The sequence below is a fragment of the Cryptomeria japonica genome, chromosome 9, assembly GCF_030272615.1.
Source record: "Cryptomeria japonica chromosome 9, Sugi_1.0, whole genome shotgun sequence".
Classification (NCBI taxonomy): domain Eukaryota; kingdom Viridiplantae; phylum Streptophyta; class Pinopsida; order Cupressales; family Cupressaceae; genus Cryptomeria; species Cryptomeria japonica.
The window spans coordinates 445,762,859-445,834,947 of record NC_081413.1 but is presented as its reverse complement, the minus strand read 5'-3'; the positions used below and the strand labels follow the sequence as shown (position 1 = coordinate 445,834,947).

The window sequence follows — 72,089 nt, the reverse complement described above, 5'->3', positions numbered from 1 at the left end:
AAAAGCTGAAAGTTTTCCAACCAAAGTATCTCTAGATACTGATGCATTAGGGATTGTTCTCAAATCATTAATAACAGTTACTTTTATTTTTCATGCTGGTGGCAATACTCATAAAACTTTAGAAACAATTTCATCTTCACTTAAGGATCCTCCACAACATTGTATACCCAAAACAATTTAATTAACTCTTTCCATAAAAGCAGAAATCCTTTCATCTTCTTCCATTTTCATATTTTCATACTTGACCCAGAAGCATTTGAGTTTTGCAATTTTGATAGTGGTATAACCTCCATTTAATGTCTCTAAATTATCCCAAATAGCTTTAGCAATAGATTGGTTTGATAATCCCATGATTTGCTAATCTGACAATGCGCTCAAAAGTGCTTCTCCTACTTTGCAATCATTCTCCTAATCTTTAGCCAAGGTTGGTGGATTAGGTTGACTCTATGTAGGACCAACATAGCCATTCTTTGTAACATCCCATATGTCTTTTCCAATGCAGTTCAGATGTGTCGCCATTCTAATCTTCTATATACCATAGTTAGTTCCATCAAGCTTCGAACTATCCTTCCTGAAATAGTTAGCTGCCATAGAATCTCCTCACGCTGTTAAACTTCTAAAAAAAGAGGACTTAGCTTTGATACCAATTGTTAGGACCTGGAGGCAACTGAGAGAGGGGTGAATTAGTTGTCTATTAATTTCAACCCAAATATAACTTAACCAAACTTAGTGCATAATATCGGTAAACCAAACTTAATATCGGTAGACAATTTAACAGTTAATAATAGTACCGGTAAAGTTGAATGCATAAAATAGAAAGACAACTAACATCCACAATGCATAACATAGATATTTGTACGTGGAAACCCTGTAAGGGGAAAAACCACGGTGGGAAACCTTACCCACAATCAGATGATACTACTCTAGAAGTATGTGTGTACAAATGGGGTCTGCACATGCAGAAAGGCCAACTGCCTTGAGCTCACTGCTCAATCACAAAATGGGAGTCACACAGACTATAATTGGATGGTTAAATCTAATGATAATGTACTGTTCAAAATGGCATCTTCATATGCTAGATTCAGTACCAGTTAAGCTCTGATTGTCTTCTTTATACCTTCCTTGAATCTTCAAATGATGTCTCTGTGTATACCTCTGCTTATATTCACATATACCTTATTACAATCCTCTACTACACCTTCTTACTTACTTAATCTCACAAATGAGATCTTACATATATACCAAAACCTAAGACCAAATGTGTAGGTTGGCTCACTAAGAATATTACAATTAAATCAATTACAAATGAATCAATATGTGATGCATCATGTCAGCTCAATGCATTTACAATAATAACCAATCAATAAAACATCTCCATAACATGGCGTGCTGATCTGGAATAGATAACGCTTGTTGGTCCATAACCTAGACCTATTTGCCAGTAGCAGTAAATATGCAAACTCGATTAGACAAATAACCAAATTGCCAAAACCAAGTGTCCAAACAATGTCTTCGACATAACCAAGTAATCTCTAGATGATAACAAATCATCCTCAGTGCTGGTGAACAATATAACCTGTCGGTGAACTAGATACCGGTGACTCTACATAAGTCACTGAACATGTCAGTGATCATAACCAAAGATCTTCAGTGTTGATAAGTGTTCACAAGTGTTGACATCAATGACAAAAACAATGCAACACATCTATAATACCAACAAAACCTATGAAGGTGCATGTTGTTGATAGGATCCTCCAAAGGTTCGCCCTCTAGGGTTGAGAGCTGATATGGACCAGATCCATAGGCTACTATAATGATGTAAGGACCAAGCCAATTTGGTTTGAACTTGCCCTTCTTCTCTCAATCTTGCTGATTTTTAGGATTTTCTTTGAGAACTAAGTCACCTACCTCAAATGTGCGAGGCTTTACCCTTTGATTGTAATTGTGACTCATTCGTTGTTGATAAGCCTTGAGATGACTAAAAGAAGTTTGTCTTCGTTCCTCCAATAGTTCTAGTTCTTGTAAGTGAGAGACCCTATAATCTTCATCATTGATAATGTTTTACAAAGAGACTCGTAAAGATGGTAAATCAACCTCAATAGGAAAGATATCTTCAGTGCCATAGATAATTGAATACGGTGTGGCTCTTATAGGTGTGCGAACACTTCTGCAATAAGCCCAAAGTGTGGGATTAAGTTGAATATGCCAATTTCAGTCAGTGTCATCGACTGTCTTTTTGAGGATTTTAAGAATAGTTTTATTAGATGCCTCCGCTTGACCATTATCTTGCAGGTAATAGGGAGTGGAGAAATGATGAGTAATATGGAAGTGATCACAAAGTTCATGAACATCCTAGTTTTTGAAGGGACGTCCATTATCAGTGATGATGGAAAGAGGAATACCGTATCAGAAAATGATGTAGTTGAGAATGAATATAGCAATCTATTTTCTAGTGACTTGTGTAAGAGGCACAAATTCAATTCATTTTTTGAAATACTCTATGGTAGTGATAATGAATTTATGGCTATTGGAAGAAGGAGGGTGAATCTTGCCTATGAGATCGAGCCCCTACTGACAAAAGGGCCAAGGAGTCACATTCAGTTGAAGCTCTTGTCCTAGTGGATGAATAAGGTCTCCATGAATTTGGCATTGCTTACATTTCTTGACAAACTAATATGAGTCTTTTTCCATATTAGGCCAGTAATATCTAGTCCAGATGAGTTTCTTGGCTAAGGTAGGACCACTAGAATGTGGACCACATTCCTTCAAGAATTTCACGTAACACAATCTGAGGTTTGTCCCTTTCTAAACATCTTAGAAGAGTGCCATCTAGACCTCAACGGTATAGGATATCAGCTAAAATGACGTATCGCAAAGATTGGCAAATGAAAGTGCGGTGTTGGTTGTTAGATAAGTCAGGAGGAAGAGTGTTGTTACGGAGGTATGTGAAAATGGAACCGTATAACTCGGAATCAAGACCAATGATACATATCATCTCAATAGGAGTGATCTCATATGAGGGAACCAAAAGGTTATCCACCAAGAAGTCATAGGGGGTTTCATTCTACGATAGATCGTTCAGCGAGGCAATAGTAGCCATGGCATCTACGACTCGATTCTTCTCTCTGGGTATCTGCTCAAAGGTTATCTTCATGAAATATTGCTTGAAGTCATCTACCATTTTATTGTAAGGCATTAATTTTTCATCTTTTGTTTGGTAGTCATCAGTTGCTTGATGAATTATAAGTTGAGAGTCCCCAAAAACATGAAGTTCCTGGATCTTCCACTGAACTGCAATCCATAATCCTATTGTTAATGCCTCGTATTCTGCTATGTTATTAGTAGAAGGAAATGACAAATGGTATGATTTGAGAATGGAATCCCCTTGAGGTGTGATAAAGAGGATGCTAGCCCTTGCACCATGCTACGTGTATGAGCCGTCAAAGTATAGTTGCCAAGGCTTCATGTGTGATACTGTCAAGATGGATTCATCTAGAAATTTTGAAGTTAGAGGAGTGTCATCTATCATGGGTGCATCTGCTAACTAATCTGAGATAGCTTGTCCCTTTATTTCTTTTTTGTCCACATATTCAATGTCAAATTCACTCAAGAGCATCACCCATTTGGCTAGTCTGGCAGTAAGCATCGCCTTATTGAGAAGGTACTTCAATGGATCAATCCTTGTGACCGGCTTAGTTTTATGAGTTAGTATGTAATGTCATACTTTCTGTGAAGAAAAAAACACAGCAACACATGCATGCTCAATTGGTGTATAGTTTAGCTCATAACCAACCAAAGTACAACTGATGTAATGTACTGCCTTTTCTTTGCCCTCAACATCTTGTTGTGCTAAGAGTGCCCCCATTGTTGTTGATGTAGCTGATATGTAGAGTAACAGGGGTTGTTCTGGGACCGGTGGCATCAAGACTAGTGGATTTAGAAGATAATCTTTGAGTATTTGAAAAGCCTGTTGACAGTTATCATCCCATTTGAATTTGATGTTTTTGTGTAGCAAGTGCTGAAGAGGATGACATTTATCTGCAAGTTGTGCTATGAATCTTCGTATGGACTAGAGTCTTCCTTGTAAAGATTGAAGTTGACTGATATTTCTTGGTGGTGGCATTTCTGGAATCTCTTTGACTTTTTCCGGATCAACTTCAATTCCTCTTTTTGAAACAATGAATCCTAGGAGCTTCTCGGAGGTTACTTGAAAGACACATTTCTTGGGGTTTAGTCTTACTTTGTATTTTTCCAACCGATCAAAAATGACTGAAAGGATGTCCAAATATGTATCTTTGTCTATTGATTTTCCAAAGAGGTCATCAACATAATCTTCTATAGTTGCATGCATGAAATCATGAAAGATAGTAGTCATGGTTCGTTGGTATGTAGCACCTGCATTCTTTAGCCCGAAGGGCATAACATTCCAGTAGAAAGTTCCATAGGGACAAGTAAATGTTGTTTTGTGCTGGTCCTCGAATGCGATTTTTATTTGATTGTAGCCAGAGAATCCGTTCATCAAAGATAACATCGCATGACTTGTTGTAAGATCTACAACCAGGTCAATGTTTGGCAATGGAAGTCATCCTTGGGACAAACTTTGTTGATGTCTCTAAAATCTATACATATTTTGATGTTGTGGTTTGGCTTACTGACTGGTACTAGATTGGAGATCCATTTAGGATAATCAATTGGTCGTATGAATGTGACATCCAACAATTTTTCAAGCTCTTCCTTGACTAATAATGCCACTTGTGGATGCATCTTTCTTAATTTTTGTTTCACTAGATTTGCCCCCAGTTTAACTGTTTAATGACGCATTACCAAATCCGGATCCAATCCAAGCATATCAACATAGGACCATGCAAAGTTGACTTGTCGCTCTGTGAATAAACTTATGAACTTCGGTCTTTCTCTCTCTGTCAGAGATTGTGCCAGTAATATGTTATGTGGAATCTATTCTGTACCAATGTTTATTTTGATGGTCTCCTGTACTAACATAGATGATTTTTCTTCATATGATGTCGGGACAATGTCGAGCCTTCCATCTTTGGGTACCTCAAAGAGGTTTTTACCCTCAGATACGTCCTTTCTTTTTACTTTTTTGGGGTCAGAGAATGCCACAATGTGGTTTTCACCGTAAAACCCATGATTTATTTTTATTTTTACATTTTTGTGACTGGAAGGCCCAACACCCTCACCAAAATATGCCACGCTATTGAGTTCTATAATGTATCCCGCCTTATGGTCCCCAAGTGGAAGATCATCTTGTATGCCTAAATAGTTGATAAAGGTTTCATCATTTTGGAATGTGTCGAATTGTATAGGTCCTTCATTGTCCCAATCAATAAGTTGGTGGTGAATAAGGGGAAGGCCTTCAATGCTTTCAATGTCTGCGGGTCTTAGGGTGCAGATACAGTTATATTCAGGTATGTCAAGGAAATTGTCGAGGTCATCATTGGCACTCTCCTCATCTATCTTGATCATGAATGAGTCCAAATTGTCATTACTAAAAGCGCATTCCAGAACAGGTGTCCTCATTCTTCGTGATTTTGACCTAGAACCTAAAGACAAAGAATGTGTGGGATCCTCAGGAGTTGTTTCTTGACCAACTTTGACTTTTTTATGAAATTCTTCTTCTGTGGGTTCACCTGGTTCTCTAAATGGCTCAGTCAGTTCATAATCACTGGAGGATTTTTCTAAACCCCATTCCCATCCATTAGAGTTAGTGGAACAGTGGCTCTCTTGTTGATCATTAGAAATCATGATTTGTAATGCTTCTTCTGACTTGTGAGTGTTTACCCTAGAAGAGATCAAACCAAGCCCTTTTGAGCATTGATTTTTAAATGTCAATTCTGGTTGCAAAGGTTGAGTGATACCTTATTTTCCTAAGCCAAGAGGACTTTTACCATCATACCCAAACTTTTGTAGGATCTTGAATCATTTGCCATATTTTTCATATGGTATCTCGATGTGATCTTGTGTACCATCTTCAGGGTCTTTGTACAGCATTTTGTACAAGTCTTCTTCTTCCATTTCACCCCACTTTTGGAATATAGTAGGATCCCATTTTAGTGTAATGATAGATACCTATTTATAAGGATGTGGTCGTCCATATTATTTTGGTGAGCTCATAACTTTCCGCAAGCACATGGTTTGATTCAAAGTGTATTCACCCATGCCTTTTTCTTGATATTTCCCTTTAAGCTCACCTTGCTTTCATGTTGAAGGTTTTAATGATTCAGGGTCAATATATGCAGAAGATGGGATAGCTTCTATATTAATTGGAATTATTTTCTTTGAATTTGGTTTCAAGTTATTGCAGTATATAAATGGATTAGGATCACCATTAACTGTTACTTCAACTCCATTATGAGAAAACTTAATGCATTGATGGTATGTAGATGGGACTGCTCTCATCTCATGAATCCATGAACGTCCTAGTAATATGTTGCATGTGAGATCGAGGTCTAGGACTTGACAAACAACATCCTTTGTAACTATCCCTACTCTGAGGGATAAGGTGATTGTGCCTTTGGATGAATTCTCTTCATCATCATATGCCTTGATGGTAATTTGTTTGTAGCATTCACAACTTTATCTGAATATCCCAATTGTATTATTGTGTTCAAAGTACATATATTGAGACCAGCTCCTCCATCTATTAGGACTCATTTTATTCGATGTTTGTGTAGGAAGGCTTCAATATGTAAAGGTGCATTATGTGGTTGGCTTACGAAGGCGTCATCAGCTTCAGTGAATGTAAGATAATGTGGAACGGAAAGGTATCACACCATGGCTTGAAACTAGTCCACGTTCAGATTAATGGAGACAGTAATGTCTCTCAAAGTTTTGTCAAGAATTTCTTTATGTGGGGGGATATGCATAAAATATCAAGGATGGAGATAAGCGTGGGTGTCCTCCCTAACTGTTCTACCAGATCGTACTCAGGTTTGGCTGATGAGGAAGCGATGGTTTTAGTTGGATCACCTTGCAAAGTGACCTTACCTCGATGAGTTGTGACATTACATTCAGAGGTAGATTCAAAAGAAGGTCCAATGCCTTTTAGGACAACTTTGGGTATTTGGGTAGAATTTATGGCATTTTGTCCTTTATGATAATGGTAGAGACATAATTGTCCATCAAAATGTGGTTAACAGTTGAATCATAGTTATAGGATGCTCCGGTATAGTTAGTCTTCTCATATGTGGCTTTGGATTTTCCCTTGTCATGTTGAGGGAATGGTTCCTTAAACATCTCATATTCTTGATTAGATGAGTGTCCTTCGATCTCAATGTCACCTCTATCAATAAGATCTTGTATGATTTTCTTCAGCCAATGACAATTTCCCATTTTATGTCCCTTTCTCTTATGATACTCACAGTTTTCATCATCATTCCACCAATTTGGTTTGACCTTTGGCTCATATGGAGGATTGTCTAGAATTTTTATTATCATGTTTTCCACTAGCTTCTTGAAAGTTGATTCAAGTGGTTCTCCCAATGGGTGTATTTCCTTCGTGGTTTTGAAGTTGTTTGAGTATTCACTTGGTTATTTGTAGAACTTGATCTAGAAAGAATGATTTTGGGTCTCACCATGTTAGCATCGACAACACCATCATTTACTATGTTCTTTTTTTTGTTCCAAAATCTTGGCTTGTCTTTTCCTTTAAAGTCCTCTTTGTTTTCTTTGAATATCTTAATTACTCCTTGTTCAATTAGGACCTTCTCTATTGCTAAGCCTTTTTCAATGATGTCCTTGAAAGTGGACAAGCAAGCTTTCCTTAAATCATAACCAATTTCTCTATGGACATTCTGTGTGAACATCTCTACCATTTGTTTATGTGGAATTTCAAAAGAGCATCTGCTAACTAAATTTCTCCATCTTTGTAGGAATGATGAAAATGACTCTCCATCCTTTTGCTTGGTTTCTCTATGTTGTATGAGAAATTTTGTATGAAATCTTCTGCTAGATCACCCCTAGACTTAATTCCAAGTGGAATTTGGGAGAACCATTCCATAGCTTGATCACCTAAGCTTTGTGGGAATAATCTCATCAAGTATGTTTTTTTCTGATACTACCTCAATGTAAGCTATGAAAAAATTTCTTATATGTTCCTTAGGGTCTCCCTTGGCTCTCTACTTATCAAACTTTGGTGCCACAAAATGTGTAGGAAAAGGAGGCATTGGAATGCTTTTGTCAAATGGATAGCGACATATGTCTCTCATTGTCTAAGCTAGCTTTGGTGTATTAATGTCTTCCATTTTCTTTTGAAGGTGCTTTATTTGTTGTTCCAAATTGTTAATAGGTGGAGATTGACTTCTTGGACCATATCCCATGCTTGATCCACCTAGTGGAGGAGGAGGATATTGCATATATGGATGCTATTGATCATAAACATGTTCATATGGAGGAGGTCTATAATGATGTTGTGTAGAGGAACCACCTGGTATAGAGTCATAATGAGGAATGGAATATCTACTTTGTCCATGTATATCATATTCTACAGGTATGTCATGAGTTTGTTCTAGTGTGTTGCCCCCAAATTTGACACGGGGTTTCCTTGTGTCCAAATTTTGAGCATGCCTCTGAATATCCAATTGTTTTGGAGTTTGGTCCTTAGCATTGGTATGTAATTGAGTGTATTTATCTGCATAAGACTTCCATAATGGTCTGCGTAGACGAAGTTGTTCATGAGTATCATAATATTGACCATGTGTATTTGGAACCTTGAGTTTTTGAAATAAAGATGATGGAGACTCAGGAATGAAACGTGGTCCTCTAGTACCTCCACTATTAGGTCTCCTTTGATCCATATTGAGTTGAGTTTCATGCATAGGTTGATTTTCCAATATTTGAGACATGTCAAAATCATGAGGTATTTTAGCTCCACTTTGTGCCATCACTTGTAAGAAATATTGTCTCTCTTCTCATGATTTCCTCAACCAATATTTTAAAATGGGGATCCATGATGGATTCTACCACTTCTGCTGAATGTATGAAAAATTTGTCCACATTGTCGTTGTGTGTATCATTCTTGTTTGTGTTATCCATGTTCTCAACATTTTGAGTGTTTCTATAGGTTTCCATGTCAGGTAATGTGGTATGATCAGAGTTGAAGATATCATTGTCATACTCATAGCCAATCATGTTTGTGGACTCTTGAGCCTCTTTAGCTTCTCTCCTATATTTTTAGGAACGGGTTTCAACCATGAACTAGGTTGTGACCAAGATGTGTGAGACTAGATGAAAATGGAAAGAGTATGGAATACCAAGAGTTGGGTGGAATGTAAATGAATCTGAGGTGTACTTGCAATGTCCAAAGTGTAAGACCAAGTATGTATGTAGTAAAGTAGGTGTGGCTTCCAAAGAGATGATAGTTTCTCTTGATGAGGTAAGTTGACCTTGACTCTAAGTAAGACCAAATGAGACCCAAAGGTGATAGACCTTGATGAGGGACCACTTAGAAAAATGTTGTTGTATGTAGTGTGTTGACAAAGTAAGATTAGGACAATCAAGTGATCTTTTAACTCAAGTTTAGACAAATGTGAATGTAATGCAAGGTGTAAAGTAATGATGGACTTTGTGAGACCCAAAAATAGGCTTAATGCTAGATGAAAACCCAGAGAAATAACCTAGGAAGCTCAATGAGTCTGAAACTGATTGATCTTATTTGCTGGACTGTAAGTTTTTTCCAATACTAAACACAGACATGTCTATATACTTCACAGACGCAGTTTCCCAACAGACATTTTTGAACACTGCATAGACACATTTCTGAAATTTTGTGAATCCATTTTTTCTTAAGATGACATAGATGTGTTTCTATCCTACACAAATGCGGTTAAATGACACAGATGTTTTTGAACACTGCACAGATGCGTTTCCAGAAATTGAGTGTAATTTTTTCCAATGTGTAAAGTTGTTGTTGTGACCCAAATCTGAATGTTTGACTATTTTTCGTGACAAGAGGACACAATCTCGATGAGGACTCAATGTTTGTAGCTTTTTAGACTCAAAATGACTCAAAAAAAAGTGTGTTGTTTGATGTAAAAATGTTTTGCATACACTTGACCACACAAAAGACACAATTTTTTGATGTTTGATCTTGAATGTTTGAATGTTTAAAGGAAGACAAGCACAATTCTTATGGTTGGCCAAGAGAATAGTTGTTGATCCCACATGGGGTAGGCTACACTATTCAAATAGGATACTTAGATGCTTGACCCCATTGGCTTCACCCTCGGCACTCACTTCTCTAGGGCAGCCAAGCATTAGTCCCCATGAAAACTCCTCGTGGTGAACTTTGTATCTCTACTAAGAACCATATGTGTGTGGGCCGCTCCAGAGGTCCAACCTCCTACCCCAACAACTAGAAGGATTTTGGATTTCTAAAATAAAAGCTGCTAGTAAGGGCATCCACTCATGTGGCCATACATGCGGCACTTTCATCTTTGTAAATACAGAAGGCTCCCAGCTGATAGGGGTTACACCCTACAACTGATCAAATAAATTTGATCAAACGGGTTTATGGGTAGACATAGTGTCGGTATGAACTAATCAGCACATGTTACCCATGGCTTTCACCATAGATACAATTATTTATAGTGGTTTGGAAGAGGTGGGTTTTCCTCACTACCACTTGGGTCATTCTCTCCTCACTAGTAGTCCTAATGACCACACGGGGAGACAGGCCCTCTAGAGATTAAACAAAAAGAGCCTATTTCTCAAGACACAAAAGACACCAGTTCAATTTTAGTGCACCAATTGAAGTGTTTGGTAATCTATGAAAACAAGGAACACAATAAAGATAAAAAACCCTTGCCAAAATTCTACAACAAAGATTTGTTAGTAGTTTTGCAATAATACCCCTCTTGCAAGCACACAAGTTAGGTAAATTTTAGATCCAAAAGTCTTTGTGAAAAAGACCTTCAACAAGACGTGTTGCTTCAAGGACAAGTTGCACCAATTTGTTAGCTAGATCACAAGATGTTAGCCCGAATAAACCGGATCTGAAATCCAAATGATGAAATAAAGCCTTAAAACTAGAACAAAACTAAAAAATGTGAAATTAGAAACACAGACGTGATTAAACCTAACGTAGATGCGGTTAAAGATCATAAACGTGCCTAAAACCCTCACAGATGTGCCTAGGCAACATAGACGTCATTTCAAAACATAGACACAATTGAAATATGCACAGACACAATTTGGGAACACAGATGCGACCTTGCAATCTACAAAAAAAGTAAAATAATGTCAAACGCAAATGCAATTACAGAGGTCACAGACGCAGCAAAAAATAAAAAATGTGATTTCGATATGCACAAATGCAAATATGTCAAAATGTTGTCAGAAAATGTCAGATCTACAACTTCAAAAACACAAAATCTGTGACAAAAGATGTTAAATGCAAAAGGACAAGAGTCCCACTGGGTGTGCCAAAATGTTTATGGTAAAAATAGAAACAACAATATTGAAAGACTAAAATAGATTCAACCACAAAACCCTAGCTTAACAACAACAAAGATCCACCATAACATATGAAGATTACCTAAGACAATGTAAATCAACAAAATCACAAAGATTATACCATCACATGTCCAATAGGGTTTGGATCTCCATTCTTCCTATCCCCATTGATCTTGCTTGATATATTTTCTCTCAAATTTTATGTGTGCACAAGAGCTCAACAAAGAACGGAAATATGGTTGCAAGTAGGCTTGATCGCATATGAAAGCTCGAATGCTAGTCCAGGAGTTAGGGTTGATAATGAAGGAAGCATCTCCTTATATAGAGAACACAGTAAGAAATGAAGGGATAAGATTGAGAGGTGTAAGAGATAAATGGTCGGCTAGGTAGAGGAAATAAGAAAATAATGAGAGGGTAGGTAGTATAGGAATTAAGAGATGAATGACATGTGTCATGGGTAGAAAAGGCTAATGAATTAATTAAATAAATAAAGATTTATTTAATTAATATAGGAAGTGGGATCAATTAAATAAATAAAAGTATTTATTTAATTTAGGAAAAGGGTAATTTAAATAAATAAATGTATTTATTTAAATGAGGAAAAAGGCTAGAAGAGGATAAATGAATTAATTAAATAAATAAAGATTTATTTAATTAATAGAAGACTTGGGATAAAATAATTAAATAAATAAATAAATTTATTTAATTAGACAGTACAATTTTAGGTGTCTACAATGGTATTCCAGAAATGATGATTTCACTTTATGTGCATATACTGACTTAGATTGGGCAGGTGATATCGATGGTAGGAAGAGCACTTCTAGTGGATCTTTCTTTATTGGAAAGAGACGGGTTTCATGGATCAACAAAAAATAGTCATGCACTTCTTTATCTACTGCAAAAGCTGAGTATATTGCAGCAGCAACTAATTGCACTCAAGTCTTGTGGATGAAGCAAATGTTGAAGGATATCAGGGTAAATTGTAGTGAACCGGTAGTTATCTACTGTGATAACTCTGCAGCTATTGACATGTCTAAGAATCCAGTATTTCACTCTAAGACTAAGCATATTTCAATAAAGTATAACTTTCTGAAGGACAAGGTTGAAGCAAAGGAAGTAAAATTGGTTTATGTGAACACTAAAGAACAAATTGTAGACATATTCACTAAACCGTTGTCTAAGGAATCATTTGAGTATTTGAGAGACAAATTAGGGGTTTTTGCCCCTCTAGAAGAGACTTGATTGATGAATATTTTCATCAGTCCGACATATATTATCAAAGATACTATTCATTCCGACACTGATGAGTGGTGGTACTACTCGGGGGGAGTAGCCAACTTCGAGATTAAGAGGTTTATATCATTGCTTTGATATTTTTGTCATATTTCTGGCATTTATATCAAAGGGGAGTGATAGTAATGTGAAAAATCATTCAAAATGTTACAGAGATATTATTCACATTGGGAAAGCTATTGATTGTTGGTTGTCTTCCACAAGGGGAGACTTTTTTGGCACTTCTTGGTACTTAGATGTTTTTCACATCTAGTATTTCCATCAATGCCAAAGGGGGAGATTGTTGGAATTATGGATGAATTGATTATGTGTTGTATTAATGTTTTGTCATTGATGTCAATACTAGCTATTATGATTGGTTACTAGCATACAATTTTTGGTTACCAGTAGAAGATCTAGTGTTACCGGCAGAAGAGACTATCTGTTGGACACTTCCGATATGTTTGGATCAGTGAAGTATGTTTGATTTCATGTGTTATATGCTCCATGAGGATGTTTTGGTTAGTTGGTATTGGCTTGGTAATCAGATGCTATCATACACTCTGATAAACCCTTACCGATTTCATGCCTGTGAAGTGTGATATCTCCAGCTACAACACAAACACTTAATAGATCATTACAAGCATGGTTAGAAAATAAGAAGCAAATGAAAGATGAACCATGAAAAAGTGATCTATCACCTCCTAAGAGATGAGAGTATGGATTTTCTCTCAAATCTGGATAAGCAATCCTAGTGACTTGACTACACCTAGATGGAGGATTTGAAATGGTAATGATATGCAAATATGAGATTGATTAAGCTAGATTGATCCAAGAGACTAATTAAGCTACAGATATGCATGATTAAGCTATGATGATGATTCAATTAAGCTAGAAAATAGATTGATTAAGCTACATGATTCAACAATTATGTTAGAAAATGATCAAATTAAGCTAAATCTAAGATGCAATTTCCTATAACAACAATGCTCAAATGATATGTTAGAATGGATATGCCTATAGTAACAATTCCTAAATTGATAATGAGATGGGATCCTTTGTGCTCCAAAATGGGGGATATTTATAGGATTACCAAGGCCAAGGGTGAGGTGGCAGGAATCAACGGTCAAGATTGAGTCTGAAGATATCAAGGGTGAAATTGGAGGAGGTTGGGGAAGAGGTTGAAGGAAGGGACACTTGACACCTTTATTGTGACAAGTGTCAAAGAGCCTTGCTCATGAGAGGGAAAGTGTCCAAAGGAGGAGACATGTGGCCAAAGTGCCATGTGTCTCAAGGGGAAAATATTCACACCATAGGAGATTAGGATAAGGAGGTTAGAATGTGCAAGATAGGATAGGGTAAGGAAAACTCAAGGTTAGGTGGATGGGTTAGGCTATAGGGATGGTTAGGTTAGGTGGTTAGAAATTAGGAGGCATGTGGGTAATTTGAATTTAAAAATTCAAATAATAGGAAAAGACTAATTAATTCTCAACAACTCATAAGATGATTTATTATAATTAATTAGGGAATTAGAAGAATTGATTTAAATGGGGGGAAGATTAATTAATTTGAATTAATTAATCAAAGGGGACTATGGAATGAACTTAATGAATAAATCTTTAGATTTATTAATAAGTAGATGAAAGGGAGAATTTAATCAAATTGCTAATGAATTTAATTAAATTAGCAGGGAGGATTAATTAAACAATTGCTTATTTAATTAATTATCTTCAGACCATTTTTAGGTGTATACAATCGACACTGGTTTAAGGCTTTACCAATAGAGCTTTCATTGAGGAATTGTGACAGGATGCACAATTGGTATTGGTGCAACTTCTTCATGGATTTCAAGATGTTGAAGATGTTCTTTGATCATTCTTCAACTCTTTGAAGACATTGCTTTGGCGTGGTGGACCCAGAATAGGTTAGGTACCTATCTAGGTTATGGACCGATATAGTGCTAACATGTACTCTACATGTGATCAGGATGTTTCGAGAGGATTTACAAATTTTTTATTACTATTTTGGTCTTAAGACGACATGGCATATCATTGTAATATGGAATCATGTAATGATCTTATTGTAATATCTTTAGGTGGGTGACCTAATTAGTTTAGGCCTTAGGGTTTGTATAAATAAGAGGTAGAAACTCTTTGTTGTGTATCATGGTTATTGGAAAAGTCATGGTTAATGAATGTAATGTCCGAATATTGTAATATCATTCAGGCAAAGGAGTTGGTCGATCATTGGTGATCGAATTGGATTCAGAAGAGGATTTAGTCCTCTGACACTGAGCTTAATCAGGTTTGTAATTAGGCATGGTAGATGTTATTTCTAGAAGTTCACTCTATTGGATTGTTGTCCATTTATCTTGAGATGGTTAAAGCCTCTCTGTAGTCAGTGAGACTCTTTTGTAATTAGTAGTACACTTTAGGCAGTGTGCCTTCCTGGAAGTTTAGGCCCCTCATTGTAACACATACATTCTGTAGAAGTATCATATGACTATGGGTAGGCTTCCCACCATGGTTTTTACCTTTCTAGGTTTTCCACATACAAATCATGGTGTTATGTGGTATGGTTGCTCTGCATTGATTATTTGGTTAATTGTTAAGTTGTATTGTTTACCGGTATCTGTTCCTACTGGCATTTGTATGTGCTTTACTAATACTTGATTTGTTTAAGGTTGTGTTGTGAATTAAAAGTTATAATTTGTTAACAACTGATTCACCTCCCCCCCCCTTCTCAGTTGTTCACCAATTATCCTAACAACTTCTATAGGAGTATGTGAAATAATTACAATGGGAATTGCACTTTCAATTAGGCCAACCACCTAGAGCTCAGTGCTCATGACAAAAATAAGTCTCACTGACTTACATAAACATTAGACTACAATCCGAAGAAAATGAACTATAAAGATAGCATCTTCTAATGCTTGATATAGTTTCAATTAAGCACTTGATGTCTGCCCTACAATACCAAACCCTTCACAACCTTTGTTGGATGATCTAACCTTGTTCACACATAAACCTTTCTCTAATAATGCAGGCATAACCATACTGATATCATCCTATCTAAATTACATGAATAATTTGTCTATAAATATAGATCATGAACCTTGATAACAAGGTTGGCTAAACCCTAAACCCATAAACCATAATTACAAGAATTACATCACATGATACCACCAGACCAATATTATTATTTACATTACATAGCATGGACCAAATTCAAATTTCCAAATAATTATATCCGTCAAAAATTACGTTTAGACCAATCTCCAGCATGTTTCACCAACCGGTAGAAGCCCTTAGTGCAATAACACAAAATAACCAACCAAATCCAAATAGGACCACCAAATCATCATGCTATCCAATGAGAAGCCACAAAAAAATTAGGACATGATCAAGAAGTACCTTCAACGCGTTAGGAACCATTATAGTAATCCTGACCAAAAACACTTAACCAAATCAACAAATATCAGCAATCGGTAAAGCTAATCGGTACAAGGAGTATCAACCAGGAACATAAACAATAGCTTCTAGAGCACTAAATCATGAACCAACTAAATATGACAAGCATGTAACCATCTCAAATAACCATCCAAAACCGAATCCAAGGATCTGATCATACCGGATCAGAATCAGTCAAAACCAAGTCCAACCGGGACCAGGAACCAACCGAGAAAGAACCATATCCAGCCGGAATATAGTGTTGACATCAATGACAACACATAATCAATATTGCCAACAATTTCCCCCTTTGGCATTGATGGCAACACTAAATGTGAAAAAGTTCCAAGTGCCAAGGAATGCCAACAATCTCCCCAAAGAATCAAGAACCGACAAAATATCTCTCCCCCTAATATTTTTTGTTTTTCACATGAATACTATCTCCCCATTTGACATCAATGAAAAAGGGTTGATGCCAAACCAAAATACTGAACTAGGCATCTAACTACTCCCCCTAAGAAGTAGCATCATCCCATCAATAGTAATACCAAAATCATCATCACCAACATAGTAACATGATTTATCCTTATATCTTCTATGGCACACTTTCTAGGAGCAGGAGTTGACATGGGAATAGGTTTAGGTTTGAATTTGCATGACGTTGGTTCTGGGAGCCCAAGGGATTCCCCCATGACTCGCCCCACTAGATCGGTCCCTAATCCTTTGGATGGGGCCTCAAATGATACTTGGGATGGTGGTACCATTTAGAATACTGCCAATGGTAAATTTGGCACTTCTGACAAATCTAGTGAGGTTGAGGGCCCCAATAATAAGATTCCCTTTGTGGAATGCAATAGGAAATGGGCCTCACTTTTTGCAACAAAACTTAAGGGTAAGGCCAGTTTGTCGGTACCGCATAAACTGGACTAGGATTCTCGCACTTGCTCCATCTCTATATCGGATTGTATTGTGGACCAAAATATGGTTCACATGCATTTAGTCTTGGTTGGAAAATTTATTGGACTATGCCCAAATATTGAGGTTGTTAGATCCTGGGTGGCTAGGAAATGGAAAGGTAAAGGTCAAACTAATGTTGTGGCTATGGTTGGTGGTTTCTTCTACTTTTCATTCACCTGTGAAGAAGACTTTCGATCTATTTTGGCTGGAGGTCCTTGGATGCTAGGTAAAGCCTCACTGGCCCTTAAAAAGTGGGAACTAGGTTTTAATCCCAAAGACTAAGAATATAATGAATCCCCTATCTGGGTCAAACTGCCAGGTTTACCCATGGAATTTTGGGGAGAAGAAATATTTGCGAGTATTGCAGCTTGCTTTGGTGAGCTAATTTCACTCAACCCAATGACTGTAGCTAAAAGGCAACTGGTTTATACCAGACCGTGTGTCAATGTCAAACAGTCTACAAACCTACCTTCTGAGGTAGATCTTTTCTCCAAGTTTGGCAGATGGGTGTAGAAAGTGGAGTATGAATCCATCCCCTTCACATGTTTCCATTGTAAAAAAGTGGGCCACTAGGCCAGGCAGTGTCCGGCTAAGCCAAAGAAAGAATGGAGGAATAGGAATGATTTTCCACTCTTGGAGAAGATAGATATCCTGACAGCAGATCCTCCCTTGAATGTTTTGGGCCTTGATCTAGTTGAATATCTACCTAGATCTGAGCCAATCATTCATGTTTCCCTTGATCCGAACCTCTCGTCCCCTGAGGAGAATATTGGGGAATCCCCTGCTCTGAATGCTCCCTATATTGATGTGGTACTCCCAAATTCTTTTGGAGCTGCTCAAGATATTCCCATTCAATTGATTGTTGATATGGATAGCTCCATTGAGTCAAAACCCCTGACCTCCCCTTTGCAAGAATCATCTCTTGAGGACTCTGCTCTCTTTATTGAGTTCAAACCCAAAAATAGAAGAAGGAACTCTCCTATTGGCCAAAACACTCTGTTCTCAGGGGGGTCTTAACCAGAAACAGACAAAAAGGTGACTATGGGTCAGAATAAAAGGGGTTGGGGAGACCACCCAATGAATTTAGCAGAGATAGGCAGAGTTGGGTTGCCATTGCAGACAGAGCCCAAAGAACATTACCAAAAATGGGGATGGGATCCCCTTCTCATGCTAAATGAAAGTCATCTCTAGGAATATAAGGGGTTTAAATCACCCCCACAAGCATGACCTGCTATCTAATTTGGTCAGAGATCATAAACCTGATATTTGCCTTGTCCAAGAAACACAAAATGACTAGCAACAAAGTGGAAAAAATTAAGTTGGTGATATTTGGAGATTGTGGTGTTCACTGTGCGGATGCAGATGACTCTTCAAGAGGTATTGCCACCCTTTAGAATATGAGACTACTAAGTGGTAAGTTGGTTCTCTCTTCTCCAAATCACATTGCTACTATATTCTTTAATCTTAAAGATGGAACCTCCTAGGTTATTTCAAACATATATGATCCTAATGGGATATTTTCCAGGAAAGCCCTTTGGTCTTCCATTTTCCATGCTAGATCGCTATTTTCTAATGAGAAATGGGTTCTTCTGGGTGATTTCAATACCCCTCTCTTTAATCTAGAGAAATATGGGGGTATACCTATCTCTATTGATAGTAGACAAGACTTGGCTAACGTGATCAACTCTTTGAGCCTTTTGGATCTGGATCTTATTGGTGCCAAGTTCACCTAGTCCAATAGATGCAGTGGGGAGGATCTTATTTAGTTTAAGCTTGATAGGAGACTTGTCTCTCCTGATTGGCTTCGGATGGCTTCCTGCCATCTCAATGCCTTGGCTCGTGTTGGATCTGATCACTTCCTCATCTGCCTCTTGGTTACTCCATTGTCTGGCAGAAAGGCATAACCCTTCAGATTTGAGAAAATGTGGTTGATGGCCCTTGAAATCCAAGATAAAATTATGGAGTGGTGGAATATTGATATCCAGGGCACAACTATATTTCATATAGCCAAGAAGCTTTCCAATGTCAAGTCCAATAGTCAACATTGGAACAAATCCACCTTTGGCAATATCTTCAAAGCTAAAGAGAAGCTCAAACTGGATCTTGAGGAGGTTCAAAACCATATTCAAGTTTATGGGTTTGATAAAGATGTCTGGAACAAAGAAATTGATATTTTGACTAAATTACATGACATTATTTCCAAAGAAGAGGAATTTTGGAAGCGGAAATCTAGAGCTTTATGGCTTAAAAGTGGCGACAAAAACACTAAGTTATTTCATATGATGACTCTTAAGCACAGGGCTGCTAATTAAATAAACAAAATTCAAATCGGACAGAGATGAGTTGATAAGCATGATGCGATTTTCCAGGAAGCCATCAGTTTTTCTCTAATCTCCTTTTTGTGGATGACCCTCTTGATCCTCTAGCCCAGAATGAAATCTTGCAGGAGGTTCCCTCCATCATTTCTCAGGACATGAATTTGGAGCTTACCAAAATTCCCTCTCCCGATGAAGTTCACAATGCAGTTTTCTCTTTTGAAGGTAACAAGGTCCCCGACCCTGATGGTTTCCCTCTTTTTTTCTTATAGAATATTTGGCAGATTATTTGCTTTGATGTGGTCACTGCAGTTCAAGAATTTTTTGGATCCCGCTCTCTCCTAAAGGAGCTAAACGCCTGCTCTTTTCAAGATTTTAGACCTATTAGTATTTTCAATTCTAATTATAAAATCTTCACCAAGATTCTAGTGCTCAGGATTCAGATTTTCATCCCCTCTTTAATTTCTAAACATCAAAATGTGTTTGTTCCTAGGAGGCAGATCCTGGATTCTATTATTGTGGTGCATGAGAATATCCACTCCCTTTCTATCAATAAAAAACCTAGTTTTTTTTATGAAATTGGACCTGCTGAAAGCTTTTGATAGAGTCAATTGGAGCTCTCTCCTCCGAATCCTCAGGGATTTTTTATTCGGAGATAAATTCATCCAGATCATTGAGCAATGTGTTTCCACCCCAAAATTTTCTATGTTGATTAATGGATCTGCCTATGGTTTCTTCTCTGCATCTAGGGGCATAAGACAAGGGGATCCTCTATCTCCTTTCCTTTTCATTTTGATGAGTGAAACTTTCAGTAAAATTGTTTAGAGGGAAAGTCAAAAATGGTAATATTACAGGCGTACGACCCTCATCTCAGGCCTCCACATGCTCTCATCAACAATTTGTTGATGATACTCTATTGATGGGGGAAGGCTCGGTTATAGAAGCTAAGAATTTAAAAAAGACTATGAATATCTATGAACATGGTTCGGGGCAAAAAATTATCCTGCCTAAAAGCTCCATTTTCTTCTTTAACACCCCTAAACACAGGAAATTAAAGATTGCCTCGATTATTGGCTGCAAAGTTGGAACTTTGCTCGACTCCTATTTAGGTCTTCCTCTCTGCCATGGTCCAGCTCTTGACTCCTTTTGGGTGAATCTTATAGATAAATTCCAGAACAAATTGGTTGGGTGGAAAAGTGCTTTGTTAAGCCAAGATGGTAAACTCCAGCTACTCAAAGCCTTTCTTCAGAGTCTCCCAGTTTATGCTATGAGTCTATTCAAAATCCTAGCCGAAATTGTTGATAAATTGGAAAGAATTAAAAAAAAAATTGTGGACTAGAACTCAATCTAAGAATAGATTATATCTTGTGTCTTGGAATCAGGTTTGCCTTCCCAAATCCATGGGGGGTCTGGATATCCAGAATCTGAGAGATTTCAATAAATCCCTGATGGCCAAACATCTATGGAGATGCCTTAAAGATAATAATGAATGGATTGATATATTCAAACATAAATACCACATTCTGGATATCCAAAACACTTTGGAAACTTATGATCTTCCCAACGCAGTTTCTGATTTATGGAGTAATTTCTTTGGCTCCTCCAAATTTATCTTGTATGGTTGCAAATGGATGCTAGGGAATGGTACCAAAATCAGATTTTGGGATGACTAGTGGATTAGTGATGGCCCCCTATCAGACTTTGTTTGGGCTTCTCCCTTCAAAGAAATGTCTCAGAAAAATTGGCATTTGGGTGGTTGATTATATTAGAAATGGAGTCTGGTTGGACCTCAATTATGTAGATAATGCTCTATTACCTATGCAACCCTGGTTGAATTGTATTCACATCCCTTTCTCTCAAGGGGAGGATGAAGTTTTATGGAATTTAGCCTCTTCTGGGAAGTTAAAGGTTGATGATGCTTATAAGTTCATCTCTAGAAGCTTCTCCCCCCGTCTTTTGAGCTGGTATCTGGAACAAGCACTTAATTCCTAAAATTAACATATTTTTCTGGCTATTTATGCAGGGTAAGATCTGTATCATTGACAATGTTTGCAGAAGAGATATTCCTCTTACCAATAGATACTTTCTTTGCAAAGAGGTGGAGGAAAATGTTGGCCATCTACTGCTTCATTGCGCCTTTGCCAAGGATATTGGGAATCACTTCCTTAACATCTGGAACATTGATTGGGTCTTCCTTGATACTATCCATCAAATGTGGTTTGAATGGAAATTTCCCTCTGATAATCAGGCTTTAGGAGTTCTTTGGAATTTATCTCTTCCGCATATCGCTTGGGGCATCTGGAAAGAAAAAAATAATAGTCCTTAGGGATTTGGAAACTCCAACTTTTGTTGTGGCTACTAAAATTTGCATTGCTACCAAGGAGAATTTTCTACACTCCTGCTCTAGCAAAAAGAACAACCATCCCCTCCCTACTCTCTAGGAGGATTGGGATACTATCAATTGGTGGCAAATTGATTGGAATATTGCCAATCTAGTGCACAAATCCAAGTAGTGTAGACAAAATGTTCTTTGGCATCCTCCCCCTATGGGTTGGATAAAAATTAATATGGATGGGCCGGCTAAAGGGAATCTTGGGCTAGTTAGGTGTGGGGGAGTGGCTAGGAATCATTTTGGTATGTTGGTTTTTGCGGTGGTGCTCCCTCTGGGCACCCAGTCTAACCACTATGCAGAAGCCAACGCTGCCCACATTGGGTTACACATGGCTAAAAGAGAAGGCTTTACTAAAGTTTGAATCACTAAACACTGTTAATTGTCTAAGTGGATGCATGAATCCTAGTTGGACGATAGCTAACCTGATCAAGGATTACCAAGATATAATAAATGAGTAGGCAGATTTCAAAATCTCGCCCGTAGACCAGGAAGGCAACAAGGCAACAGATCTATAGGACAATCTGGTGCTAGGATACATGGCGACTAAATGATGGAGTAGTAGGGATGAATTCCCCCAAAATATGTGCAAGCTGGTCCATGATGATTATTGCGTTAATCAATGATCTTTCATCATGATTTCATTGTGCTGATGGGGAAATGACTCTTTTTGGTTTTCCCTAACCGAAGATCTAGAAACTTCCCTGGTGACTAGATTTTCTATCTTATTGTGTGGCCCATTTTTTGCTATTGTTTGGAGACTTTTCTGGTGTGGCCTATTTCCTGCGACTGGTTAGTGCCTTCTCTGGTGTGGCCCATTTTCTGCTATTCGGTGACCAGGAGCATAATGGGTGGGGACAAGAACAAGAAAGAGCCATCTACTTGCAAGAAATGGAAGAAAAACAAGGATGTGTGGCAAGAAGTCGATGATGAGGGAATCATTCCCTTCTGGATCGACTTCATGGCCCTTCTCCTCTGCTCATGGAGGAATTTTTCAACAGGTGGAAAAAAGGGAGCCTCAGGGCTTATGGCACCGAGTATCAGATTAATGAAACCCTGGTGGTGATGGTCACTGGTCTGGTGATGACTGGCAGACAATTTTATAGAGATAGGAAAACTGGGGAGGAGGACTTAACGAGTTTCTTTGACAAAGACAAGGAGCTATAGAGTTACCAAGATGGTTGATGGCGGCTACAATAGGAAAGATCTTATGGCTCCTTGGGCTGACATTGTCGAGTTCATCATGAGGTATATTACGCTTGATGGCAGATATGCCAGCATCTTTTCCTATTATTTTACTATTTTAAATCACTTTAGGCATGGTAAAATCATTTTTGTTCCTTTCTATCTGGCCTCCTCTCTAGAAAATAGCTTGGAAAAAGATTCGAAGAATCCAAACAACCCTATTCTCTATGACGGACTTATTGTGCTCATCATGGAGTACACAAAATCCCTTGAAGTTGTGCCCCCTCTAACTAAGACTGGCCAACATACTAATATCTAGGATGTCTCTGACTCGAAAAGGGATTTGGAAGATAGTGGGGTTCCTCTTGATGACCCTGAATATAAACCAGTGGATGAAGGGGAGATGATGGTCACCCCTGGGATGTTTAGTAGTAAGAATCCTCCCAGATGGGCAGCCAACAAATACAAAACCACTAGCAAATTGATCTCTAAGGCCGAGTCCCTCTCTAAAAAGAAGAAGTTGGTGGCTAAGGACTATGGTCCGAAGAATTTAGAGCAAGGAATTAAATTGGATATCCTTATCAATGACTTGAAAGAAAAATAGCAGACCATGAGAACTGTGGGATACAGAGGACTGGTAACCTGATGAACCTGGTTATGGAAGCTACCAAAAGCCAGGAGAGCTACTGCAAGTGGGTGGAGTGCGAAATCGATACCCTCTTAGTGGGGGTTAAAGAGATTATTGATATCTTCACTACCTCCCCTGAGCCCAACAAATCTAAGAAACTTGTGATTATGACCCAAAAGCTCTCCCAGGACATCGAGGTGATGAAATATAATCACGAACAAAGAATTGAAAAGGTGGAACAATGTATGGAAGAGATTAAGAAAAATCTCAAGAGCCTGGTTGACATAAGTAAAGAAGCCATGAACAACAGTATAGAGGGGCTTGAAAAGACCAATGCCATGGTTGCTGATTACAGATCCTACCACAGTGAACCAGTGAAAGATCTTGGAGGGGAAGATATGGCTGCTGGAGACAACAAAACCACTGGTCCTAGTTCCAGAACCAAAAGCAGGAGAAGAAACAAGGGTACCTCCAGATTCATTATGGAGGACCTGGAGGAAATCAACAAGAGTTCCATCTAGAAGAACAAGGATCTAGTGATCTCTATTAATTGAGAGTCTTTCTTTTGTTTTGTCTTGTTTGTCTACATCTCTTTTGTTTTCGTGACTATTCGGGGGTGCTCCCCTGTTTTGATGTTGGTTCATGTCTGTTTGGTTAATGGTCAATTGTTGTAAAAATTTTGGATTCGGGTCCATGTAAAACCCATTTATCTTTATCAAAAACATGATTTATCCTTATTCCTTCTAAATTTGCTTCATCCATAAAATCTTAGTACAACTTGTTGCAGTAGCTACATATCTGGCTTCAGCAGTAGATAATGAAGTGCATGATTGTTTCTTGCTAAGCCATGGGACCAATTTCTTCCCAAGAAAGAATGCACCACCTGAATATGACAAGCATGTAACCATCTTGAATAACCATCCAAAATTGAATACAGGGATCTCATCATACCGGATTAGAATTAGCCAAAACCAAGTCCAATCGAGACCAGGAACCAACCAGGAAAGAAGAATACCCAACTGGGATACAGTGTTGACATTAATGACAACACATAATCAATATTACCAAAATGATGAAGATGGTGGGTAGCAAGATCAAGCTAGAAAAGGTCAACAAAACTCAGGAGGCTCTTAAAAAACAAATTGAGGAGGTCAACTCTTCTTGCAAGAATGTGGCTAGCAAGCACAATGCCTCCCTAAAGGCTATCAACAATGAGATGGAGAGGAAAAGGGCAAAAAAAAAAAGATGAATAGAGTTCCTCCTACTGCTTTGATGGTTAAGACCACCCCTGACTCCATATTGGTCTCCTCTAAATTCTGGGATTCGTTTGAGTAAAAAAGTCTATTTTTGTGATAAAGTGCTTAGTTTGTGCCAGGATTGTCAAGGAAAGAGTACCCCCATGCAGTAGACCATCACTTTGTGTCTCTACTCACTGGTTGTCTATTGTTTTGGAGTTCCTAGTTTTTGTATGTTTGCTGGTCTTTTAGTTTAGTTGCTCGATCTATGTTCGTCCTATTGGGTTTTCAGTGTGCTTTGGTGGGGTTTTTTTTTGTTGGTTGTGCATCCCTCATGTGCTCTTGGTGTCGCTTTGTGGATTTGTAATGGTACGGGCCTATCTTGCTTTTATTAATCAGAACAAAGTGTAAGGGTTCAGGACCCCTCTTCATTTATCTAATTAGAACAAGGTATATGATCAAAAGGAAATTGTATGGTCTTTGTGTCTTCCTTATATTCTTTAATTAAATAATTACATAGTGTGATAAAAATAATATTTTAAGAAGTTTAATAATTTAATAGTTATATATCTTATCTCAAATAGTTCCTTTGAAGTCATCATAATGTCCAATAATCTTTAATATTTTTATGTCCAATATGTTAGTCCTTTCTTCAGATTATGATGTGTGGTAACTTTAAATCTAACAAGATTATTTATAACAAAAAAAATATTATTTTACAATTTATCTTCAACATTAAGCATTTAAAATTTAAGATGAAAGTTATAACATTTTATAATGTATTGTCTTCATATTATTTTTTTAAAATTCAAAATCTTTATTTTACTCATAATCATAATTATAATAGTTGAACTTTTTCTTGAATATAATTTTTTTTATTTTAATTTTTTTAAATTAAAAATATCTAATATATAATAATAAACTATAATTTTAAACATCAAATATTATTATTAATTATCAGAAAACTATATATAAATATACAAATATAATATATACATATTTACTATTTATAAAAAATAAATTCAATTTTTTAAAATAATAATACTTTCTTAAATATTATAAATATAAAACAACTCTTATAAAATAAAAATAATTTCAGTTTCTACATATCAAAATGTTCTTTAAATATTGATTATAGAAATATAGAATTGTGACTGAATAAAAGAATTTCAAATCCTAAGTGAATATTTTTATGGTATATGTTTCTCACAATCCGAACTTCAACATATAAGATACACGTATTGCTATAGTCAGTTATTTCGCAAGTTCTGAACCATTCATTCCTTCACATCCTCCAATCCAACCATTTCAAACATACGCACTTTGTTTTGTGTGTGAACGAACATTGATTATTCCAAGAACAAATAAGTAGTTGTCTCCTCACAAATATATTACAGCTGGAACGTCGCTTTATTGCAGCATGTGAAAGAGCGCTTTTAACATCTGGAATCTCGCTTCATTGTATTATGTGAAAGAGCGCTTTTAGCATTGTGCTTTTCACACCGAGTATGATCATGAAGCTCAGATATTGAGACAAACAGCGCCTTGTCTAATTGTAGTCAGCGTTCATATTTGTGGGTTGAATGTGAATTGAGATACATTTATGGTATTTCGTATCTCAAATCCAAGTTTAGCACTTAGATACGTTTAATGTAGTCATTTATTCGTGGACCAGTCATTCACTTCCTGTGAACCGACTCCTTAAGACACACGTACTTGTTATGTGTGTGCACGAATATTGATCATTCCATGAACATAACGAGTAGCTGCTTGTCTCCTCGCAAATACTGTATAGCTGGAATATTGCTTAATTGCATCGTGTGAAAGAGAGATATTAGGTTTGTACAGATCGATTCTTGAACTATGCTGGGCATCCATAATGGGGGCAAACTTTCTTATAAATAGCCGCGTTGGGGTGAGTCAGAAATAGCAGTGCGGCACCCAATTGTAGTGAGCGTTCACATTTGAGGGTTGAATGTGAATTGAGAATCAATGGGCCTTGAAGTTGCGGTTGGATGTTTCATCCTTCTTCCATTAAAGGCATCTTCATTATTTTGATTCACACGAAACTCGTTGTTGGTTCGGGTGAAAGTGATCGAGGAAGGCTGTTTCCGGAAAGTTCCATTTGTATAAAATTGTTATGCTTTGTTTCTTTCTAGTAGATTAGTACACACTTCACTTATTCCCTTGTCCAACTCCTACAATTTCTTAGTTCAACGGCTACAAAGATTATTGATAGGAAAGGATGAGAAAATTACTAAGGGAATGTGATGTGCCGCGGATGAATGTTAAAAGTTGGGAGGAAGAGTAATAGTAAGTAAACTTAAAAATTAGTTCACAATAGATATCAACAAGCACCACGTTTTTTACAAATATTTTTCTTCCCTTTTCTCATTCTATGACATGATTTTTTATTGTTTTCTTATTAAATAATGTTCCTTCTTCTATCCAATCCATTTTTATTTCCGTGTCTTTTTCCATTCGTATGTAAGTACCTATTCAACATCCTCTTTCTATATTACAAGTTTCTATCATAGGATATCTTAGATTCACTTCTGGCAATCCCCCATGCAACTACCTCTTTGATTATATTCTCACCTTAATATTACCATCATCATTACTCCCTCTAGCTAGGCAATATTAAATGGCCTTACCTCAATTCCCTTAAGCTATAGTTTACTATATTTTATCTTTCTAAGTGAATTTTCCACTATCTTCCCAAGCCTTGGATTCCTCTTAGCTATTGTCCCTACAAATCTATATAGTTTACCAATCCCCAGTTCATTAACACTTCTATTGTTATAAAGATAAAATTACAACAAGATGTTGAACTAACCACAAAAAGGGTAATATGCTTAACCTAAAACTTTGTTTTACATTTTTCATTCATTATACATAGGGAAAATGTTAGCTATTAACTACTAGATAAAAGTAGTGACCCAATAAATAAAGAATGTAAGAATAAGCTAAGTTTTTATATGAGGTTGCTGAAATAGTTACCTCCTCATTGATCCAATTGAGTCAAAATATAAAAAAAGTAAATGAGTCAAATTAGAACAAACAAACCACAAAGACATTAGAGGCCAATTTCAAGGAAGTAGAAAGAAAAGCAACTATATTAGATGCATAGCATACGCCATTGAGGCCAATGACTTGTAGGTAGAATAATTGAAGAAACAACTTTAAGAAGGTAGAGTGAAGATAAAAGGGGTAAGTATGGATTCATCTACTAAAAAATATAGACGCTTATCAAAAAGGCCACTACATATGTACTATCTAAACATCTGGAGGAATTGAAGGAGAAACCAAACAAAAACAAGGTTAATACTACTGTAAGGCCTATAAGGATTGGTTCTTTTCAGTAATAAGTGACTAAATAAGAATAAAAGAGTTATCAAACTTATTAAATTACATAAAAAACATAGGCCCAAACTATGAAGGGGACAAAAGAAAAGGAGATTGATCTATAAAACAGATTGGAGATAAACAAGCAGAAAGCTAGTACATCAAGGAAACATTTATTGAACAATTTATGCTAAATATAGATTCTGTCAACCTCATCAAATCTCTATAAAAAAATTATTGCAAGGAGATATAATAGAATTCATCATCCTTTACATTGACCTTGCATTTCAAGGAAATGCCCACAACTCTACACACCATAGCCAAGAAAGAAGTTAAAATATTCTAGATAGTTATCTCTCCAATCAATAATGCTTTCTATACTAATGTCTAGAAGCTCTACAATTGCAAATCTAATAGGCTATTTGTAATAAGAGACATGAGTCACAAATAAAATATATAGAAGATAAATATGTCCTAGATTTAGAAAGAAATAGTAAATAATACAAGATACAAATAGATAACATAGTATAAATTATTTAAAACACTTAAATACATATAAATTAGTTTTTTCAATAGGTATTTCCCTCATCACTTAACAAAAGTCATCAAGTGCTCTCCCATGACGAACTCATACAACTAATTGAGAAAAAAGGCTAAGATGGGTCCCAATATGATAATATTTTCCCAAATTATTTTATATAAAATGAATTAGCAATAATCAATTCATCAATAGAATTGAGGGTACTCTATAAATTGTGGTGAATCATTCATAAAATATTTTGAACAAACTTAGAATCAAAGCATTAGTTCAAAATTTTACAAGAGTTAAGATCTAACTTGAAAATTGAGATTTTGAAAAACTTCTAACTTGCCTAAAGCATGTTTGGGAAATAGTTGTCTTCTTTTCCTCAATTTTTTTTAGCTTTCTTGAATTTTGCAATCAATGGATGCATTTTTTTAAGATTGTATTTATTTCCCCAATAAAACAACCCCTATGATTCACAAAAATATAGTGAATCCTATGATATAGGTGCCATTTTTTTTCATTTTTTCTTTACAAATTTATGTTCATAATGGCTCATGTTCTAAATATATTATGTTCCTATTTTATAAATTTGACTTTTATGACATGCAAGTTAATTTTTTAGGCTTTCTAAATCTTGAAGATTGTTTATTATTAGATGATGTCATGGTGCATCCAATACAATAGTGTGTGGGTATTTTTAATATAAGGAGGAGAAATTTTGATCTTTAATTCAAACCATTTATCTATGTCATGTGTAGGCCTATCCTTATTGGTGATAATATATTGATTTAGGGCTACCCAATTTTCATTTTTTAATATTTTCTTCATAGCCCTTTCCTTGAATCCATATGGTATGCTCTTGAGCGTTATCAAGAAAATCTAGAAATCATTTGTCAAACTTGATAGTGTGAATCAATTGATCTATCATCATTTTTCCTATCTAATATAGGTTTAGAGTCACATTTATCATATTTTTCAACTATAATATCATCCATCAATCTAGTTTTAATATTTTTGGCTTCCACATGATCACACTAAGTTAATTATTTAACATTAGAATTCTTTTTTTCAATATGACATCGCTCATAAAATTCAAAACTTCTTCCATACAAGCACTTTTGAACATTCAATTATAATAGCCCCTTCCTTTTCACTACTCAAGACATGAGATCCAATTAACTTGGCATGGTTGACAAAATACTATGTTGCCAAATTTATTGATTTGGGAACCTTTTCCTCTACCCAAATCATCTCAACTATCAAAAGGAATAATGAATATGTAATAATTAAGAATTTCATTCTAATATTGACATAAAATTTTGAAATTTGAACATTTTTTGTAGGAACTCTTGATTGTACTGCTAGGAAATCTTGCTATAAATATTGGTATACATGCATATTTTCAAAAAGATTAAATTTTATATAGTTTATCTATTGATCTTTATGCATGGAACTCTTTGTCACTCTTTATGTTACAAGAAAAGAGAACTCCCATAATACAATATTGTATCTAATGATTTCCTGTAACAAGAAGCATTAATAAAAGAATATTTTGCTATGAAAATTCTAACTCTTTTTTTTATGTATGATTTCCCTAATGCATATACAAATTTTATCTATTAGAATTTTATTTAACTATTAAATTTTGTATTATAAATTTTTATTATCTTTATGAGAATAAATCTAATTAGTATGGATCTGAACACTTTATTGTATTTACTTTCCTACATTTCTTGTACATATTTAACCTCAGATATGATTTTAGCTAGAATAAATAAATAATATTATTATAATCACTTTTATTATTTTATTAGTCAAAGTAACGTCTAAAAATACTTCTATTGTTATTGGTCAAGCATGATATATTTTTTCTAAACAAAAATTACAACTAAATAAAAATAAGTACACTAAAATTATATAAATAAAACTTGTGTAAATTGATTAGTTTACTATATTACCTTTTTTTTAAAAGTCGTCAAAATAATTACACTCCAAAAATATTTCCAATCAATGTCATTCAAAATATCTACTATTTTATATTTATATTTTAATCTCAAATATTGAATGAAATAAATAATTAGATAAATTAAACCTTAATTAAAAGCACCTCATTTAAAGAAAAGGCATAATAAGAACATTAACTATATTTATAGGTTCTTTAAATCACATGAAATATTTTGTGTATATGAATAGCATGAAGGTAAAGCTTTGGAAGAGAATTTGAAAGGTTTTAAGGATGTCTTATCCATTCTTAAACAAAGAATTATATGATAAAAAGAAATCACATGGTCTTTATGTCTTCTTTGTATTCTTTAATAAAATAATTAGATCTTATAATAACAATATTATAAGAACTTCAATATTCTAATAGTTTTTTATTATGATAAAACAGGTTTTGAAGGGGTCCATAAAGCCCAAGCCTAACCAAAAACAAACACTGGCCAAACTAGGCCCTTGAAAATTTCTAACATCTATCCTATCCCTGAGAAAAACAAAAAACATAGGGTTTTTCCAGGCCCCCTCAACCATGACAGTGGGTATTACAACAATGGGTTTTTTAAAGGCTCCCATAACCTTGAACTTGAGAATGAACAGAGAAGAGCACATAATATTTTATATAGTTTTTATATCTTATTTCAAATAATATTTTTAATTTGAACCTTAATCTTTTCATATTAATTTAATGTCCAACATTACTATTCATTTCATAACATCATGATGTGTGGTCACTTTAAACATGACAAAAGCATTCAATAATCAATATTTTATATCTATTATCTAAGCAATATACATTTATAATTTGAGACAAACATAAAATATTTTATAATTTATTGTCATTACATTATTCTTTTACAATTACTTCTTTCTTAATCATTTTTGGTTATGAATTATTTAGATATTTTATGAAATTATAATAATTGAATTTTACCTTTTTTAATGTTTTTTTTAACTTTTATTTAATTTTTAATTAAAAACTGATACTAATATATAATACATATAAATTGAGCTTTAAATATTTAATGTATAAATTATTTAACATATTAATTATAAAAATTTTAATTTTTTAATATAAATATTATACATAAATATTTAATATAAATAAACAATATTCAATTTTAACATGTTATTAATATTTTTTAAAAATATTATAAATTTTAAAGAACTTTATAAGAAAACAAATTTAATAAATAATATATTCAATTTCTATATAACAATAATGTTTCTTAAACATTACAAATAGAAATGTAAAAAACTTTAACTATTAAAGAACTCTCTTATAAAAATAAATTTAATAAATAATAGATCTAATTTCTATACAATAGCAATGTTTCATAAACATTTAGAATAGAAATATAAAAGAGTTTCGAATCTAAAATAAATATTTTTATGATATATGTTAGTTAGAATCCCAAGTTTTAACACAAGATCCATGAATTGCTATAATTATTTCTTTCAGAAGCCCTAGATCAGTCATTCACTTCCTCTAATTCAACTACTTTAAACATAGGTGCTTCTCTCCCCACAAATATTTCATAGCTCTAAGAATTAGTTAATGCATTCCATGAATTCCATATCAAATCTTTCATCATAACTACTAAGCAGATATCCCACAAGGTTGAGATGGTCTATAGCTCTTTGTTGAGCAAACGTGAAATCAAAAATAAATAAAAAACAATTTACCCATACCTACAAGTTGAACTTCCTTCCCTGCTCTTATATCATGGATCTTTGCACTGAAAGTTTTGTGGTGTAAGAGCCTCTGAGCAGTGCCATTTACGCTGAATAGGAATTTGATCCACAGCAGTTTCTTGAAAACAGTTTTCCTCTCGCTCTTTCAGAGTGTTTGCTGGCTGAGCTAAATGTTGTGGAGCAATCACCTGTTGATGTTGCTGCTTATATAATTGATTATCGAGCATTGCAGAGGAGTGATCTGAATATATTGATGAACCCAAAGCAGGCCTCCAACTAAATTGCTCATAATCTATACGTTCCTGGTTTTGCAAATAAGAAACATGAAATTGGTCTCGTTGCTGCAACTGAGATATTGTGAAGCCGGAAAATTGGCGAATTGCGTCATATGAAAGAAAGCTCTTCGCTTTGTCCAGATCCATTCTTGAACCATGTCGGGCATGACCATAAAGCTCAAGGGATTGAGACAAACATGCTGACGAATAGCCGTGTTGAAGAAAGTCACAGGTAGCTGCCCCGTGTCCAATTGTAGTTGGGCTTGGCGTTGAAATTTGAGGGTTGAGTATGAATGGAGAATCAGTGGATGTTGAGGGTGCGGCTGGAAGTTCTATCCTACTTCCATTAAAGACATCTTCATTATTTGAATTCACACAGAACTTATTGTCGGTTCCGGTGAAAGTGAGAGAGGCGGTTTCCGGGAAGTTCAATTTGGCCTTCCTCCCTCTGAAATTTAAGGCAGCGTCATCGTAGGCTTTAGCTGCATCTTCTGCAGTCTGGAATGTGCCCAGCCAAACTCGAGCTGCTTTCTTTGGATCGCGGATCTCTGCAGCCCATTTACCCCAAGGTCTTTGCCTTACTCCTCTATAACGCACTTTTCTCTGCTGTTTCGCCGATTTCGGATTTTGTTTTGCAATTTGTTCAAGCGCTTCATTTTCCCTTCCTGTATGGCAAGAATCAGTTACAAAAATAGAAGTGCGGTATGAGAAAAACTTAAAAGCTCCTAATTAGTCATATTTCTTGTTGAAATTAGAAAATTCTCTAGCAGTAGATATATGCTGTTGTCCATTCATTGTTTCCTCTGAACAGCTGTTAAACGGAAATGTTCGTTCATCAATTATTTTCTTTACGCATATTTCGTGGTAAAAAGTTTTCTTTCCTCATTTCTCACAAAATGATACTTGATGAGTGCAATCACTGACTGATTAATGCTTCGAGGAGAGCTAAACCTCAGGTAAATTTCAATTAAGCTGAAGGAAGGCGGGAATGAATATTCCTTTTACATATTTGTATAAAATTATTATGTTATCTTCTTTCTACCAGGTTAGTACAAACTTCATTTATTCATTTGTTCCAGTCCTACAGGTTTTTGAATCAACAGTTACATAATTTATTCATCGTTAGTTCAAGAAATAGAGTTAACGACGTTGTTAAAAATTTTCGTTATGAGATAATTTTACAATCTTTCCGTTGTATCCAAAATGAAAATGTTATCAGACAATTTTAAGAAGTTCTGAAAGTTAATTTCTGTTTGAGTGTTAGCATCTATTTGTAACAAACCGTCTTTTAAGTATTGTCTTTGGTTGAAAACATTTCCATACAGTTGAAAAAGCTATCATATCTGCAGAGCTGTATCTATTCAGCAATAAAGCTTACGACTTTAAACGTTAATTCCGTCAGAACAGTTTCCATTTCACAGTGGAGGCTTGTTTACAGAAATTAAACCGTTGTCTGTTTCTTCTTTTCTAAATTTATTGTTAACTTCGATTTACCTGTTGCATTTGGTCCTCTATGAGAAGGCGGGCTTACAATATTAGGAAATAATTACAATCATTTTGATGTAAAAAGGATAAAATATTTTCTTATAGAGAATAATTTTTGTGTTCCGTGTGAATTTGGCAATGAAGCAGCGCGGGAAATCTGTTTTACGATATATTTACGAGCGATTGAAATCATTTTCTTCCTATGTTCTCCTATTTAAGGGGTTTGGCTCAATTATTTTTTTACTTTCCTCCCATTCCTCCTTTGAACTATGAAAATCCAAAAGACGATTTGTATTCAACAAATTTTGATAGAACTTTGTTATGGGAGAATTTTACAATGCTTTCGTTCTATCCAAAATGAAAAGGTTAGCAGAAAATTGGTCGAAGCTCTGAATGTTTATTTCTGTTGGAGTGTTCGCGTTATGTGTAACAAACTACCCTTTACGTATTGTTTTTGGTTCAGAACAGGTCCATACAGTTGCAAAAGCTGTATCTAGTCATCTATAAAATTTAATACAGTAAACGTTAGTTCTGTCAGAGCAGTTTCCTTATGGCACTGTAGATTTGTTTATCAAAACTAAGACGTAATCTGCGTGTTCTGTTCCAAATTTATGGTTAACTTCGATTAACGTGTTCAATTTGCTCCTCTATGAGCAGGCGGGCTTACAATATTTGGAGATAATTACAGAACACTTTAAAGTATTAGGAAAATTATTATTTCTTACAAAAACTTATATTTATGTTCCGTGTGAATTCGGCAATGAAGCAGCACGGGAAATCTATTTTACGATCCATTTACGAGGGACTGAAATCATTTTCTTCCTTGGATCTCCTATTTTAAGGGTTTGGCTCGATTATTATTAATTTCATTCCCTCAATCCTCCGTTGAACTATAACAATCCAAAACACAATTTCTATTCAACAAATTTAAAGGAAAAGAACTAGTAAGTCTAAAGTTTATTAACCTTGAGGATATGTACCAGGAAAATACTCAATAAAAGTTTCTGTCTCCATTCTGAAGAGTTTTGTGGTACCTGTCACATAGAGCTGATCATCCTTGTGTCTCTTCTTTGCAGGGAGTAGTAGATCTGCATTATTTTCAATGGGAATATTAAGACCTCCCGAATCAATACGCGAGAGGGCAGATACCATCGCGAAAGTTGCATTTCTAGAGCGAGCAATATGGGAGGATGAGAAGGGGGTAGTTTTAACATCGAACCATTCCGGATTCGAAACCTGATAATATTCATCTTTTTGGCTCGCCATTTTGTGCTCAGCTAAAGTGTAGGGTTTCAGCATACCAGGTTTTATCTTTTCGGCAGATAATTTTCAGACCAGATCTTCAGAAATATGGGCAGCTGTTGACGCGTAGAAAGGCACTCGGTATATTAAAGTTTTGCACCTTTGTCAACGTCTACCTGCAAACCTGGGTTAATTAAAAACTATTAGGGATGTAGTCGGAAGTACACGTGAAGCTATGGTCTCCAAACGCTTTGACTGACGCAAATACCCTAAAAGTCCACTGCTACCTCTAAAGTTTCGATGCAATAATATATTTTCTCGTTACTGCGAAGTTTTGCTTCACAACACCTAAAGCGTGTTAAATGCAGATTTGTACTAAATTCAATGAAATTTTATGAATACCAACCATTAAACCAAAGGTCAGGTACGGCTGGGCTTTTGTTTTATATCTCTTACATTTTAGAGTAAATGGAAATTCTGCATTAACGGTGGTCGTTACATTGGCAGGACCCAGAAGACTACTTCGCTTAAACCTTGGGAAGCCCACCAAACGTTCGTTCAATGTTATTGTCTGTTACCATTTTTTCGTCGGTCGAAGCGTGCACGCTCTATCTATCGCTCAAGGTACCAGGTTTGTCTACCCGTAAGCCATTTTTTTCAAACTATTACGGAGGATGGAAAAATATTAGCCTGCAAATTAGATTTATACTGGCAGACCTCATCTTCTAGTAAATCCTAGAAGGTTATTTAATTTCTATATAATGATTGTTTGATTATCTTAATTTTTTATATTACAAATTGTGTTTTGTTAGTTTCGTAAATTCTTTTGTTTCTTAAAAATGGTTGATTATATAAATTTCTTTATATTTTTTTCTTTTGTCAAGAAATCTTTTTTATAATTGCTTTTATAATTAAATAAATATTTGATATATTATTATCCAAAAAATTAAATGCATTAGTACATAAATATTTGTATGATTATTTTTTAGAAGAAATGAAATATATATATATATTAATTACTATTAAATTTTAGACAAATTAAATGAAAAGGCTAAAATGAGGTAAATTGATTGAAACAAAAATTATACATACATTGAAATAAAATTGAGATGGATAGAAACTTATTGAATTTTAACGATCAAAATAATATTTTCTTACTACTAAAATTGATCATAGTTTGCTTTTATTATAGATTAGAATCTCTAAAAATTAGATGTGTTGAAAGAAAACATATGAAATATGAACTAATTTATTCTTATATTTTTATGAAAGTGGATGATCGCATGCAATTCTATCCTGGATGGCATAAGTTTTTTTTATATTCTTTTGGATATAGATTTGACCTCACATCTTATGAAATATGTTCACATGATCTATATCTCTTTTAGGAAAAACTAGGTGGTGATAAGAATCGCAAATGAACATGCTATGAGAATGGGGAAGATGAACTAAAAAAATTATTATTATATTAAGACTCTAGACTCATTCAATATTCATAAAAATAAATAAACTTGTTAGATATTAAATTATATAGAGGAGTCATTAATAGAACTAATAAACATTATTGAAAGATATGGAATTGCATTTTCTTATCTTTAAGAGATGTTCTATATTATGCTAATGTTATTTATATTTCTAAACAAAAATTATGTGAAGGTTCATATGGATGAAAGGAAAGCATCCTAAAATTTTGAAATACAAAGAAAATCCATGTCAATTAGGTCACATAAAATATTAATTTTTTTTAAAAGAAGAAAAGATAACTCATAATAATGGATAGGAATTTTATATTAGATATTATAAGTTTACAAAATCTTAAACTCATTCATTTATGCCAGTCTACTAGGAATATAAAAATAGGTAAAGCATTTCTCAAATTGGGATTATTTATTTGTTTTATCCCTTGTGAAGACTATAAGAAGTACACAATATAATAATTTTTTTATTTTTCATGGAGAGTACTTTATGTTTTCTATAAGAAATTTTTCCAAATTGTTATTAAAGACTAAGATAACTACAATTATATAACATAGGATATAAAATTGATTTATGCTTAGCGTATGTCAAATGTCTTTCAATCCATTTTCCAATGTCATATTACCAATTTCTCACAATATTATCAAATATTAATAAATTGTATATGCAAATGTAAAAAAAATTAGATTTAATGTCCCCACAGAGTATTAAGTTATAATGAAGGAATAGTTTTGGTTTAATGAGGATTTAGTAAATTTGTAAGTTGTGGCTATTTTAAGATTATTAAAAAGAGATATATATCCAACCTTTGATTCTATTGATGCTCAATATTTTTTAAATATGGTTTCTAAATATACTTAGAGAAGTTTTGATTGGATTAAATTGGGAGAGGCTCGAACCATTACATAACCACTATGATGAAGAAACCTAAGGAATCACGAGGAGTGAGATGCTTAAAAGAGAGTTCCAACTACCAAAAAAGAATAGAACCCAGTAGATACCCAAATCCTAACACCAAAAAAATGAAGACTAGACTAGACAAATAGAACAAAAAACAAACAGAAACACCCCCATGAAGACATGAACCAATGGCCTACCTAGTGGGGGGGCTTCTAATTTTTTCAATCTTGGCTAATCGCTTTCACTTTGTTAGAGAAGGAGAGCCTCTTATTAGAACCTTTACTAGAAGAAACATCAGGAGACATTGGGGTAGTTTTCACCCTAGACACTGAGGAATGCAAACTAGTAGCAGGGGAGGTATCCAAATGATGCTTCTTTCTTGCCAGCCTATTGTTCATTTCTTCCTAAATGGCTTCTAGAGTTACAAAATTCTTCTTGGATATTTCATTATTTTGAGCTATCATTTCCTCTATTTTCCTTTTTAGGGACACCCGATTGTCCTCCAAAGACTCAATAGCTTTCATTGTCTCCTTCTTGTCCTCCTTCTGGTCTAGTTTATCATAGGGCTCCTTCAATTCCTCCTCCATTCTTTCCCACCTTTCAATATTTTTCAATTAAATCATTGGCTATCACCTAAATCCTTTGGTCCTTATCATCCATAGCCCAACTTGAACCTTCTAGAACCTGCTTTAGTGAGGACCTCCAAAATATTAATTTTCTTTTTCACCACATTTAGTTGCCTCAGACGCTAATAAATTATAGCTTCCTATTTGCTTTAGCTATCATAATGCTCATTAACCCTATATTTAAAGGCATGGACATGCCATTCTCTTGGTGAATTCACACGTGAAGGGGGAAGTGAGCCAAATGAGAAGGCAAAAGAGGTGGCAACATTATTGATTGTGTTATTCTGAGTTCACTAAAACCTAGTAGACCATGCAGAAGCAAAGTCCTTGGAGTTACTTTCCTTTGTGTCTGACTCTTCAATAATGCATTCGATAATGGGGGGTCGAGGGATTCTTGGAATTGGCTATCCTACTAGGGTTAACCCAGGGAGTGGTCCCTTTGGGTTTAGGAGTGGAAATGACATTTTTTACTATTGACTTATCCAACAACTCAAAACACAAAGTGAGACCAAATGGATTACAAGCCGACCCAACAATGGGAGTAAAATTTAGGTGGAAATTATATAGATGTGGACTAAGCCCCTGATGTAGGGGAAGGACATATTTTGTTTTGGAAACAACCACACACTAGGATATAGATTAAAAAACCTATAAGGTAGATTAATCTTCACATCATGCCTCTAATGGTTAAGCACAGGGAAAAGCTAAGAATGGAACCATTTGAATCTCCCATCCAAAGTGATTAATTTCATGAGGAGCGGTGAAACCTCTTTCCAAACCCTGGGTAAGTCATTTATGTTGAAGCCCCTTTGTGAATGAGCAACTTTCTCTCCTAGTTTCAGGAACCTCTTAAAATTATTCTTATAATTACCCTTTTTTCTTAGGGAAGGTCATTTCCCTCCACCACCAAACCTATATAAACTAAAATGGGTTCCATAAACAGCATGAATTTCACCCCACCCACTTGGAAATATCCTTCCACCCAAGAATTGGTGAACTACTGAGATAGAGAAGGGTTGAACCTCTTCATTCCTTCAACATATGTCACCGGATTGCCCTCCACCACCTTACTCCACATAGCACCATTTTATTTAAAAGTGTTGCATTTATCTTGCTCTATTTGAATATGATCTCCACTCATGGTTTCTAAAATAGAGCCAACTATAGGGGCCAAAAAACGGGTTGCTAAAACCAATCATGGGAAAACATAGAAAAAGGTAGTTTTAAATAAAGTGTAGCTTTCATTAGATTTAACAAGGCAAGTCAATATCACTAAATGGTTAAAGTACAACATGGCCAAGATAATCAAGGAAAAGATGAATTTAAAATATTTATTTACGATGGCGATTAATATCTTCAATGATCATGGAATGAATATCTTTAAGTAACTCATACTGCCCCATCCAAATTTTAAGCCTCTTAGAAGAGGTACCGATGTTTGCCAGCCTATTTGCTGACCTATTGCCTTCCCTAAAGGTGTGTTTAAGTCTTACATGGCCAAAGGTTGCCATGATTACTTGACACTTAGTGATAAGGTCTGCCATACACTAGCTAACTTTTGCCTTTCCTTGTAGGATCATGATGATATTTTTGTATCACCTTTCAATGATGATATTTTGGTAGGCCCTATATAGAAATGCCAAAAAAAGCCACCATCATTCCTGCTACATGAGAACTTTGAATTCCCAAGTTGGCTACATAAGCCACCACAACCCTGCCACCTCGATCTCTTATGACCCCACCCCCATCAACCTAACCTGTGTTCCCTTTTGAAGACCCATTATATACCTAGAAAATTTTATTTTGAATGTTTTATCTATCAATTCCAAGTTTCTAATTCACACGAAATGATGAATATTTAGTTAAAAATATTATTTTTTTTAAAAAAAATTTATACATTTGTTTTTTTATTAAGGGAAAAGTAATTTCTGAGGGGACCCAAAACCTTGCACAGCAGGTTTTAAGGGGACCCAAAACCCCCTAGATGAACCAACATCCAGCTCCCAACAAGAAACAGTTGATCAAAAGATATACAATGAATCCATATAGCCAACCACTAGTGAAATGCTAGCCACCAGACAACAAAGAATATTACGAATTAGGCTAGTCCACAACAAGACTCTGAGGGTTTTGACTGGCACCCACAACCACAAAAGAGGATTTTAAATAGGCTCCCTCAACCTAAAAGACACTAAGCGTTTTGACTAGCACCCACAACCATACAAGAGGGTTTTACCCAGGATCACACAGCCTGTCCAAGCATCAAGGATTTTTTGGGATCTCCTACCCATATACAGAAAAATCAAGTAGCAAAAGGCTAGCCTATCCCTTAGCAAAAAAAAACACAAACAAAGTTGGGCCCTTCAAAACTGTTAGCATCCGGCCAGAGATAAGAAAGAGGGTTTTGAAAGGCTCGCCTAACCTTCACATTAGGTTTTACAATGGCTCCCAAAACCACAGAGGGATTTTGAAAGGCTTACCTAACCTCAAAACTAGGTTTTGAAATGGCTCCCAAAACCACATCAAAGGGTTTTTAAGTGGTACTCTCAACCACCTTGAGCTGAAACAGAAGCCTAATTAAGATAGAATCCATACAAACAAATGTCACCGCACTCTCCACCTCTATAGGAGCAGACATGAAAGAGCTTGAAAGCAGAGACCCAACAACCAAAAAACCACCCGTCTCAAGAGAAAGACTTTCCAAAACTGAGGAGGGAACACCAGGATATGAGAAATCGTTGTCCCCCAACATCACTACCTCAATAAGGAGCAAAGAGGTAAAGAAAACAATGATCACACACTCATATCCAAACCAAACAGGAGCCTGGAGCTCCAAGGCCTCCCTCCTACTTCTTCCAAAAAGAATCACAACCACTGTCTCCACCTCAATAGGAAACTATGTATTTCCAAAACCCATAATCCCAACCTCAATATGAGATTTTTTATACATTTGTTAATATTATTAAGATTGGTTAAATAATATCGTAAATTTTGACTTTGGTTTTCTCATCTTTGACTAAATTTTTAAGCTCAAATTTAACTAGGTTTTTAATACAAGAATCCATGGCTATTTATATGAGATGGTAGAATATGTGAGTGGAGTTATTGAAGTTCTTTCTATAGGAAAACCACCCATGGTTATTTATAATAGGAGAATATAGTTACAAATAATTTAAAGGGAATAAAAAATATTTTTGTGATTATGTTTTCATTATTTTATTTTATATGTTGAGATGCACATTGTACCTAGACAATTTTTCCTAAAGTTTTGTAGAATATTGAATGTTATTTATAACATTTGGTAGGTACAAGATAAAATGGTTGAGTGCTTATTTGATTCTAACAAGTGAATTTACACACATGCATGATTGTGTGTGTGTGTGTGTGTCCTCAAACAAGGTTCTTTTGACCATTTTATCATTATATAATTGCATGCGAAGTAGTTCTAGATAATGAGATAATTTTTTTTGTCTAATATATTTGTTCATATATCAACAATTATTAAGTTTTTCCCTCCATAATTTAGATGTCTCCTTGATTGATTCAGGTATCTTATGTCTCCATGAAAGTGTGTCTAAATCTTGATGAAAAAATGATTAGAGTGATCAAACTATGTCATTGCAAAATAATTGAAAAGATTGAGCAAAAGAGAAGGACTAGAGATATATAACATTCAAAATACAATTAAAATTAGAGGTCCATTTGACCAAATATTCTAATTTGACTTTTGTCTCATTTCAATAGGCATCAACCATGAACAAAAAATCACCAAATATAAAAATTAAAACAAAAATTTGTACTCTTCCTTTAAGTTTAGTAAAAATTTAAATCTTGCCATATATTTTCTTACCTCTTTCCTATTAGTATTCAAAATAATTATTCTATTCTATAATTGTAGAATTTTTTTAGAAACTTGTAAAATTATAGTAGTGACTTTTTTTTATCTCAATGTAGATTTTCTTTTTTAATTAGTTTTATTGTTAAAATTATCAACAATATAAATACAAAACTAATATATTGTAAAAATTTACATATATCAACAATTTAATAGCACATTTAAGTATCATTAAAAATTATGAATTTATTATCATATATAAAAATACACATACATGATTAATAAATATTAAATATTTTAAAATAAAATTTTCAATTTTTATACTATAAACATATTTTCTTAAACACTATAAATACAAAATGATTCAATATTAATTTAAAATATATATGCAATTTCTACATAATAACAACAATGTTTCATGGATAGACTTCATGGCCCTTCTCCTCTACTCACAGATTCCTTTGTCAATGGGTGGAAGAAAGGGATCCTGAGGGCTTATGGTGCTGAGTACCAGCTGACTGAAACCCTGGTGGCGATGGTTACTAGTCAGGCGACCAATGGTAGAAGGTTCTATAGAGACAGGAAAACTGGGGAGGAGGACTTGACGATTTTTTTTGACAAAGACAAGAAGTGCTCAAGAGTTAACAAAATGGCTGATGGTGGCTACAACAAGAAAGATCTTATGGCTCCCTGGACGGACATGGCCAAGTTCATCATGAGGTATATTACGCTCGATGGCAGATATGCCTGTATCTTTTCCTACCATTTTACCATTTTGAATCATTTTAGACATGGTAAAATCATTTATGTTCCTTTCTATCTGGCCTCCTCTTTAGAAAATAGTCTTGAAAAACATATGGAGAATCCAAACAATCCTATTCTTCATGAAGGGCTTATTGTGCTCATCATGGAGTATGCTAAGACCCTTGAAGTTGTGCCCTCTCTATTTGAGAAAGACTAGCATACTAATATTCAAGATGTCTCTAACTCGGAAATGGATTTGGAGGATAGTGGGGGTGCCATTCCTTTTGACAACCCTGATTATAAGCCTATGGAAGAAGGGGAGATGCTGGTCACCCCTAGGATGTTTAGTAGTAAGAATCCCCCCACATGGATGGCTAGCAAATATAAATCTACCAGCAAACTTATTCCTAAGGCCGAGCCCCTTTCTAAAAAGAAGAAGCTTGCAGCTAAGGACTATGGTCCGAATATTTCGGATGAGGAAATTAAACTGGACATTCCAATCAACGTCTTGAAGGAAAAGAAGGGGACCATGGCTAAAGAAGAGGACATTGGGTTACAGAGGAACAATACTCTAATGAACCTAGTGATGGAAGCGACTAGAAGCCAGGAGAGCTGCTGGAAGTGGGTGAAGAGAGAAATTGATACCCTCAAAGTGGGGGTTAAAGAGATTATTGATATCTTCATAGCCTTGCTTGAGCCTAGCAAATTTGAGAAGCTCATGATTATGACCCAAAAACTCTTCCAAGATGCGGAGGTGATGAAATGCAATCATGAACAAAGAATTGAAAAGGTGGAACAGTCTATGGCGGAGATAAAGAAAAACGTCAAGAACCTGGTTGAGAAAAGAAAAGAAGCCATAAACAATAGTATAGAGGGGCTCGAAAAGATCAATGCCATGGTTGCAGAATACAGATCCATTCATAGTGAACCTGACAAAGATCTTGGAGGTGAAGACAAGATTTCCATCCAGAAGAACAAGGAGCTGGTGCACTCTCTTAATTGAGTGCTTTTCTTTTCTTTTGTTTTGTTGTATGTGTATATTTTTCTTTCCTGACTGTTCTGGGGTGCTTCCTTGTTTTGTTGTTGGTTTATGTCTGTTTGGCTGATGGTTGGCTTTTGTAAAACCTTTGGTTTCGGGTCCATGTAAAACCCGTTTATCTTTATCAAAAACAATATTTTTAAAACATTTAAGCACAGAAATATAAAATTGTGGTGAATAAAGATTTTTCAATGCAATGTGAATATTTAAATAGTTTATGTTTCTGTGGAATCAACGATTGAACACATAAGATACATGTATAGCTACAGTCATTAATTTGAAAAACTGTAAACCAGTCGTTCGCTTCCTCTAATCCAGCTACTTAGAACAATCGGTAATTGCTATGTGTGTGCATTAATATTGCTTATTCTATGAACACAATGAATAGTTATTTGTCTCCTCAGAAAAATTTCGAAAAGCAACTAAGTCCATACGTTTGAGAATAATTTCAAACATTTCATGAATTCCATATCTTACATTATTGTGACTACAAGGATGCAATGGTATATATATCTTCTCTTTTAATTATCAACGAAGTCAGAAGCAGAAAGTAGAAAGAATTCTTAAAACCACTAGTGCATGAACGAAACTAAACTCACATTCTCGACATAAAGGAAATTAAATCAGCTTAAAAAATTCTTCAAGTTAAAACCCCAATTCATACTACTGTCAGAGTCCTCCTTAAAAGCCCGTTTGTTAGCACCGTCTTCCATTCTCTAGAAATATTGTGTTGAACGTGTGAAATCAGAAATAAATAGAAAATAATATACACATACTTGCCGTTGTACAGCCTCGAAGATTTAAGAGACAAACCTTCGTATCACATAAAATACTAAACCTTTTTGACATATTTTCTAATGGTGTAGAAAGATATATATATGTTTGGTTTATTCAAACTTTTATAACACACACCGTTGAATGTATCTGAAATACAAGAGAGTGTTGAGTTTTCTTTCACCTGTTCTGTCATGGATCTTTGCATTGAAAGTTATGTGGTGTAAGAGCCGCTGAGCATTCACAGTTAGATTGAATAGGCATTTGAATGACAGCAGTTTCTTGAAAAGGATTCTCCTCTTCCTGTGTTAGAGTGTAGGCTGGTTGAGGTAAATGTTGTGGAACAATCACCTCATGTTGCTGTTGCTGAAATTTGTCTAATTGCTGCAGGTGACATGTTGTAAAGCTAGAATATTGCTGAATTGCATCATATGAAAGAAAGCTATTAGCTTTGTGCAGATCCACTCTTGAACTATGCTCAGGAGATTGAGACAAACATCCTGACGAATATCCGCGTTGAAAAAAGTCAGAAGAAGCAGCACCGCGTCCAATTGTAGTTGGCGTTGACATTTGAGGGTTGAGTATGAATGGAGAATCAGTGGATGTTGAGGTTGCGGCCGGATTATCTATCCTCCTTTTATCAAAGGCATCTTCATTATTTGAATTCATACTGTGCTTTTTGTTGGTTTCGGTGAAAGTGAGGGAGGCTTTTTCCGGGAAATTCAATTTGGCCTTCCTACCTCTGAAATTTAAGGCAGCGTCATCGTATGCTTTAGCTGCATCTTCTGCAGTGTGGAATGTGCCCAGCCAAATCCGAGCTGCCTTGTTTGGATCGCGGATCTCTGCAGCCCATTTACCCCAAGGTCTTTGTCTTACTCCTCTATAATGCACCTTTATCTGCTGCTTCACCGATTTGGATTTCTGTTTTGCAATTTGTCCAAAAGATACAGTTTTTCTTTGTAATGTCTCATCACAACTCTCCTTACTTTTCCTTCCTGTATAGCACGAAGCAGTTACAAAAACGAAAGTATGTCATTAGTAAAACTGCTAATATGTCATATTTCTTGTTCAAACGAGAAAATCTTGTACTAGTAGTTAAATGAAGATGTCTATCAATTGTTTCCTTTGTAACAGCTTTTTAATGAAAATGTTGATTCATCATTATATTCTCTACGCATATTTTGGGGTAAGAACTTTTCTTTCCTCATTTGTCATAAATTGATTCTTGATTAGTGCAATCACTGGCTTATTGATGTCTTCCGAGCAGAACTAAGCTTCTCAGGTAAATTTCAATTAAGCTAAATGGGCGACGGAATGAAAATTCCTTATACATATTTGGAGAAAAATATTATGTTTTCTCCTTCCTATCAGGTCGGTACAAACTTCATTTATTCATTTGTTCAACTCCTACAGATTTTAAAATCAACGGTTATAGAATTTATTCATGTTTACCTCAATAACTGGACTCATCGCCGTTGATAGAATTTTGTTATGGGAGAATTTTACAATCTTTTCGTTGTATCCAAAATGAAAATTCTAGCAGAAAATTTTTAAATGTTCTGAGAGTTAATTCTGTTGGAGTTAGCGTTTATATGTAACAGAATACCCTGCACGTAATGTTTTTCGTTGAGAACAGGTACACAGTTTTTAAAAGCTATCATATTAGCAGATCTGCATCTATTCGGCAATACATTTTACGACTTTAAACGTCAATTCTACTGTAACCATGCAATGATCTAATGTTTGTGTCAGGACAGTTTCCTTTCCGCATTGTAGGTTTATTTATAAAGATTAATCCGTAATCTGTTTCCTCCGATCTAAATTTATCGTTAACTTCCATAACCTGTTTAAATTGCTCTTATATGAGTAGCGGGGTTTACAATATTAGGAAATATTTACATATCGCTTTGAAGTGAACAAAATATTCATATTTTCTTACAAACCCTAGATTTTGGGTTCTGTGTGAACTTGGCAATGAAGCTGCAGGGGAAAACAATTTTACAATCTATTTATGAGCTATTGAAATCATTTTCATCCTTTGCTCTCCTATTTTAGGGGTTTGGCTCAATTATTTTCTGAACTTTTTTCCCAAAATCCTAATATGCACCATGAACATCCTAATTTTTTTTTTAGTTAATAAATATAAATAAAAAAAATAGAAAGTGTAAACTTTATTAACCTTGAGGAGATGTACCAGAAAAGTGCTGAATAGAAGTTTCTGTCTCCTCGCTGATAGGTTTTGTGGTACCTGTCACATACTGCTGATCATCTCTGTGTCTCTTCATTCCAGTGAGTAGTAAATCTTCATTTTTGTGAGCGGGAAGAGTAAGATCTCCAGCATCTACACGCGATAGGGCAGAAATCATCGCCAAAGTGGTATTTGTAGAGCGAGCAATATCATACGAGGAGAAGGGGGTAGTTTTAACATCGAACCATTCCGGATTCGAACCCTGACAATATTCATCCTTTTGACTCGCCACTTTGTACTCAGCTAAAGTGTAGGGTTTCAGCAATCTTCAAACTTTTACCGAAAACGGTGGCTTTCGAAACTCGATCATACAGCTATTAAAATCCGCCATATTCCTCGCCATGTTTGATCTTTTCACCAGATATTTTCTCACACCAGATCTTCACAAATATTGGCAGCTGTTGAAGGGTACCAAAAGCAATATATTAGGGTTTTGCGCCTTTGTCAACATCTGCTTGCAAAAGTAGGGTAATTGAAAACTATTGTAGGTGGAAGTCTTCCAAAGATTTCGATGAAAACCCGATACTTTTATCCTACTTTCATGGAGAACACTCCCCAAAAAGGTTTGACCAACACATTAACCCTAAAGTCTACTGCTACTTGCCATTAAATTTCGATGCACTCATGTATTTTCTGGTTACTTCAATGTTCTTCTCAACAATATCCAACCCGTGTTAAAAGATTTCTGAAATGCATTGAAATTCTGTGAATATCAACCCTCAAACAAATGGTCAGGAATGGCTTGACTTGTGTTTTAAATCTCTTGGCTTAAGAGTAGATGAGAATTCTGCATTAATGGTCGAATTTACTTTGGCAGGCCCTACACGTAAACGTTGTCTGTCCAATTTTCAACGGTATTCTCTGTCTAAGGTTGTACGCACCATCATCGTGTAGGTACTAACTTGGTGTACAATTTAGCCAATGTGTAACTAGATTTAACCGTTGTTTCTGAGTACAACTAGCACTTGCATCTAATTAATTTGAATCAATAAGTCGCGAAAAGATAGAGAGAGAAATAGATAGAGAGATAGAGATAGAGAGAGGTAGAGGGAGAGTTGAAGATAAAAATAGAGAAATATAGATAAGAAGACTGATAGATAGAGAGAAAGAGGTAGAGGGAGAGATAAAGGTAGAGAGAGATATTGAGAAAGAAATAAAGAGAGATATGTATATAGGGAGATATAGAAAGATAGAAAGATGTGGTAGTATCATAGAGGGATAGAGAGGTAGAGATATGTATATATGTTATTTGAAAACATGCATGTAATCACAGACAAGTTAGAGGAGGGTTCTCCAAAAAATTAGGTGTGATATAGAGATAGAGAGAGGTAGAGGGAGAGTTGAAGATAAAAATAGAGAAATATAGATAAGAAGACTGAAAGATAGAGAGAAAGAGGTAGAGAGAGAGTTGAAGATAAAAATAGAGAAATATAGATAAGAAGACTGATAGATAGAGAGAAAGAGGTAGAGGGAGAGATAAAGGTAGAGAGAGATATTGAGAAAGAAATAAAGAGAGATATGTATATAGGGAGATATAGAAAGATAGAAAGATGTGGTAGTATCATAGAGGGATAGAGAGGTAGAGATATGTATATATGTTATTTGAAAACATGCATGTAATCACAGACAAGTTAGAGGAGGGTTCTCCAAAAAATTAGGTGTGATAAATTTTGAAATTATTCGCAATTTTTTTTGTTTTAAATTTATAGTCCAACTTTACTTATGAATTTAGAAAAAGTTTCCTTGATTTTTGGAATAAGAATTATGTAAATCATAGATGATTTGGTAATTTGTTATCTAGATAAGTAAAAATAATTTTTTTTTTCAGAAGTCTTTAAAGTTCTAATAAAGTTGAATGGTTTTAAATGAGTTCACTAAACACTAAATTTTACCTCTATTACTATAAGAGATGAGGCTAGAATCATATAATTTTTTTTGAGTCTCAAATTCTTCATGAAAGAAGTATTAGCTTACAAGTATCTTTCTAAATTTATTAAATCATTCATATAAAAAATAAAAAATAATAATTTTACTACTATATAATATACATTAGATTTGATTTTTACATGAAATTTAATTTCACCTAAAATTTAGGTCTAACTATTTTCTATTCTTTCCTATTAAATTTAAAATATCATAAAAGATGAAAAAATTATATTTTATATGATGGTGAAAAATTAATTAATATATCAAAGTTTCTTGTATCTATTAAACTGAAATGTCTTATAATAAGGTTAATATACTTTAGATATTACAAATTATAATTACAATTAAATTAAACAAAAGTTTAAATTATATATATATATATATATATATATTTAATACACATTAAATTATATTATAATTTTTTTTTTATTAAATATAATTATTTGCACTATTACAAACATAATATTAATTATTTGCAGTATGACGAACATAATATTAAAAATCAAATATTAAAATCTTTTTAGCAAACTTGCTGGTAAACCTGACCATGAATCGTTTAAAATGTAGGACATTTAATTCATGGTATATTAATGGACGGAAGAAACACATTTTGTGTCTGGATACCAGTGCCACAATTTCTCATTTGAATCCGCATCGTACCGGTAAATCTGCTAATATTTATTTAATATGGTATTGTACCAGTGATATAATTGACTGACAAATGCAACCAATTGAAATACAGAAAATGGACATTATAAATTATTTTAAATAAAATATTAAAGACAAACTATAATCTTTTTGTCCAAAAAAATTAATCTTTTATAACGATTGAATGAACTAAATGAAAAATAAAATTGCATGAATGCAATAGTATTCTCCTCGGCAGGAACTAAAAAGTACTTAACCGTTTATTTTTGTAAGGGTACTTAAGCTATATTCAATTAAAACATGGTACTTAAGCTATATTCAATTAAAACTCATTTACTAAGCTATATTCATTTAAAACTAATTTTCCTTCGAGAAAAATGTAGAGTATGAAATAAATAATTTATTTGTATTGATACCTCTTTTTCAATTACACTAAAATTTTGTTTCACAAAATGGGACATGCAATTTTTTTTAATTAGAATAGAAAATTGATGAGAGCTCAGGTTGAATATTTAATAATATTTTTTTAGCATAATTATTATAAAGAACTTTAATGTTGTTGAAATTAATATAACATTTTAAATTATAGATACAAAAATTACATATATTATTTAAATATTTTTAAATGAATTTCTTTTTAATATTTTCTTTTAATTGTCTTAATTATTTTATAAATCAATTTTTTATTCAATTGTCTATACTTTTTTAATATTAATTTAAAAATATCATTAATTTTGATTTTTTAAAATTTTAATGTATTATTGTTTGTTTGCTTAAAGCAATAATTTAAAGAAAAAATTTAAAATAGAATATTTAATAATAAGAATTTTAAAATATAATTATAACAAATATTTGAAATGTTTTTGATTAAGGGAAAACATGTTTTGATGGGTCCCTGAAACCCAGTATGGAAGGAAGATCAAAAAATAAGCATAAACGCACAGCTAAACAAAAGATAGCAGCTAAAGAAATGACAGTTGGCATACAAAATGCCAGGAAGTAAAAGATCAAAACAGACTAAAAACCAAAAATGACCAACAGAAGCCCGGGCTTAGGTCAAATTTTGAAGCATCTCCGCCGCTTCCAGCTCCAACTGATCCATAGTTTCCGCAACCCGCTTGATGTCCTCTATTTCTTTGCTCTGGTTCTGTATCCTTTTAGTACTAGCTCTAGTTCTTCTTCAGAGCCCAGTTTCCTTATGCTCTGGGGTGTCGTCTTTGACCTTAATAATACCCTCCACAGCCTTTTCCCCTTGGTTGCTCTCTAGCTTGCGGATGAGGGTTTTCATGCTCGCCAAAGCAACCTTCAGGATGTTGTGGCTCTACTCCCCAATTTTTTAAAGTGTCTTCTCAATACCATTCAGTCTGTGATCAGTAGCATCTGCTCTGTCTTCTAGGCAAGTAAAACTGTTGCGGTTGGCATTTGTAATCTCCTCCGCATTACCAATCGCCTTAGTTAGCTCACTAAGACATTTTGGGAGGGAGTTGAGTTTTTCGGAACCTAGGGCTTGTAAGGTTTCGATTTTCCCAGCTTCATGGGCTTGCTTGACTTTTATACCCTTGATTTCCTTTTGAATCCAGTTGAGTGCTTGTTTGAAGTTCTCTGTCCCATTATTTATGCAAAGGCCTATGTCCACTTGATGCTCTTCCTAGTTCTTGACATCCATGGTATTAAGATTGACCTCCAGACTAACCTCTTTTTCCTCAGTGTTTTGATCATCTTTCGTTGTCATGTCCTTCTCCATGATGCTCTTCTGCTTCAAATCAGACCTGAAAGGCGACCTTTCTTCCACCTCCCTGCCTTTTGAATTCTTATTTTTTTGTTTCAGGCTCACTTGGGTTTTACAAGGACCCGAAACTCAAATCCAAACAGAAAATTAAAAGATTAAAACACTAGCGAACCAATCCAAAAAGAACAACTAAACAAAAACAAAAATAGGGGAAAAAATCCACAATGCCACAACCAACAACGATACCAAGACTAAGCACTAGCAACACAAATAGGATAAAACTAAACCAAAGAATACATGAGCTCAGAGTTCTTCTGTATCATATTTTTATTAATCTCCTTGAGCTCTTCCATTATAAATCTCGTTGCACTCCTCTCTTAGTTTCTACTCCTCATTCTGGTAGAGGGTCTAGTTGTAACCTATGAATCCACCCCTCATGAACTGAAATCCAAATTATTCTTTCTTAGTTTATTCATTGAAGGCGAGACACTATTAATTAGCTGGGCTCTTTGCATAGCCATCATCTTATTAACCTTTCTTAGACCTTCTGCACTACTGCTCATAGCTTATTTGCTTATCTAAACTAGTTTCCTTAGTTTGCCCTTAATCTCCTCCATACTCTTTTCTATCTGAATAATCCTAGACTCGTGTTCTGTTTTCAAGAATTTGACATCTTTAGTGAGTTTTGGGGTCATTCTAAAAAGTTTATCGGTCTTGTCTGTCATGGGATTCTCTGAAAAACTATTAATTATAACTTTAATGTCTTCCTTTAAAAGATGAATTTCATTGCTAACCTAGTGAAAGCATTTTTCCTAGCTGTTAGTGGAGTTTGCCAGGAGCACCTCAAAGTCCTTGTCAATTTTATTCTCTCATGGGTCCACTTGGTCCACATTGAGAGGGATGTCAAGTTTAATTTCTTCTTCGACTTTACCCTTTGATTCCCCTGTTTTCCCCAATTTCATCTTTTTTGAACATGGTGGACCCAATCCCTGAGGCTTAGATGCAGAGGTTTTAAACTTACTAGCAGCTAGTCTAGGGTGTTTATTTCTTCTACTGCTACTTATACCTAGGGTAACTTTCTTTTGGGCCCCCTCTTCCCTAAAGGGGCAATAATCAAGGTCCTCTGCCACGTTGAGATCACACCAATCCATTTTCATACCATCCCATTCTTCCTCAATTTCAGTGTTAGAAATGACATGTACATCGAGGATAGTCAAAGATTTGGGGGTTTTCACAATAGGAGAGGGTTTGACCCCATGAGCTTTAGCATATTCCATAATAAGAAAAATTAAACGCTCATGTAGAACAGGGTCAATGGAAATCTTCTATCATGCCTAAAGTGATTCAAAATCATGAAGTGATAAGAAAAGATGCTAGCGAAATGACCGTCCAGAGTTATACCTCATAATGACTTCAGCCATGTCCACCCAAAGCGATATAAGGTATTTCTTGTTATATCCTCCTTCCGCCATCTTTCGCACTCTATCAAACAAAGATTTTAAATGTTATTGAAATTAACATAAGTTTTATATTATACACATGAAATTGTATATATTATTACCATTTTTAAGCAATGACCAAAACTTTAACATTGTTCTTTGATTCTTAAAAAAGTTAATGTTATTTTCTTTCAAATATCTAAATCATTTTATGAATACTTATTTTTAGGTATGCGAATTATTTTTTATATTAATTAAAATTCTATTGTTAAATTTTATTTTAATATATTAATGTATGTTTAAAAAGATTTCATAACAAATATACAATAAAATAATAAACAAGATATAAATGGTAATAATATTTTTTTTCCTTTTTTTTCTTCTTTTTATTTGTCAAAATTTTTTCGATACAAATTTTTAAAATTATCTTTAAATTGTAGTTTAATGACATGCATGTCAGTTCAATCTTTATCACTGATAATAGTATCTATGATTTTGGCAATCCATTTCAACTTGCATTGTACACAAATGCTAAAAATACTAATAAACTAATACAAATATTCTAAATACATCTATGTTTTGAAAATATGTTATAATGCAAAAGATGTGCTCAATACATCTATTCTTGAAAATATGTTATTCGCCTTGTATTCTATCATTTGGGTTAGACTGAGTGCTAGACATTTAATTTAAAAGCAAGCTTTGTGTTTGCAAGTATTTTAGATTTAATATGTACTCCTCGCTAATGTGAAGATATAGATTTCTTTAATGGTTATGGACGGGCTTGAATCACGAGCAATCCATTTAGTGTCTATAACGTGTTACAATTATTTATTCATGAACTTAAAGTATCAAACATATTAATGCACAAGAATTGTTATTTTAAATGGCTATCCCTTATGTTTCCCTCTTACAATATTTTTTCTCAATATATACATAATAATCACTCCTCCTAAGGATTTCCACACATGCAGAATCACTAAGTAATCATCCTTCCACAATGTATTCTAGTTTTATGACAATTTTCATGCTCTGTCAATGGGTAGATGCTTCCTCAACACACTTAATGCAAGATTCTCTAAATTTTCTGAGTTCTAGCTTATTTAAGTCACTCAAGAAGGGATCTAATAACTATTTGTGCAAGCAATATGAGGGCTCGCTTAGGCATTTCACTAAGAAAAGCATGATGGGTGACATGTTTTGCATCAATAAAGATCATTGTCAATATTTGCAGAAAGCCAAAACACTTACAACAATATGATTATAGAGAAGAAAGATTTATTGCATCATAGTAATGCGCAAATTTAACCCTGATTTTGGAACAAGCAAGAAGGATGCTAGCAAAGATTGTCGAATTTGGCTTTACACCTACCAATTGCACTTTCTTTAAAGTTTCTAAAGCCTTTTCAACAAATCCATTTTGTACATATCCTTCAATCATTGCAGTCCTGGAGATAATGATTAATTTTGATATGTTGCGCTAGAGATAAAGACAACTTTATTACTTTTTTGTTTGCTTTCGTGAATCAATAGTTTGTAAAACTACTAAGATAGGATGAAGTTTTTAGTTTTAGTTTTAAAATAGTATGTCACTATTTTTTTAGTTTTAATCTTTGTTTTATTTCTTTTTTCGTTGATTGATGTAGGAGATAGAAGTCTATAAAATAGTCCTATTGTAATTGAATTTAAGTTTATTGATATGCATTATATTTTAAATTCTGGTTATTTTGGTCATTGGTACAATAGTGAGAAATTTAGTTTTTAATATTTCAGCTATTTTTATTTAAAATTTGTTCTTTTATTTGGTATCAGAGTAGGTTGCAAGTTAGAGAAACATTTATATCCAAATGGCTAATGGAAAAGATTTAGCATTTTAGCTTCCATTTTTTACTAGATAAAACTATGGTTATTGGAGTATCAAAATGAAGACCCTACTATTATCCCAAGATCTCTGGGAATTAGTGGAAGGTGCATACATAGAACCTGTTGATCAAAATACACTAAATACATGGACACCACAATAGAAAACTCAACTGAAAGAAGATATAAAGAAGGATAACAATGCAATTTTCACCATTCAATCTGCCTTAGATGTTTTAATTTTTCCTCAAATTACCAGTTTGACGAAATCAAAAGATGCATGGGAGGCTCTACAAACTGCATACCAAGGTACAAACAAAATCAAATTGGTAAGACTTCAAAATTTTCAAAGAGAATATAAAAATTTGAGGATGAAGGAATCCGAGTCCATTCATGAATTTATTACTAGGACTCAATGTATTGTGAATCCCTTAGGACTCAAGGTGAAACTATATGAGACCAAAAAATTGTAGAAAAGTTTTTGAGGTCTCTTCCTCCTAAATTTGATCCAGTAGCAATTGCTATTGAAGAAAGTAAAGATCTAACTACTTTCAAAGTTGCAGAGTTAATTGGTTCTTTGCAGTCCCATGAGGAGCATATACAACACTCTACGAAAAGTTTTGTGCAAGCTTTCCAGTCTTCTATGAATATTGAAGAAAATTGCAAATCTCCTCCCTCTCACACTACTAAATTTTAAGGTGAATATTATGGTAATAATAGAGGAAGAGGTAGAGGAAGAGGAAAATGATGAAGTTTTTTTGATAGAAGGAGTATCCAATGTAGATATTGTGAAAGATATGGACACTATGAATCTAAGTGCAGGTAGAAGAAATCTAACTTGAATAAGTCAAGAGCTAGTTATACAAAAGAGTCTTCTGACGCAAATAATTCTACATTCTTTGTATGAAATTTGGCAAAAGAACACCAAGACGATGTCTGGTTCTTGGATAGCGGTTGTTCAAATCATATGACAGGTAAATTTGATTTCTTTGTCAAATTAGATGATTCAATGAGAAGTACAGTTAAATTTGGAGATGCTAAGGAGGTTGATGTAGTGGATAAAAGTACCCTTGCAGTCAAGACTAAGTAAGGAGATACTACACACACACACGCGCACACACACACACACACACACACACACACACACACACACACACATAATACTTTCTTTGTGCCACAGTTACAACATAGTCTTTTGAGTCTAGGATAACTTATAGAAAAGAATTATAAAGTTGTATTTAAAGATAGTTGCTGTAATTTTTTTTATAAATCTAATAATAATCATGTTGTAGCAAAGACTTATATGATAGAGAATCTATTGTTTCCACTCACATTGATTTCTAGTAAGTTGCATGCACTGAAATCAACCATAGAAGATTCATGGTTATGACATCAATGATATGGTCATCTAAATTTTCAGGGGCTAACTTTGTTGAATAAGAAGAATATGGTGAGAGGTCTTCCTCCAATCAACGCAAAAGAAGAAGTTTGTTTAGTGTGTGCACTTGGCAAGCATCATCAAGACAGTTTTTCAGTTGGCAAACCTTGGAGAGCCAAATCTCCTCTAGATCTTGTTCATGCTGACATCTGTGGTGACATGCAAGAGAAATCATTGGGTAAGTAGCTTTAGTTTTTGACCTTGATTGATGATTACTCACGCCTCACATGGGTTTATTTTTTGAAGAAAAAATCTGAATCCTTTGCATGCTTCAAGAGTTTTAAGGAAGAGGTTGAGAAACAAAGTGGGTATCTTGTCAAGATACTCAGAACAAATAGAGGGGGAGAGTTTACTTCTAATAAGTTTGCTAATTTTTGTCTAAAGCATGGCATATAGAGACAACTTACTACCGCATATACACCTTAGCAAAATGGTATTGTTGAAAGAAAGAACCGTATCATTATGTAAATGGAATGAAGCATGTTGCAGACAAAACATCTTCCAAATAGTTTTTGGGGAGAAGCAGTTGCCACTACCATATATATTCTCAACCATAGTCCCACGAAAGCAGTTCAAAATCTCACTCCAAAGGAATCCTCGAGTGGTCACAAGCCTTCAGTGGCTCATCTTCGAGTCATTGGATGCTTGGTATATGTGCATATATTAGATCAAAAGTGAAAGAAGTTAGTTGCCAAATCCCAACTTTGTATCTTTGTGGGATATTCTACTACAACTAAAAGCTACATATTTTATAATCCAGAGACAAATCAATGGATAGTTAGCTATGATGTAATTTTTGATGAAGGGGGAGTATGGTAGTGGAAAGATGATGTGCAACTAAAACCACCAATAATAATAAACATGGAAGATAATAGTGTTCCTCTTCCTGTTCCCACAAGATCAAGTGGAAGTTCAAGCTCCAGTTCTAGTCCTCCAAGCTCACCTAGTTCCTCAAGTAGCACTAACTCAGGTGAAGATTCACCTCCATCATCACCTCCAACATCTGTTCCAAGAAAGGTACGAAGTTTGGCTGATATTTATTAGAGGAGTGCCAATATAGATATAGTTGTTAATTTTTCTTTTCTTAGTACAATTAAAGCTGAACCCTCTATGTATGAAGAATCAGTGAAAGAACCTGTATGGGTTAGTGCTATGAATGATGAGATAAATTCCATTCTTAATAATAATACTTGGGAATTAGTTCAACTTCCCAAAGGTAAGCAGGTGATTGGTGTGAAACGGATTTACAAAGTCAAATATCATGTAGATGGTTCAATAATACAACATAAGGAAAGACTAGTTGCCAAGGGGTTTGCAAAAGCTCCTAGAGTGCATTATGCATAAAATTTTGCTCCTATGGCTAGACTTGATACAGTTAAGATTATATTGGTTGTTGCAACACAATATAAGTGACTAATATTCTAGATGGATGTGAAATTAGCATTCGTTAATGGTTACATAGATGAGGAAGTTTATGTGGAACAACCTATGGGTTATGAAGTTCCAGAAATAGAACACTTAGTCTACAAGTTGAAGAAATCCCTTTATGGGTTGAAGCAAGCTTCTCATGCCTAGTATGCTAGGATTGACAGTTATTTCATGAAGAAAACATTCAATAGAAACCACTCAGAGCCCACCATGTATGTCCAACATATTGGTAATGATATTCACATAGTTTTCCTTTATGTTGATGATCTTATTTATACAGGTAATTGCGAAGCTCTCATGGAGAAGCTTCAAGAAGAAATAAAACAAGAGTTTGAAATGTCAGATCTGGGACTCATGCACCATTTTCTTGGTGTGGAAGTAAAACAAACATCAAAAGGTATATTTATTTCCCAAACCAAGTATATAGCCGATTTAATGAAGAAGTTTAGAATGGTGGCATGCAAAGCACTTGCAACCCCCATAGCCCTTGGTGAAAAACTAACCAAGGAAATGCCAGTCCCAAGGTTGATGCTACTTAGTATAGGAGTTTAGTTGGTAACCTCATGTACCTCACAACCAATAGGCCTGATATTATGTATGCTATGAGCCTCATCTTATTATGTGATTTGGTTCAAAATGGACAAGTAGAGTTGCAGTTCTATCGTTCTTTTGAACAAGTTGTTGATAGCTTCACCAAAGCTCTTTCAATATTGACTTTTGTTGCTTTTCATAATCAATTGGGTCTTACCTCCATTCATCATTTAGAGGGAGATTGAAGATAATGATGAATGCTAATATGACATGCTAGAGATAAAACAACTTTATTACTATTTTTTGCTTTTGTGAATAAGCAGTTCACAAAAACTGCTAAGATAGGATGAAGTTTTTAGTTTTAGTTTTAAAATAGTTTTCCACTATTTTTTTTAGTTTTAAGCTTTGTTTTATTTCTTTTTTCTTTGATCGATGTAGGAGATGGAAGTCTATAAAAACAGTTCTATTGTAATGTAATTTAAGTTTTGTGATATGCATTATATTTTTAATTCTAGTTATTCTGGTTATTGGTACAATAGTGAGCAATTTTGTCAAAAAATTCAAATGCCTTGTCCATGCTTCCATGTTTCACATACATGTCAACCAGGGCAGTTGCAACACAGTATTTTGAAAAAAAAATTTGATCCTTTATGGTTTGGTTGATGTCCATGCCCTGTTTCAAATCTCCCATTTTGGCATAGGCATGGAGGATGCTTGCAATGGTTGTGTAATTTGGCTTTACACTTGCCAATTGCATTTGCTTGAAATTTTACTCTTAACAAATCCATGTAGTACATATCCTTTAATCATGGCATTCCATGAGACCAAATTTCTTTGAGGCATTTTCTTAGATAGTACCTGTGCTGTGTGTATGATTCAATATTTTGCATATATGTCAAGCAAGGCAGTGCCAACTACAAAATCTGAAAAATTCCTCTATACTTTATACATTGATGGAATTCCATACCCTATTCCAAAGGGACGCGTCTATTCTAGCTCCAAAAAGTGGTACGACGCGACTAACATGCGATGTTAGTCGTAAATGTCAACCATAGATTTTTTATCCAACGACGGAGAATGCATACCACGTTTTGTTAGTCTGACGGATTCGTCTTTTTTGGAGGCAGAATAGACACAGCCATTCCAAAGATCCCATTTTTACACATGCAAGGACGATGCCAGCAAAGGTTGCCAGAATTCGTCTTTACACCTTCCAATTGCATTTTCTTGAAAAAATTTAATTCCTTTGCAACAAATCCAATTTGAGTATATCCTACAATCAAGGTGTTTCATGAGATCACACTTATTTGAAGTATTTTGTCTCACACAAATTCTATTTGGCATTCTTATTAAAAAAAAAATGCCGCTAAAATCAGCTCTAAAAGAGCTATCCATCAATCTGAATAAGGAAATCTATGTAGACAATGTCGTGTTCGAAATGTGCTCTCCCAATGAGTCCTTGAGCAGCAGCCAGAGGATGACTTCCAAAGAGAGCATCAAGGACACTCAGACAATAAAGGCAGTGGAAGAACAGAGTTATAATATAACTCCAGGATCTGTGCCCTTTGGATGGGAGATAAAACTAGGAGTACCCAGATAATCAAAAGCTCTAGAGTGCCGGTTGATTTAAGTTCTTGTGCCTAGTTTTCAAGTCTTCTTGGTGGTTTGAGAAATGCTACTTAATTGCGTAGGATAGTGGATTGTTTGTTAGATGTGAAGATTGATTGGAAACCACGCTTAGAAAAAGTGGCTACAACAACAAAGCACCATCAAAACATGCCGAACAGAATCGACTTCAAGTAACAATTGATCTTCACAAAAAGAGAAGTAAAGCCATGGGACTCAAGCCACGAACATAAATCCTTGAATCAAATAATATTTGGGTGCCTGAGCATTCAATGGTTTATAATCTCCTACATAACATTATGGTCTATCTGCAAACAAAACCACAGGTTCAAATACACAACAAATCCATTCTAAAAAAATCAACAGGACAAGGAACGAAACAAAGAATGAAATCAACAAGTAAAACTTTTCTAATCCCATAGATTGGAAACCCTAACTAACTGCTCCAACAACAAAAAAATCTATTGCCATTAAAATCACACAATACCTTAGGGTCTCGCTCAATATATTTCCTGGCAATGAGTTCCTTGGTTTTCTTGTAATGCATGAGCTTCGCCATGCCAAATTCCCAACGTTGATGCCTTTTACAACTTCAAAATGATGCATGTCACACACAACAAGCAACTATAGTATTTCTGGTGCGAGCCGTCTCCATCGCTATGGCTGAAAACCTAAGAGGGCGGCGCAAGGTAGCTTGAAGTACGGTCAACTAATTAAAAATTACGAAAATTTGTTCTGTGATGTAAACAACTATTGACCACAACCCAACGATTTATTGATTAAACAGAGATTTGGGTTCTGTATACCTTTACGGCGATGTTATCAGCAATAGCAAATTACCGGCATCTGACATGAGGAAAATCCGGTGGGGATTCTTCCCATATATAGCCTATTGGCTAATAACTTTTAATGAAGTACTTAACGACATTCATAAACTATGGGTGTTTGGTAGATAAATTAATATTAAATTTAATTAGTTTTATAAATAAATATGTTTAATTATATTTCTAGAGGAAATGAAACATTTTATACATGTAAATTAATTATAATTGTAATTTATATTTTAGACAAGAAGTTGAGTGGAAAAAATAAAATGAAGCAAATAATTAGAATAAAAGTTCTATATGAATCAAAATAAGGTTAAGAGGGATTTGTACTTGCTGAATTTTAAAGGTCAATAGAGTGTTTTTAACTATTAAAATTGGTTATAGCTTCTTTTTATTATAACTTAATACCTCTAAAAGTTAGATGTACTAGAAGTAATTATATGAAATAGTTTACCTTGAAAATTTTATGACAATGCATGATCACATGTAATTCTTCTTTATGGAGTTGACCTAGAACATACCCATGGAATATGTTTGAAACTTATCTATCTCTCTTAGAGGAAAACTAGGTTGTGATAAGAGTGAAAAATGCATATGCTATGACAATGGAGAAGTGCAATCAAAATCACATGATAATACTCAGGCCCTCACATTTAATCCATTGGAATATAGAAATAGTTTAGTTTAACTAATGTGTTTTTTTGCTATGGGCCACTCTTGCTCCCTCGTGCTCAACTCTATATTTGGATTTTGCCACTTCTAATAGGGATGTTATTTGCGGGTTACCTAGTTCTTATCTTCTAAAGATTCTTGGCTTTGTGGATTCCATTCCTCCTCCCGCCACGCCTACAGTCACCCATCCTTTACTTCCATCCCCTATTTTGGGGTCAGTTTCAATTGCAACAATAGTCTCCCATTAGTTGGAGCTATTTGTGGACCTCTCTTTGGCCACTCCTACTACATTTGTCGTAGGTCCCCTTCCTTTTTGGTTATCTTATTTTGACACTACTATCGGGCCTCTTTTTATTGATTTTGTATATGAGCAAAATTCATAATAATAGTTAGATTATTGTAACACAATAAAAGACTACTAACAAATTCGACAACAAAAGTAAATAAAAACAATGAGAACATCTTGTTGAATCCAAGCATGTTGCTTCTATTTCTCTTCTTCTCCTTGTGGGAAATTTTCTCTTAGAGTTACGTTATGGAAACCTGTAATATGAGGACACAAGAATTCGAAGATAGTGATTATCAATATGGGAAAATTGGTGCTGAATTTATAGATTCTAAAAGGATTGGTTGAATGGCTGAGATTCAATGTCATAGGTTGGTGGGTGAGAATTTCTCATATTGATTGGATTTTATTGGGAGACCAACTTGATTGATTGAGGAGTTAATTAAATTGATTGAGAGATAAACAAGATTGACTAGTTAGTTAATAAATTTGATTGATTAGTTAATTGACTTGATTGATTAGAAGACTAAATTGATTGAATTGTTAGAAAAATTTGATTGAGAGTTGACTAGAAGTCAGTGGAACATAGGAATTTTTCCATGTGATGTAGGAAATTAAGTTGAAATATCATTTAATTTGCATTTATATTTTTGAAAATATTGAATGAAATAAAATTAATTAATGAACTTGAATTTGTTGGCAATATGAAGGAATTGATTATATGTTGCATTGATGTTTTTTCATTGATGTCAACACTAGCTGTTATGGTTGGTTACCGACAGACAGGTTTTGGTTACCGATAGAAGAACTTGTGTTACCGACAGAAGGGATTATCAGTTGGATACTACTGACATGATTGAATCAATGGAATATATTTGGTTTGATGTTTCTAGAGTATTTTTTGGTCAGTTGATACTAACTTGGTGATTGGATGCTATCATACACTCTATCAAGCCTATACCAGTAAGGGTTTAAGGTTTTACCGACAGAGTTTTTACTGAGAATCTTTGACAAGATGCATTAGTGGTGTTGGTGTGGCTTCTAGATGGAATTTAGGATGTAGAAGGCGATCTTTGTTTGTGCCTCGACTAATTGAAGACATTGCTTTGGCATGGTGGACCCAGATTAGGTCTGGTACCTATCTAGGTTATGGACTAGTATCATGTTACGTGTTCTCTACATGTTAGTAGGATGATTTATGGTTTGTTTAATGTTGTTTTGGTCTAAAGCTGACATGGCATATCATTGTAATGTGGATGTATGTAATGATCTTATTGTAATATCTTTTAGGTGGCTGACCTAATTTTTTAGGTCCCAGGTTGGTATAAATATGATGTAAGATCTCATTATATATCATGATGTATGGGATATGTATATGTAAGGAGCGAACAATGTAATATTCATTGAGCAGAGGATTTGGTTGATTATTGGAGATCGAGTTGGGTTTGCGGAAGAGGTTTAAGGCCTCCAATATTGAGCTTAACCAGGATTGTAATTAGGCATGGTAGATGCTATCATTGGCAGTTCATTCTTATGGATTGTTGTCTAGTTATATTGAGGTGGTTATAACCTCTCTGTAGTCAGTGAGACTCATTTTGTGATGAGCAGTGTGCTCTAGGCTATTGGTCTTTCTGCATGTGCAGGCCCCTTATTGTAATATTTATTAATCTGTTTAGTGGATAGATATTGTGGGTCTTCAATCCCAGCATGGTTTTTCTAAGATTAAATTTCTCCATTCCGGTAGAACACTGATTCACCCCCCCCTCTCAGTGTTCTTGGATTCATTGTATTCCAACAAAATTTGGGGAAAGATTGATTTATTCTAAATGAAGGGAAAATATATTGTATAAATTTAAGAAATTTATTTAATTAGGAAGACATAATTAGATAATTAAATAATTTAAATAAATTATTTATTTATTGGAAAATAGAAATTGATTTTAATTAAACAATATAGATCATTTAATTAAAGTAAATAATCAATTTTATTATTTTGATCGTTAATATGTCAAAGCCGATAAGACATACATACCTTACCCCATTGTGGGATTTGAGCTTGTAACCTCTCTTTTAAGAGAACAAGTTATCCACCACTAGGCCAAATCAAGTTGTACAAGTAAATAATCAAGATTAGTTACATAATAATTTTTTTTTATTAATAATTTAGAGGGAAAATGGTCAATTGATCAAATGATTAAGATATAAATTGAATAATCAATTTGCGATGAATAAGAAGATGATAATAAAAAAGAATAAAATTGGTTTAACTAAATAATTAAATTTATTTAATTAATATAGAAGAAAAATTAACGATATTAGTAATGGGACAATTCAGACTATCTACATTTTTCCCCTCTTGGAGACAATGCATTTTCAGGTGTTGTTTCAAAGAATAATTAAGAAAACCTACCCAAGTATTCCCTAATGAGAATAGGTTATAATTGTGCCCCCTCAAAAAATTGGTAAAAAAATTATGATGTGAAGACCAATTTAACGATAATGTGACCAGGATCTCAAGTCTGTAACTTAGAAAAGTTTTGAGTTAGTTTGAGAAACCTAAAAGGTATTTAAAGTTGGATTTGACCATGACCATGAGGGTGACTAACCCTAATTAGGGCTCCAATTCATCTATAAATAAAAAATTTAGGGTTCATTTGTCTCATTTGAATCCTTGGCGCTTATAGAATTTTGGGCGATCTTTGAGCAATTATTGAGCATTTGAAAAGTGATGTCAAGTGTCAAGAGGAGACAACAATTGGCTGAGTAGGTTCAATCATTTGGTAGGGCAATGGGCTCAAGTGGTGGGGTAAGTAATTAGTCATACCTTTTCAAATTTTCCACTGATTTATCATTAAATTTTTTTTGTTTGATGCTAAATTTTTAAGAATTTTGTATTTGTTCGTCAATTTTTTCACAATTGTGATTTTTATTTCACATTCATTGATTATGTTTCGCAATCATTAATGATTGCACAATTGTGTCATCGGTGTTTCACATTTATAATAATGATTCCACAATTTTTATAAGTGTTTTACATTTGTTAATTTTATCTTTAAAGTGTATAAAAAATTCACATTTACTTAAGTTTCACAATTGTTGTAAGTTTTGGGAAATATTTGCAATTACGCATGATTTTAAAAATGAGTTTTAATTTTTTAGGATAGCCTTAGGTTGACAATGACATATTTTGGCAAGCTATATACTTCCCATTCTTAGTGCATGCTAGAATAGGCCAATCTTCTAACATATTGGTCTCTATCACATTCTCTACATGCCTAAGGATACGACTAACAGGGGCTTGATCATATCACTCATACAGAGGTGATACTCGTAGATGAGCTCATTTCATTTACACAATGGCGAGGAGTTGGTGACTCTTGAGGACATCTAGTAAATTCTTCATATTTCCATTCATAGAGAGAGAGAGAGAGAGAGAGAGAGAGAGAGAGAGAGAGAGAGAGAGAGAGAGAGAGAGAGAGAGAGGCACGTATGCTCGACATTTAGGCATTGTTGCATTGTGTCACTTGTATGGGTGTGAGATGGAGGATCTTGGGATTGAGGATCTATATGAGATTAGTTGGGATGTGACGATGAGAGAGTATAATCAAGTTAGCATAGTAAAATGTAGCCTGATTATAGGCACATTGGTTTTGTAATGATGAAATCATGGATTTCTAGTCAGATCGGCTAGGGTACTAGCAAAGATGAGGATGATAGTTGGGTCTATACATTGGGTCCTTGTGTTCTATAATCTTATATTATTAACTGCACATATTTGTTTATTTGGGTGTTCATTTGATCAGTTGTGGTATCATAATCCTACAGATTTGGTCTTGGGAGCACATAGTTGTGTTTAGGGTAGTGGTATATGTGTATTTGCAAAATCAGGGGCCATATGCATATGTAGTTCATTAGAGGTTTATGTTAGATACATTAATATGGTAACATGAGATTGATGTGTTTTGTAATGCCCACCATGAAACTACCCTAGAGAAACTAACACATAATCTAGGAAAAATGGATATTTTTTTAAAAAAGGTAACAACTACTCATTTAATTGCATTATTACATTACTCATTCCAAATTAAAAATGCAATTTTAAAATGAATAAAGTAAACTAAACTACATAAGTAAAATAATCATATAACAATATTCCCTAGGGTATCATAATGTCATTACTAAATTACAATATCAAATAAGATAATATACATTGTCTACTAATAATCAATGTCCATTTACAATGTATATCCATGTCTCCTTATCAGCATTGCATATGTCATCAATAATTTACATATTACAGCATGTATAGGGATCCTGTGACAAATATACGTCATCTACTGCAATTAGGTAATCATAAAATACAACTGCGTCATAGTACAAGATCTAGAGAAATAGAAATATCCAATATGCTTACGAACATCCAGCACAAAGAAAATATCCCAATGGAAGAAAGGCATCAACCACCCAACCATGTGGAACCAAAAGGAACCACCCCCATGCCCAGAGAATGATGTAAGGCCCCACACACACTAAGCTTAGACGGACACCTATCTCCCATAGCACAACAAATGACATAAACGAAGATTTTCAACACAAAATGTCGGCTCAAATACAAAAATACACTAGTGACCAATGAGAGACTTCCACAAAACAAGGTTGAGAGCGTGGACATACTTAGGGGAAAGTGTCATCACATGATGTCATCAAGGTTATCCTAATAGTCTCTCTAGACCCTGGAACCAAGTGACACCCATGCGGAACCCACTCAACCTCTCATGAAGACAAGGGAGTATAGTCATGCCATCAAGGCCTTCCCAATCTCATCTTGAGCCCGAACTAGCACTCTAGGCCATGAGTGAGGCACCAAAACATATTACTATCTTGTTAATGTAAAAACTACCCAACCGCTAAATAAATTAATTAACGTTATCACTTATTTAAAAAAAATCAACTTCCAATGAGATCTCCTAGCAGTCTAAATCTCCAGGCATCCTTATAAGGAACCTCTTGGTAGTTACCTCGACACGCACTTGGAAGCCACTTCTCCTAGTATGATCCTATGATCTAGGATCAAATATAGATCATAAATATAACTCATAACCATCTATAATATATAATCTAATGGTTCCCATATTACAAACTGAACCATTACTATAAGTCGATTTTCCAAGCACAATCTAATTCTAAGAGAGCATATCTTATGCAACATCAAGAATATCACAAAAATCCATCAATTGTCCAATTAATGAATTTTGGAAAATCATTACTAATATTCTCAACTCCAAAAACAAGTCTCTAGTTTGACTCAGCGGCAAAAATTTAAAAAATAACTCAAAAATGTAAAAATGCATATATAACATAGAATAGTGAATATAATGCAAAGTTACACATATATATCATAGAATAATGCATATATAACACGTAATAGAACATATATAACATAATGTAGTGCATGTAAAATACGATGTAGCACATATATCATGATGTAATGTATCTATAACACGAAACAACAAATTTATAACATGAAATAATACATTTATAACATGAAACGCTACATTTATTACATAGGATAGTGCATTCATGATGTGTTTTAGCATATATGACAAATAAAATAGTGCATATGTAAAAAGAAATAGTGCACACAAACAAAAGTAAAATTTTGATGGGAAAACGAAGCAATATTCATAAATAGAGTTCAGGAAACTCAAAAGAAGGTTTGACTTACACAGATCAATTCAAAAAGATATGCATAACAATCATATAAATCAAAATAAAAATCTCAAGAAAGACAAATAACTCTACGGGGATAAGTTCATGGTAACTCAGAATGCCAAAATTTTGATACTTCTATAACAAGATTACCAACAACAGAAAGCACAAAATTCAAAATACAAGCAATGGATGTTGGAATCAAGGAACACTGAGAGGTGGGGGTGAATTAGTGTTCTACAATTTTTAACCTTGTTAACTTGTTATTTTAGCCACTTAATGCAAATGAACAAAAGAAAGATGCAGAAACACAAAGTAATCAACAACAACACCATAACACTAGATTTTGTACTTGGAAAACCTGGTTAAGGGAGAAACCACAGTGGGGATGAGATCCATAATATAAATATAATTTGTTAGAAGTATAAGAATACTACATCAGGAATGCACATGCATTCAAGCACACTACCTAGATCTCACTTGTCAAATAAATAAGGGAAACAACCCCGGAAGGCTTACTACCTTACAAAATCTTTTACAAAAGATAATTGGAATGCCTGAATTGAAAAATTATTGGCATTTGATTGTCATTGATGTCAACCAGTAAGTCTATTAACTGGTAAGCAAGTAAACCTAGTAAGTGTGGTCCTAGATAGCATGTTCTAACCAACAAAACAAAGAAGTGCACGATATGAAGGTTAACCAATTAGTGTATACTAGTAGCATGTTTCTTCGGTGACAAAGTTTGAACCAACATAATCAAGTGAGTTGGATGCCGACAGAGATGTCATGTGGACTCCAGGTGGCGAACATGCAGTGGTAGATGAATGGTGCATCAACGAGGTAGTTGCCGACTAGGTCGATATTAAATGTCGACTGCAAAAACCATGGATCGGTTGCAAAGGATTGCGGCTCAAAGAAGATCAAAGGGAAGAGATTTTATTCTTTGATATTATGATCAAAGTAGGATAGTTGATCGTCTTGTTGATTTGGACAAAGAAACAGTCAAATCATTTATTGTGATCGACAAAATCAAGACTGATGAACATAGCCCAATTTGCTAAATATAGTAAACGTTTATAGAAAGAATAAAGAGGACAGAGTTTTTTTGTTGAACTGTTGCAGGTCATTGATTCAAGAAGATGAGATCTGATTTGATATGGATTGAGGTCGGTGAAGAAACCCCTAAGCACGTGAAGTTTGAGTTTTATTTTGGCTGGAAAGCATATATATAAATATGTAGATCTAAGACTTGAGCTATTGGTAGAAAAGAGATAGTATGTTGGATGAAGTGTGATTCTACCAAGTTGGTTAGTCTGAGTGTTGATAGCATAATCTTGAAGTGATTGAATGTTAGTTGAAGAACTGGTGAGGAAGGTTTAACCGACAAGGTTTAAGGTAACTGATAAACTGTTATAGAGTATAACAGCCTGTTAAACTAGTAGTGTCTGAATTGGTAAGATAGCAACAGAGATTGAAGGAGAATGGAGTGAGTTTTAGAGAAGATCCATCAAGGTAGAAACTGAGTTGTAGAGGATTCAGATAGTAAGAACAAAGGACTAGTAGAAGAGAAGCAGTGTGACAAAAAAAAGTTTAACCGACAGAGAGAATTGGTTGCAGGGGTTACAAAACTCATTTGTAACAAGTGTTTATCATTGTATTGACTTATATCTCATTGTATTATACTGAGTGGGTGCTCAGTGTAGGGGTTGGTTCTCCTTTGGGTAGGTGCCCATAAATTTCTAGGGGTTGGTGCTCTAAACATTGTAAAATTATTATTTCACTATGAGACTAGATTGGAGCAGTAGATATGCAACATAAATTCTCACCGAACTTTTCTCACATTGGGTTTTCCTTGTATATCCAGTGTTATGTGATGACCTCTTGTGTGTGATTTCTTGTTAGTGCTTTCATTATCCTATGGGTTGCACACATTGTTTGAAATTGTTTATAATCAGTTATTCACCCCCCTCTCTCAGTGAGATCTTGTGTTCTACAATTGGTATCGGAGCCTTAGGTTCCTAGTTGGTCAAAGCTTTCTCTAGCTTGGGTAGATTTTGGTTTAAGAACACAATTGCAAGGAATGAATCATCCTCCTCCAAAGCTCCCATGTTTGATGGTACCAACTATGCCTTTTGCATCAGAAGAATGAAAGCCTATCTATCCTCACTAGGTTTTAATGTTTGGATGTTTGTGAACAATGGGTATACTGTCTCTAATGCTACTCCTATAGATCCAGATGCTAAGAAGGAGTATGAACACAATGCCAAGGCCAAACATGCTATTCTAGTGGACTGTCTAATAATGTTTGTTAGGGTTATGCACTGCTCATCCACCAAGGAAACTTGGGATAAGTTGAAAAGATTGTTTGAAGGAGATGTCAAGCTCAAGGAGGCCAAACTAAAAACACTAAGACGTCAGCTTGAAGGATTGAATATGAAAGATGAGGAGAAGATTGTTGACTATCTTCAAAGAATTGATGAAATGGTGAACACTATTAGAGGACTTGGAGAGGATATAGCTGATGAAGTCATTGTCAAAAAGGTACTTATATCACTCACATATAAGTATGACACAAAGGTCTTTGCAATAGAAGAAGCCAAGGATATGAAAACCTTTTCAATGGATGAGTTATTTTGGTCCCTAACCGCTTATGAGATGAGAACAACCAGTGAAGGAACTTCAAAGAAAGAGGTTGCTTTCAAGTACATCAAAAAGGGTAAGGAAGAAATTACTCATGGAGAATCTAGTGAAGACTCAGACATAGTGGTAGCAAACTTTGTAAGGAAGCTTAAAAGAGGATCCATTAAGTACAAAGGAAGATTACCTCTCAAGTGTTTTAACTGTGGTAAAATAGGACACTTTGCTTCAAAATGTCCCTATGGTGAGAATGCTAGAGAGGAGCAACAAAGAACCATCAGACCTTCGAGTAAGGATAAAAAGAAGAATGCCTACCGACAAGATAGAAGAATCTACCAGAAGTAGAACAACGTGTATACTTTTGAAGATGATGCCACAGATGAAGAAAGTGCCTCAGAAAATGACTCCTGTGAGGATGAAAGAGAAACCAATCTCTTTATGGTACTAGATGAACCAGTTGATGAAGCTAATGAAGATGAAGACATTGAAGCTGAAGTGGACTTGGAAGGTGAGATCATAACTGTTCTTGAGGAATTGAGTAAAACAAGAAGGGCACTCAAGAAGGTTAAGTATGTTGTTGCTAACGAATAAGACCATTTGAGACAATCCCAGATGAGTCCAAGAAAAAAATTTCTGATTTGAAACTCCAGTTGGAAGAGGCCAAGAGGATATGTGAAGTACATCCTTTGATTTGATAAAGAAGGAGAAGGAGCATCAAAATCTGGGAGAAGAAATTGTAAGGCTCAAAGAGGAGATTGAAAAGAGAAAAGGTGAATTGAAGATGAGAAGTAAGTATGAGGGCAACACTAAAGCCTTCGACAAGATATTGACTTATCAGAAGCACTCAAAAGATACCAAAGGTTTAGGATTTGAAGAGGGACATAGTTCAAATAGAACAGACACATCCAACAAGGAAATACAGTTTACCTCTTCAAGTGAAAGTAACGAAAAACAAACCTTTATTGTCAACAAAGCTATCAAGAAGAAGACCTATGATGAAGCTACAAGAAATCCACCTGTGAACTGGAATACTCAGAACCAGAAGGCTCACACATCATACCAGAATGCAAACCATAAAGGCAAGTTCAAGATTGATGAAGAAGGGTTCACTAAAGTCAATAGCATGAGAGGAAAACATCCAGTGAGACAAAGGTTTGCCGGTCCAAAGTGACAAGATTGGTATGTACCCAAATTCCATGGCTATTGTTACCGGTGTAATAAGTTTGGTCATAGAATTTCTAATTGTAGTTTGATGCATAAGCCCCCTACTAGTTTTGAAAGTAGAAATTTGTTTGCTGCACTCTGAGTGATGAATGTTATTTGTTATCATTGTAATGAGTTTGGTCATAAGAGTTATGAATGTAGGAGAAGTCAGCTAGTATCCTACAATAGGTTTTCAAGTTCATCTTTCAATGTCAATGTGAAATGCTATCATTGTCAAAATGTTGGCCACATTGCAAAGAATTGCAAACTCTTGATTTCTAAGCAAAAGAAGTCAGTACCAAATTAGAGATGGGAAGAAAAATCGGAGCAGAAAAATGTAACTCACAAGAAGAAGGAAGCCAACCCGGTTTGGGTTGAGAAGGATAAGAATAAAGCATAATCAAGTCTGATTGTCCAGACTACCCTACATGTAGAAAGAAGAAATTTATGGGTAGTTGATAGTGGTTGTTCCAATCACATGACCGAAGAAAAAAATAAGTTCATCAAGTTTGATGATTGGAATGGAGGTTTGGTGAGGTTCGGAGACAATTCTTCCATCAAGATAAAATGAAAAGGTACTGTGAACATAGATGGAAAATTAAAAGCATGTGATGTATACTATGTTGAAGGACTAAAGCATAATCTCCTAAGTGTGAGTCAGATGTGTGATAAAGGATACAAATTCACATTCAACTCTACCAGTTGTTAGATAAGGAAGGATAGTACTAGAAATATGAAAATGTGTACAATCTGAAGGAATGCTTTGAGTCCCAATTCTTGATGGGACAAGTAGATGAGAGCTATCTGTGGCACAAAAGATTAGGCCATATAAATTTTGATAATCTGGTTAAGGTGACCAAGAAAGGTTATGTGAGACATATACCACCAATTATCAAACCGGCAAGTATTTTTTGTGATGAATGTCTATGAGACAAGCAGACTAAGGTAACCTTCAAGATCAAAGAACATAATACCTCAAGGCCCTTAGAAATTGTGCATACAGATCTATGTGGTCCAACC

The 72,089-nt window shown here is 34.7% G+C and overlaps 2 protein-coding genes across 3 annotated transcripts; both read right to left on the bottom strand.

Moving 5' to 3' along the window:
- Positions 1-32,268: 32,268 nt before the first annotated feature.
- Positions 32,269-35,375, bottom strand: LOC131026749 (uncharacterized). Its single transcript, XM_059211669.1, has 2 exons — positions 35,189-35,375; positions 32,269-33,463 (listed from the first exon to the last, which is right to left on the bottom strand). The coding sequence occupies exons 1-2, from the start codon at positions 35,373-35,375 to the stop codon at positions 32,493-32,495; spliced, it is 1,158 nt and encodes a 385-aa protein (XP_059067652.1). The 3' UTR covers positions 32,269-32,492.
- A 9,340-nt stretch (positions 35,376-44,715) lies between these two features.
- Positions 44,716-47,955, bottom strand: LOC131026662 (ethylene-responsive transcription factor ERF054). Of its 2 annotated transcripts, none has more exons than XM_057956603.2 (2): positions 47,054-47,955; positions 44,716-45,854 (listed from the first exon to the last, which is right to left on the bottom strand). In XM_057956603.2, exons 1-2 carry the CDS (start codon positions 47,223-47,225, stop codon positions 45,052-45,054), a joined length of 975 nt encoding a protein of 324 aa, XP_057812586.1. In that variant the 5' UTR covers positions 47,226-47,955; the 3' UTR covers positions 44,716-45,051. The 2 variants fall into 2 exon arrangements, with proteins under 2 accessions (XP_057812586.1, XP_057812579.1); XM_057956596.2 differs by having other exon boundaries at positions 47,039-47,953.
- Between the last annotated feature and the right edge of the window lie 24,134 nt (positions 47,956-72,089).

Coding starts and splice junctions, on each gene's coding strand:
- LOC131026749 (XM_059211669.1), bottom strand. CDS start 35,375: ATGGTATCTGCCCTCTCGCGTATTGATTCGGGAGGTCTTAATATTCCC. Junction 33,464..35,188: donor TCCTGGTACATATCCTCAAG/GTTAATAAACTT, acceptor ATGACTAATTAG/GAGCTTTTAAGTTTTTCTCA.
- LOC131026662 (XM_057956596.2), bottom strand. CDS start 47,225: ATGATTTCTGCCCTATCGCGTGTAGATGCTGGAGATCTTACTCTTCCC. Junction 45,855..47,038: donor TTCTGGTACATCTCCTCAAG/GTTAATAAAGTT, acceptor CGTGCTATACAG/GAAGGAAAAGTAAGGAGAGT.